At 37.1% G+C, this 56,080-nt stretch overlaps 1 protein-coding gene across 1 annotated transcript; it reads right to left on the bottom strand.

The window, feature by feature from the left end:
- Nucleotides 1-1,088: 1,088 nt before the first annotated feature.
- zcchc7 (zinc finger, CCHC domain containing 7) lies at nt 1,089-55,738 on the bottom strand. The gene is made up of 9 exons (XM_084402274.1): nt 55,594-55,738; nt 53,965-54,563; nt 21,626-21,684; nt 21,273-21,410; nt 20,349-20,519; nt 17,816-17,851; nt 3,602-3,697; nt 2,243-2,360; nt 1,089-2,159 (listed from the first exon to the last, which is right to left on the bottom strand). Exons 2-9 carry the CDS (start codon nt 54,548-54,550, stop codon nt 1,582-1,584), a joined length of 1,782 nt encoding a protein of 593 aa, XP_084258400.1. The 5' UTR covers nt 54,551-54,563; nt 55,594-55,738; the 3' UTR covers nt 1,089-1,581.
- Nucleotides 55,739-56,080: the final 342 nt, after the last annotated feature.

Here is a 56,080-nt window from a genome sequence, read left to right as displayed (position 1 = left end):
ATTTAATAAATAAGTAAATATAGCAGAAAATAGATCAGGACACGGAGGCGCGGGCGCGTGAACTGGTGAAACTCATGAACCGAAACTCAGGTCTGTGAGGCAAGTACAGACCTGAGTTTCGGTTCATGAGTTTCACCAGTTCACGCGCCCGCGTGAATATATATATAGATATATATATATATATATATATATATATATATAGATATATATAGAAAACTTGAAATGTGTACTTTTAAACAGAACAATTCAAAACGAAAGAAAACAGACTGTTTTCTGCATGTAGGCCTAATCCGTATGAAATGTGCATTTCTCTCTGGCGCGTTCACTGCAAAGATCGCGCGTCAGCATCAATTAAAATGTCTCCTTGTTATATTTTACATATTCATAATCATTACTTTTGCCAGTTCTTTGTGACAGCTTTATTGGCAGCGCCACAGTTGCATGTTACATGAACGCGTCAGCACCGAAAACATGGAGATTTTTTTCAATCCCTGTTTTGGCAAGGGGAAAAACTGATCAGAAAATGTAACGAAAATGTAACGAAACGTTGTAGAAATGTAGTGGAGTAGAAAGTATAATAATTGCTGCAAAAAGTAACGAAGTAAAAGTCAAAAGTATGCACTACTGATTCTACTTAAGTAAAGTACAGATACGTGAAAAATGTACTTAAGTAAAGTAACGAAGTATTTTTACTTCGTTACATTCCACCACTGCCTGTCAGTCAACGTGTGTTTGCATACCACTGCACAGCTTGTTCACGCAGACATCATACATCATCAACGCGTTAACGTGCGCTGTGTAGACAGAGAGAGAATGGCAGGCAAACAGTCATTTATATTCGTTAGTACTGTTACTCACTGTACTGTAAAGTTTTCTCACCGGTGAATGACACATGACGTAATCCAATGTTGTCTCTGGTCTTCTCGCTTCTGGTCTGTGCGCGCTCACGTGTTTTGGAGGAGGCGCGGCTTTGGACGGCGATTTGCAGGATCGTAATGCTTACAATGCTAGCAGGCTAAAATGAGCATTTCCCAGATCACCTATCGCACCTTTAAAATAGACGTTAATACAAAAGATCTCAAACAGGATATCAAAACAAACAGACTTTAATTTAATCATGGTGTTACAGATCTCGGCATGTACATAAAATGAGAGAACTCGTCATGTAGAAGCAGGACACCTGTCACTAAAAAAACTGATGTTTGCTAAACTAAGCACTTTTTAATGTCGGTTTAGTACATGAAAAACATTGTGTAATGCAGCCAAGCAATTAATAGGTCTTTTACAATTCTGTGAAAGTGAAACGCACCAAACACTGACACCGTGAATGTGCAATTTCAATATTCATTTGTTTTCCCTCTAAAATGAGATGTGATCAATTTAACATTCACAATATTCAACAGCACTTTGATTGTATTTGGGCAAGAGGGGCTTATTTGCATTGATTCGTTTTCCAAGAACAATCCTAAAAAAGTTCTAATACTGTACATGAAAACGTGGATGGAAGAAGACGGACCAAAACCAACTAGCCAGTATTGGTGATAGAATCATCTGAAGTCATATTCACATGCTCTGGCATTTTTAGGAACGTTTTTTAACCTTTCTTTGTTTAATTTGAAAAAGGTTTTCATCAGATGGATACATGGAAGAATCGTTCGCTGCTTTTTTTTGTCTCTTTTTCAATTTCCTCTCCTTCTTTTTCGTTGTTGTTTCCGGTTTCTTTTTATTGTTCTTTTCTATTCCAAAGGCCTTTTTCAGCTTCATATTGGCTTTCCGGGGAGACGAAAAAAACCCTGTACAGTGAGGGCCCTTTTTGCCACCTCGAGGAAAGTCTGCATCTTCATCTATAATTACAACCGAAGATTTTTTCTTTTTCTTCTTTTTGGCTTCCTTCTGGCTTTGCTGCTGTGGTATAAACTTGCCTTTGCCGTGGCTCCCTGGTGTTTGTGAGTTCTGCTTGACACTCAAGTGTTGGTGCGCTTGTTGATGATGATTGGGGGTGTGTGCGACGCGTCTCTTCGGTGTGTGCTGGTTGTTTGTGTGAGTGTTGTGTGGGTACGGAGACTGTTTGTGGCTGGTTTTTTGTTTCTTCCTGGGCGGTTGAGGGGTAGATGTAAAACCGCCTCCGTCAGTGGACATCAATCCGGCATCCTGAAGATCTGTAAGAGAAACGCATGTCCTTATATCTGATCAGTTTGATCAGTGTCTATCAATACAACTAATCTAAAAGTTTCCAACAAACCTCTGGCCTTCTTTTTTAGTCTGTGCTCCCGGCAATTGATGTCCTTTGTTGTGTCATAATAAGTAATCATGGGCAGGGTGGGATACGTCCCGTTATACATTCTCCTCTGAGAGCATTCCTGCAGAAAACACACTCTTTAAAACCTCACATTATTAAGTAATTTCATTACTTAAATTTTTTTATATTTGATTATATTTTAAAAAGTAATTTATTCCTGTGATTTTCAGCATCAATTCTCCAGTTTTCAGTGTCACATGATCCTTCAGAAACCATTTCAATATGCTGATTTGATGCTTAAAAAATTTCTTTTTATTATCAATGTTAAAAATGGTTATGCTGCTTAATATTTTTGTGGAAGCTAATAATTTTTTTTTAGGATCCTTTGATGATCAATGTTCAAAAGAACAGTATTGATGTTTTGTAACAATGTAAAAGTCTTTACTGTCACTTTATAAATTTAATGCACTCTTGCTAAATAAATGTAGGCTATATCTTTATATCTCAAACTTTTGAACGGTAGTGAATACAGTGTGTGCATAAGAATTATGCAAGTCAATATATCATATATTTTTCAAACAACATTTTACCAATTCCAAACCACATCAATCTTAATAACTACTTCTAGTGTATATAATCATTTATAAGTTACATATAATTATTAACAAGGGCTGGAGGTGGAAAAACGCCTTATATATTTACATGTGCATTGTTATTAAGCAGGTTTTCCTTTACAGGATGCAGTTCCGGAAAACGGTGGAACTGGAGACTAAACGGTTCCTGATGGTTTCACACCTAATTCTTTACCTTAATTCTTAAAGTCTTTTACAATTAATATATTTTCTTCTCAACCTGTTTTTTGGGTGACGCTGCTGCCCCAATAAACATTTCTTGTCCTTTGGTCATGGCTTAATTTAGCAATTTCTATTATTAAGATTGATGTGGTTTGGAATTATTAAAATGTGCTTAGGAAAAAAAAGATCAGAATATCAACTTTTATAGTAACCATGCACACACTGTATACTTTAGTTTTAATATTGTTAGCAGAGCATTAGCATGTTGTATATGAAGATAACATAATGCCAAAAAGATTTGTACACAGAGTAAGAATTTTTGTAAATCACATATTTGGAAAATGTTGTCAATTGGTTTAAGTATGACAAACAGAGCAGTGTGAAATGATGAGGGGCCGGCACAGGTGTCAAGCAGGGGTTTTCATTTAGTTTGTGTGTGGAAATGCTGTATATAAGTTTTGCTTAGGGGTTGTTGTGGTTGTTATCCATTGCAGAAAGCAAAAGTGGCAAAACATCACAACATCAGCACACCCATGTGATGGCCCACGGATGAGGCCAATCCACTTACATGCCCAAAGTGTCCTCTCTTAGAGCAGTTATAACAGTAGGCAGGTTTCCTGCAGGCCTCTGGATCACTGGACTTGTTGAGAGGTCCCAAAGTGGTCTACAGAGAAACAAACAGAGCAAAGGGAGAATGATTAGCAAATGACCAAAATAATGACACTGCCGAAATCTTTAAAAGAGAGTTTGACCGCCTCGACTGACAAAAGTGCACCAAAGTACTCTCTTGTATTTACAGTCTGTCAAAAGAAAAACAGTGAAGCCGTTTCTTCATTCACACTCAGTATTGTACCATTTCAAATAGTGGTTCTCAACCTTCTTGACTCCAACGCCGCCCATTTTCCACAACAATATTTCCTCGATTTATTTTTTTCAAAACAATTTTGCCTTACTTATGTTTTCTCACAATTTCAAGCTTGGCATTACTAGAAAAATCTATATTCATTATCAATTTACTTGACTTTTCCTGGTCTAGAAATCACACATTTATAGGCTTCATCGTATATCCGGTGGGAACCCTGGTTCTTGAAAAATGAATTTAATTGCTTATTTTGCAATTCAACTTATTTTAAATAATTTTAAGTCATCTTGAGGCCCTCTTGAAAGTTTGCCGAGAGCCCCTGGTTGAGAACCACTGATGCAAAGGGATAATTAACAGAAAAATACACATTCTGTCATTATTTACTCATACTCCTGTGTTGCAAAACCATCTCTGCTTTTTTCCCAACAATGAACGAGTCAATCGGACAATTTTGCTAATATACATTATAGGTCACTTTTGACAGTCCCTGGTCATGCTTTCATAGTGTGGAAAAGAGCAGCTCTGACATTCTGCGAACGTCTTGTAGCAGGCTACTATGCTCATAATAACAAACCCTTTGTAACAAAGGCATCTACTGTGTGACAAGCTAACAAGCAGTCAGGTTAAGAAACCTCCAATTAGGGTGACATGAATTTGGGCACAACCACTACCAGAACACTCACTAAACACACACAAGAATACAACACGCTCATGTCAAGTGTGTGAATGCGCCTCGGCCTCTCAGCTGTGCCCTTTGTGAGCGTGTGTATGTCAGCGGTAGCCGACTACCTGCGTTATATTACTCTACTTCACTCAATTCCTTTCACTCGGTTCTGTTATTATAAACCTCACTTACATTTCCCATCTCGCTAGTGAATGATGACCCCCATTCACTCTCTCTTTCTCCCATCATCCACTGTCTCCTCCTCCCACTTTTTCTCACAGACATTCATATAATCTGTATATTTTCCTTTTCTTTGAGGTGATATAAGGGAGTGATTACCGAGGGTATCAACAAATCCCAGTAATGCGCTGGTGATAAGGCCGCCTTTGGAGTGTGTGTATGTGTGTGTGTTTCTCCATCTGGTCCCGGGGAGCCCAAAGGCGTTTCACGCTCCATCGCCCTCCGTAAATACAGCACGATAAAGAGGGTAAGCTGACTGGTGCGAGCATGTTTGTGTGCGTGTGTGTGCGTCGTGCCCGAAAACTACACACATATTGTCTTTTAATGTCTCCTCAAGGGGGCGTCGAGACATACACACACTCATATACACGCATTTTCAATAAGCCAGGACACACGCGGTCCCACTACGTCATATTTTAAACATATCTTCCTCCGTTCCACACACTCTCTCTCTTCCTTTCTGTCCGTTTTCCGCTTGAGTGGTTAAAGGGTGGAGGGGTGAATGCTATTAGAACCGTTGGTCATTATCAGCTCAGCGCTGGAGACTGCTCCATCTCCATCACAAAGACACCACCGGTTACCCCCCCAGACACCCACCCTTCTCCCTCTCCGTCGCTCGCTCACTCACTCGCTCTCTCTAACCCCCCAAACTCACGGCACGGTTTGCCTTCCACTGGCCTTTATTAGGTATATTTGCTAATCAAGCATCACTATTGCTCATACATAGAGTTTTGGTCAAACCCTTTACTCTAAGTATTATACTTCAGTGTAACTCGTCCAGTACTGTATGTGCTTGACACCTCGGTTCATTTGGCTTATTGAGGAGAGATATGCTGTTACTTCTCCAAGCGATGGATTGCCTGGTGGATGTGAGAAATGGGTAAGAATAAGAAATCCCATAGACTTTGAAGGAGGAATTAATGAGAAACTTGGAGCCTTCTTTTGACCTGGGCCAATAAGCATCCACACCTAGAACACCCTAGAAAGCACCAACTTATGATGGGAATCGAAATTTATTGGTTTTAATTTTTAATTACCATTATTGGGATACTAACGTTTTTCTTTTTGAAAAATTTAACCCTGAGGAGAACACCAGCAAAAAAACTCAGAAAAATGTCTGAATGTAGACTACATATACAGTTCAAAAGTTTTTTTTATTAATACTTTTATTCAGATGATTGTTAAATTGATGAAAAGTGACAGTAAAAACATTTATAATGCTACAAAAAAATTCTATTTAAAATAAATGCAGTTCTTTTTAACCTTCTACAGAACAAAATATATTAAAACATAAAAAATAATTTATGGTTTATGCTATTTTAAAGTGAAAAATATATCATGGTTTTCACAAAAATATTAAGCAGCATAATGGTTTTCAACATTGAAAATGTTAAGAAATGTTTCTTGAGCACCAAATCAGCATCCTAGAATGATTTCTAAAGGATCATAAAGATCACAGGAATAAATTACACTTCAAAATATATTTACATAGAAAACAGTTTTAACATATTTAATAAATTGTAATAATATATATATAAAAAAAATCAATTAAATGGGTGAGCATAAGACATTTCTTTAAAAATTATTTCTAAAATATTACATAAATATTATATATATTTTAAAAAATCTTACCAACCCCAAACTTTTGAACAGTAGTGTATCTCTTTTCTACTTGCTCCCATATGAAAAAACCACTCAATAATTAGAAATAGACAATAATTAGATTTAAATGCTAGAAGTCTTAAGCACACATAACAGTTCTTTACATTTTTGAGCTAAGCATCAGCATGGCAAAATCAAAGACTTGTGGTCCAGCGAGTCAGGATCAACACCAGACGAGTCAGTGAATGAGTCGCTAGACGGGTTCAAACAGATCTCTCATCAGATCCAACATCTTTATAACTGATTCATTCAAAAAGAATCATCTCATACAAGTCATTTGTTCACAAACTGGACTGTACTGGTTTGTTTGTTGTCATGTGCAAACAGTGAGGACAACTCAAAAGAAAGACGTATATTTCTTTTGAGTTTTTGGATTATTTTGGGGTTTCTCTCTTTTTTTTCCTGTAGACTTGGGAAATTCATTTTAACCAGTTTTCCACATTCCTGCTTTTAAACTTCCCGTTCTCCACCAGTGTTTCTTATGATCCTTCTTACTCATTACCTTCTGATCTTTAGGTTGATCTTTCGTCTCCTTGTCCTTCAACCTCTTTCTCTCTCGGTTCATCTATACTGTACCTTCACTATCCATCTATTTTTCTTTCTCTACATTTTTTCATTCTTGCTGATATCTCATGCAAATTGGTGTTTAGGAAGACTCTCCCCACCGTCACACCTACGCTGTGCCCCCCTCCCCTGACCTTGAGCTTCTGTTATCACACTCGTGCTCGAATGTGCCGGAAAAGGGAGGAAGACTGACAGGGGAAAGAAAAGAAAAAAAGACGACAGGGCGACCCCTCCTTCATCCGATTCTCTGTGCATAAGAGCTGCTCTGTGGCACTATTAATTACCTCTCTTTAGTGTGTGTGTATCACCTCTATCTGAAAGGATTATCGGGGCAGAGGGTGGCCTCTGATATGTTTGTGTTTCAGGGCCAAGAGTCACAGAGCATATTCTCACACACACACACACACACACACACACACACACACGACCTTGCAAAACTGAATTCATAGACCCAAATATCTATACCACATTTTTCAGTTAAAAAAAGAAAAAAAAGAACCTGAAATACCATTTTTTCCACCCATAGATTTTTGGTTTATGCTATTTTAAAGTGAATCTTGTTTGCAGCTTCAAAATCTTACAACATCCCTCACTACTACTGTACTATTTAGTGAGTTAACATTAAATTTCAAGCAGTGACAAGTTGCATCCTACAGTGTGACATGCTATATTTCATTTGTAAACAGTATGCAGCTTTTATGACTTTATATTTATTGAAAAACTATACTGTAAAAATATTTGTCAAATAAAAAAAAAAATGCTACAGTAAAAACAGTTTAATTGGTTACCTGACCATATAAGATGAAAAATTGTAAACGTTTACCGTCACATTATATGTTATTTTGTTGTATTTATTGCAAGTACCATATTACCATATAACGTGCGGTGAAAAACTGTATTAAAAAAATCCCTATGTGACACACATATTATTTAAATGGTTTTGTTTCTTATACTTGTTATCGATTATAAACATTAGGGTGTTACAATTTCTGTTTATATTTATAGCATTATTTTAGTCTTGTGTGTGTTAGTCACTGTGTGACCCATAACACCATGAACTCTGATTTATCATATGGCTTTCTATTGTGTCACCTGTATTATTTTGGTGGTTATTAGTCGCATTTTAAAGGTAAAAGCAGATTTAGCTATATTAATATTATATAACATAATGAAATATACAGTTATAAATTGTGTAAATTTACATTGTCTGTATTTTTTATGGTAAATGTCTGACAACCAATGTTGCTTTTTTTTTTCTTTTTTTTTTCAGTGTGCATGGAATATTTGCATTTGTCAATTTGCTAAAAGATTTCTAGTGAAAGCAATGAAAAATGGAGAAAAAACATTACCACAATGAAAATTAGAACTGAAAATACACAAAGTTTTAAGATAAAAAAAAAGAAAGATTTTATGTTATTTATTATGTAAATTAAATTAGATTCAAGTCAAACTGATTATTCTGGTCAAGGAAGAGCATTTAATGCTATATAAATTCATGTTCTGACTTTGATTGTTTGATTTGTTTACACCGTTTCTGGGTTAATTGAACAGCCTATATTTTAGGCTACGTCTACATTACTCAAAGATACATTTGAAACCGGTGTTGTGTTTCAAGACGCTCTCCGTTCACACTAGTGTTTTCCAAAAGTTTCTCGTCCACACTGAAATGTCGAAAAACGCTAAATTCACCTTGAATTTGCATATGCGTAAAACCTCATAAACGCTCACTGAGATGATACAGACAGAACAAGTCATAATATCAGGCAATTCCTCTGGCAGGATCATTTTATTTAGCAAAATATCTCACCATTCACTGATGCGCCCAGGATGCACTCACTCACCATTATATGTTTGGTCTAAAACACAAGTGCTGTCCTGCAGCAAAACATGAAAGCAGTTGAGAGTACATTTTTCTGCCATCTTTGCAGGACTGTGATATGAAGAGTGTGGAAAGTAGCATATCTTTAGCTGTGTGAAAGTGAATAGCACATGGCGGTATAAACATACATATCTATCGATTCGATATACGTCACATGACTAAACATGCATCATTTTTAAATACCTCTGTTTTTCACAATCCACTCTACAACGCGAAAACAGCATTTCATCCACTTTGGAGAGCGTTTTCAAAAAGCTGTTTTCGATAATAAAAACGCTGTCTCAGTGTAGACGGAAGGCCAAAATGGAGAGAAAAAGATGCGTTTCTAACGAAAAACAAGGCGTGGACAAGGCCTTACACTATCAACAAGCAACAAACACTATATTTATTAAAACCAACTACAAAAGTTTGACCAATTCAGGCTGATTTACGGACTGGTTCCAATCATGATAGGTCAGGTACATCTGTAAGATGTCTGCTAAAGATCTCTTGATTTTGGAAAGCATCTGCGGTGTAAAAACATCTTAAGCCGAGGACACACTTAACGACTGTAAGGCCGATTATGACTGTAATTTGATACTTACGACTGATCATGCCCAAACGTGCCAAGTCGCGTTCAGTCGGTGTTTAAAATCTGCTCCAGTTGTGGGAAACAGTCTGAAAGTGTGTTCAGTTCAGTCTTAGATCGTTTCAGCTAGTCGTTAAGTGTGTCCCCGGCATTAGAAAAAGCAGTTTTACATACTTTGTAAATCTTAAACATCTTAAAGATGTCTTTTTAAATGTCTATATGACAGGAAACGTCCATAGACGTATTGCAGATGAGCAAACACTCTAAAAAATATGCCAACATCAAATAGACGTCTCAGAGATATACTTGTGCGATCAGTAAGCCAATCATAGTGAAGTACATATGAATGTACTGGCTTCCCTCACATGACTTTATGTCTGTTTCTCCCCTCATGCTTCAGGGCTTCTAGTATGAGAACATAATGCTCAAGAGAGGCCAAAGAGACGCTGCCTCTCTCTGAAAGCTCATCTGCTGATGTTGCTGTTGGACAGTGTTACAAAGATGAGTGCTTTGCACAATATTGCTTCTCATATTTCATATTATTTCTTGTATTATTATTGTACTGTTGATTATTTTCTCATTCAATGTTTTTAAGAGGCACCGCCTCCCTTGCCTCCTCAAAGAAAACGGTCCTTGTGCCCACACAATCACATGTTTAAGCAAATAAAACACACATTTACACACACACATTGCACATCCTGGCAACAGTACCTCACACCTTGGCTACAGGCGGACACAACCTTAATCCTTAAACCCACATCAAATTTAAACTGTTCCCAGTGTAATCACAATTCAAACATGCACACACAGTGTAAACAGTCTTTGTGTGCTTGGTGGATTAGGGAGAGGTGGGAGATTTGGGGTGCATTTTGCATACGTAATAGAAAAATCTAGAGAGCCCCCCAGAAGGACAGGAAAGGGATGAAGGTAAATAGAAATCATAAGAAGAAGTTCACCATTTTCATTCCAGAAATGCATTGGAAATATAGCATCCCACAAAAAACAACACTCATTAGACATGACTAATGAAGAGTACGAATTAAGAAACTTAAAGGGATAGTTCACCAAAAATGTTTAATTCTGTCATTAATTACTCAACCTCATGTTGTTCCAAACCTGTATGACTTTTGATCATCTTCGGAACACAAATGAAGATCTTTCTAATTAAATCTGAGAGATTTCTGGCCCTCCATTGACAGCCTACGCAACTACCACTTTCAAGCCCCAGAAAGGTCTAAAGACATCATTAAAGTAATCCAAATGACTCCAGAGTGCTTTGTTTGCACAGAAAAACAAGGTCACACTATATTTTAAGGTGATGTAGTTACAGTGTACTTGCTCAAATAAGTACTGAATAATATTAATTAAATACTACACTATAGAGTTACAGTTAGGGTTAGCTTTAGGGTTAGTTACTTGTAATTATGCATAATTTACTGTTATTACTATTAAGTACATATAGTAACATGTAACTACATCACCTTAAAATAAGTGCTACCAAACAATTTACCATTTTATTTACTAAATATTACATCTCCAACGCGTGTTCATGCAACAGCGTCTGCTCTCGAGTCAACAAAACATGCATACGTTCTGGTGCTCTTGTGCACGCGCTCTGGAGATTAATATTTTATAAATAAAATGGTCAATTATGTTGTTGTTTTTCCACAAATAAAGCTCTCGCATCTCTTCATAACATTAAGGTTAAACCACTGAAGTACTTTTTGAATTACTTTAATGATGTCTTTACTACCTTTCTGGGGCTTGAAAGTGTTAGTTGCGTAGACTGTCAACGGAGGGACAGAAAGCTCTCAGATTTCATTAGAAAAGCCTTCATTTGTGTTCCGAAGATGAACGAAAGTCTTACGGGTTTGGGCAGAATTTTCATTTTTGGGTGAACTATCCCTTTAAGAAACTACAAATTACCCCTATGCCTGTGTGTGAGAGAAAGAGTGAGAGAGGAAGTTAAATGGAAGCAGATCAGGGCTCAATTTGCTGGAAGAAGAGGATCCAGAATCTCCCCGAGTTCCCATTCACATCACAATCTAATGAGTTTTAGGAAAAAATTAAGTGTAATAATTAGGGATGCACTGATATAAAAAAAAAAAAAATGCTGGTCGATACCAACAAGCTAATAATTATGATCATCTGTGGACCAATAACCGATAAATGGCTGATATTAAAATCCTATTCGGGTTTTGTATCAATCGTTTCAAATGCTAAAAGTAAAATTAGGCATTACAACATTATAACGTACAGGTCGAAAATATGATATTTAGAGATTTACTAAAGTTTACATTTAACAATGAAGTTAGAGTTTTTAAAGCTTTATATTTTAAGTGAGTGTTAGCAAAGATAATCTAAAATCTAAATGTAATAATAGTGGAAAAGAGTATGCATATTTAAATACCCACTATATATTCAATATTGACCAATAAAATATATTAAATAATGTCCAATATGGCACATGTATAACATTCCCAGTATAACCTGGAATGTTATAACTTCTTGCAATAGCTTATATGTCAGGTCTTGTCATTGCATGTACATATCCACTGGCATAATATTTTAGTATGGCATAGAGGTGACCTAAATGTATATACACAGAACCACAATCACAGGAATCGATGTATCATGCTCAAATGTTGATTGTTGATTCTTCTGCACAGCGGACAGAAAACAAGTGATGATTGACATGACAGGGCTGCAGTAGCTCAGTCTTTTCCATGCAGGTACACTGCTTTCCTGTGATGTGATTTACAAACAGATCAAAACAATCTTCCATTTCTTCTACATTTAAACTGAACAATAGTTTTTCAGCTATTTACATTAACCGTATGTAGGTTTATCTGGAAACGTATACCCTTGTGTACAAATGCTATGTCAACATCCTCTTTTTCATGTTTGTTTCACGCCAAAATATTCCATAAATGAAAAGATGCAAATAAATGCTATGAAGGACACTCTGACCCATTTCTGGTCTCAGCTGCAGACCGTTTACTCTCCCGTCTCTCTGTGTTCAGTAAGAAGTGTGTGTATACGTAGAGGCGAGAGAGGCTAACAGATAAACATTTTTTCTATTTTCATGCCAGCTCCTCTTGCTTTTGTAATTCAAATGCAGACACAGGAAACTGGCAGCCAAGAGGCACACACACACACTTACACGGATGTGCGGCCATACACACACGCCTTGTAATGCTATCGACCCCTGGCCTGTCATGCAATGCCACACACACACACACTCTGTGCCTGCCTTCCAACTGATAACCAGAAGCCATCGTCCAAACCAGCGGAGGAGTGAGAGACTGTGTGTGGATTTTGAGAGTTTAAGAGAGAGACAGAAGGGGAAAAAAAAGAAAGTAAACGGGAGCGTAAGCACTGTGTTTGTATCAGTGATTGAGGAGTTTGTGTCTAAAAAGGTCATAATATCATGATGCATCAAAAAAATTCAAACTGCTCAAGGAAAAATTATAATTCATATTTCACAATACACTCCAAAAGTCAAAAGAAAGACGACATTATATTTATCTTAAATTAAGATTTCTGCATCATGACATTGTCATATAAATGTTATCAAAATACCATAGACAATCAGAAGGTGCTGTAGAAGGTGTGAGAGAACCGATTTCGAATCTTCTTGCCTCTTTTTCCCAATATTACCAGTTGCATTTTCACTTTCCCATTTGATAAAAGGCAAAAAAGCTCTTCAATTGACAGCTGGAATTAAATAATTACTTTATAAAGAAAGCCCATGTCCTGTCTTTAGCTTATATGAGTTTCAATGAGCGCAACACATGAGTCAGAAGAACAAGGAAGACAAGAAAGAGATGAAAACAGCACAATACTGCCTGCTACAAAACAAATGTCTACTGCAGCATTTTGAAGTTTTTCCCCCAGGTGGCGACACCACACAACATAGCATGATGACACTTGTGAATCACAATGGTCAGTCCATCATCAACAGAAAAGCAGTATACAAAAATAATAATAATATGAAAGAGATAGATTAAAAGGGAGACTATTAATGAATAAAATTGATCAGCAAATGTTATATCTCGCTGGATTACAATTCACACATACACACATTCATATTTTTATTCAGCAATGATGCATTAAGCTGACCAAAAAGTGACAGTAAAGGTCTTTTCACAAAAAAAAAAAAAAGATTCACGTTTCCACAAAAGCATTATGCAGCTCAAATGTTTTCAACTTTGATAATAATAGGAAATGTTTCATGAGCAGCAAATCTGCGTATTAGAATGATTTCTGAAGGATCATGTGACACTGAAAATTCAGCTTTGCCATCACATATTCAAACAGAAAACAGTTATATTACAATATTTCACAATATTATTGTTTTACAGTATTTTTGATCAAATGAATGCAGCCTTCGCAAGCTGCGCATATAAGAGACTTCTTGCAAAAACAAAAGAATCGTGCAAACCAAATCCTCAATTCAAGCTCACAAGCACATATTCATCCATATTAATTTCTCAATTGATTTAAACCGTCCTTACCCTGAACTCATGCTTTTTGCAGACGCTTCCACAGGAATCATAGACTCTTAAAAAGCTCAGCAGCATAACATCAACATGAGAAAGAACTGCTTTATCTGAGCGCTGTGCTTTGACATTTCCACTGAGCTGTTCCCTTGGGAGTCGAATCGATACAAATACTCCAAATAAACTGTGTCAGATCCTTCTCTGTATCTCATGGACAGTGTTCCTCTTCACCAGAGAGAAGTGGTCATACAATTTACACAAATGGCACACACACATTCATATGTGTGTTTACCTGGCAATCAGTGGGGACACTTACAAGCGTTTCCCTAGATATGACTTAGCCCTCCTTCGATGCAAGTTTATTTGTTTCGCCCATTTTATACCAGGCAAAAATCTCATGGAAAAGTTTGAAAGCATGCCATATTAATAAATAAAAAATATCTTCTGGGGACATATTATAGCCATTTTTTTGTCCTTGAAATATGGCTAGATCACACAAAATCATGCACATAAGCCCAGAACAATGTTCCACTGCTGTAGTGCCTCATCTATATCAGTAGATGGTGCTGTATGTCTATCACACCAACACATATACATCTATGTAGACATTTACAAACTATATACAGTATTTGCTTCCTGTTTAAACATTTGAACAGGCTGATTCTAGCCCTTTTTATCTCCTGATGGCATAAGGTGCAACTAAATGTGCAATCTATCGGCATAACACCCTTTATAGTGAACAAGAAATATTAAATGTTCGTTATAAGGTTTTCAGACCATTTCTGGCTTGGTCGTGTGGTGTCAGAATTACTGAATAAAATCCCGAAAATGTTCACTTCATCTCTTATGACGGCAAAACCTTTTCTTTATTAATTGCCGTTGACTTTCTCTTTAAAAGAATGAGTTGGATGGCGCAAATCGTTAACTTTGAATGCTATGTTCCTAATACATTTCACTTATACTAATGGTTCAATTAAATTTCATTACAGTGTAAAGGATTACTAGGCTGATCAGTTTGTGGAACGGGGGGATTTTAAAAAGGAGTTTTAAAAATGGTAATTGCTCACCAATATCCTCTTAAAAGGTCTGGAATCCGTACCCCCTTCAGACCCGTGATAAAAAGCTATGTTGTGCGCTGCTAAATACACCTAGCCGTCGAAAAAAATGTGTCTAGTTGCGCGTGTGTGTGTACAAAACATGCTTATAACGGTATTTTAAAGAGAATGAAGGACATTTGATTTGATTTGTGGGGGAAATTATGTCCTTACAGATGTAAAACAGGCTGTGACCATATTATATAATAATGCTGCCGTAAAGTTTGAATAAGATTGAATAAAAGAGTGAACAGAAATACAGTGTCATCGCACCAAAAAGCACATTTGTCCCAGATGCCACATTTGCTTGGTAAAACTTTCACTCTTTGCATAGCTTCTGTGAACACTCGCACTTCTCTCTGTCGGTCTCCTTTGGGTTTTGTGGCAAACTTAGTAGAGTTGAGTGGTTGTTTGTTAGTGAAGACAGGTGCAGGCCTCATCCACACACACACACACACACAGTATAAACAGACCCAGTACAAAGGGACTGGTCTGACAGAATGCCTTTTCACACCTGACTGGGCCTAGCATAGGGCGACAGGCCAGAGCTTCCAAAGCACGACACACACACACACACACACACACACACACACACACACACACACACACGGGTATCTGTACTGTATTTAACTTTGAGCCCTCTAGACTCCAGGATAGTTTAAAGGCCTTAAAGACCGTCTGTTGAGGGTGACTCAATTTAAGTACCTACACACACAAACAGAACCAGGGCAGGACCCAGAGGATGAAAGTAATGCACAAGCAGATGGACTCAGCCCAGCAGAACCAAATGGACCTGAAGGAAACCATCTCACGCTATTTTACACCACTATAAAGCCTTCAGACTCGCACAACAGTCCACATGTCGTCCACGCAAACAGCAATTCACAGTGACAGCAAAAGGCCTTTTGGGCCTAAACAGAACTAACCTTTTGCTGTAAATAAATCGTTTCTGGAATTCAATAATTATTTCAATTCTACTACAGAAGGATAAACAATCTCCTTCAAACTGCGTAAAACAACACTTTCTTTCTTTGTGTCTGTCTTTCTTCCTTTTTCTTTTTTTCTTTGTTGTTTCTTATCTGATTTTTTATTTTACAATAGATAAAGTGTATCAAAATCGTGCCAAGACAGAATAAAAGTATCTTAATTAATCTTACAAATGGCAAATTAATACTTAATACAACTTAATATATTAAAATGCACTAATATTACCAAGAATAAGCCTATTAACAGATAATTATAAACATGACATGGGCTGAATATTAAAACGTTTATTATAAAATATTATACATTATTTATTATTAAAATAATGTATTATGTTATTAACATGAAATAGACAATACAATATTATATAAAAATTATGAACTATAATAAAAATGTAATATTCATGTTAATAAGTTTTTATGTGTGTGTGTGTGTATGTATGTACATGCATTTCATGCATATCATATATGCATTTAAAATGCACACATGTACACACACACACACACACACACACATAAACAAGCAGAAGCTAATTTCAAATGAGACAATAGTGGATTTGGGTTTTATGATAGGAAATTATTTTACTTTATTTCTGAAATAAATTGTATTTTAAATGTTACTTAACCACTGAAATTAATTGTAGAAACAATAACTGTAATAACAATGGTACTTTTATGCTATGAGTGATAATAATATCAGTTTCCTTTGTGCTCCGAGCTCAATCAGAACAAACTCAGGAAACACACTTTTTTTTTTTTTTTCAACACCGAGGAACAAAACCATAAAGCTGAGAAACAGTGAAAGCGAGGAAGATTTTTTAAGACTTTTAACCCTCCACGCAGCTCTTTAACAGCCCTAGAGGCAACATTTTCTTTTCATCCCACCTTTCTTTTTTTCCTCTCTCTCCACTCTGCCACCCAGCGCACCAGGCTAGCGCTAACGATCTGGCCTTTTCATTAGGCAGGCTAGCTAATTAGACTGTGTGTGTGTGTGACGGGTCGAGTGACTGCTCGGCGCAGCGCGATGCTGGCAGCCCATTTCATGCTTTATCACGTCTTTTAATTGACAAACAACCTGCTCTTTTCTCTTAGGCTGAGGTCTATATTCCAGGAGTCTGCGCGGATGTGTGTGCGTGTGCAGATGTTCCAGCGCGCCCCTTGACGTTTAGCTGTGTGTGTGACTGTCACATGCCTTCTCACCCTGGTGGATCTTTGGGGAGAAAATGCTCACTGAGTTTGCCAATTAACCACTTTCAGATTGTTCTGTGACAAAACGCATACACAAAGATGCAAATACTGAGAAATGCACACAGCGACTCAATAAAACTCGTGTAAACCAATCGTGTCATTTTAAGAAGTCTCAAAGTCACATTCAAATATTAAACTGCATTTTAAAACACACTTTAACACAAAGCTGGTTATTAAAGCAGTCCTTTGTGGCGAATGAAAGCTGATCTCTCCTCCGCTTAGACACACCATCAGGAGTCCACCATTTATACACAAAGACAAAACCAGCGGGAGTCTTTTCTCTGCAAGCCACAATCAGGACTAATAGAGCTCATGATGAACGTGTGTGTTTATATACATGTGAGGTTTTGTTGCACACAAATATGCATCGACTTTACTTATGTCACAAAGGACTCCAGTCATTTTCTTAATTCAGACGCTTAACACAGTCAGTCACCTGGAATTCCCTCAGGCAGATTCTGTATGCATTCAAGGTGTCTTCACATTTTATATGAGAGACATAGAAACAAATCTTACCGTAAGGTGGAACTGTCTCCAGATTTCTGGGCAGGCCTGTTGAGAACAGAAAAAGTCAGTGTGAAAACATAATGTTTATATAAAACGACAGTCCGTAGGCTCAGAAACACAAATAAAATGACACAAAATCCATCTTTTTATCTCTGTGTCTGTTCGTTTTTGTTCCGCTCTACACTTCCGAGCTTTGCTTCGTCATCTTTGGATTAAATGTACTGCAAAAGCTAAATGAGTGAAAACTTTTAGGGCCTATTAGGAAACTATTCATGAACTGGATGACGTTTATTGATAGTGTTGATGATAAAGATAAAAGGAAACCCACCAAAGCAAGAGAAGATGAGAGATGAGAAGATGTGGACATGAAAGGAGATGGGAAAATGAAAGAAAAGGCAAGACAATGAGAGAAGGTGGAAAAGAAGAATGAAAAGGAAATGGAAAAGAGAAAATGAAAGAAAAAGGAAAAAAAAAAGAACAGAGAAAAAGAGAATGGAACAGGATTAAGGAAAACAAAATGGAACAGGAAAACAGAAAAAAATAGACCAGGAAAAAGGAAGTGGAAAAAGACAATAGAACAGGAGAAAGGAAAAAGAAAAATGGAACCGGAAAAAAAGGAAAAGAAATTGAAAAGGAAAGGATAATAGTAGGAGAAGAAAGAGGTGCGGTGTTGACAGCTCAAGTCGTCTTAACAGACACTGAGCGAGGGTGGTTAGCGCATCTGCCCTGCGAGCTTCCAACATTTCTGTGAAAATTGAAAGTGCCGAGGGCACAGCAGCCAGACTCATTTATACAGTTAGCTTTTCATTTAACCCCACCTGAGAGCCGGGCACAGGCTGGAGGGTTACCCTGCTGAGGGTATTGAAGGAAACGTTCAAAATCTTTAAGAATCTGCTTTCCTTTCCCTCGCTCACTGTGACAAGATTATACAGCAATAAAGCTATTAAAAACACATTTTCATACTGCCATGATCTTTATATAATGATGAGTTCTACTGTTGTTTTAGACTTGTTTGAGGGCACCCAAAGCGATGGCCCATTGCCCAAACCAAGACAATTGAGATTTTCCTGAGCTTTGATAAAATGACATTTTTATAGACACAAATTTAGAGGTATAATCGAATGCTGAAGCCAATTTGAAGCAAGTTCATATTTTCACATCCAAATGAGATGTGTGCCAAACTATGCACAAATAGTGTTTGCAAGGGAACATGTTATCAGAGTGATCAGTCATTTTATTTTCCAGAAGCGTGAGAAAAGGGTAAAAAAATGTTGAAATAAAAAATAACAACTTAATAATAAAAAAAACATGTTTGAGTAATAAAGGAATATGGAGAACATAAACATTGAAATTCCCAAAATTGTCTACTTTAGAAAAGGCCTTTATAATGGCAATATCAATCTTACATAGTCATAAAAATTGAATAAAATTCTTACAAACAATCTGGGTTCAGACTGTCTAGAAATTTACATATCCCAAACATGTAATAAATATGTAAATATCAAAAACGGTGGTCTTCATTATGTAGAGGTATGTTACAGCAAGCCCAAAACCGGAAAAGTAAATGGACCGGCTGATATTTTTCAACTCTCAGAGTTCATTAACAAATGCAACATTAGCAGTTTTTGGGACTGGTGTAATTATAGATTATAAGCATAATTAAAAGTCATGTTGTGCTGGCTGGCGGCTGAAGAATTGTTTGTTCAGTTAACCAGTAAGATCAACTAAGCTCTGTATTCCATATTTACTATCTGTTCTAGATCCATCAACAACTAGAAGTCTTACAGAGATGATTGGGCATTATGATTGTGATCATGTGATGTGAGAACTTACGGAGTTTAGATAATCAGAACAACTTCTAACTTCGACTAATAGAATGCTGCAGAATATCTTGCAGCGGGATTGTTTAACTGCACCCAAATCCTAAACGTGTTTGTTTGTCATGTTATGCATGAATGGGGAAACCAATTCCGTTTCAATTAAAACTATGCCAAAATTATATTAAAACTGTTTCCAAACCACAAGATGAACAACAGAAGATGAACAAACTTAACAAGCTTTTATGGTGAGTGAATGTTCTTGTGCAAAAAAAAAAAATGGAAGAGAATAAAGGGGCTTCGTAAAAATTCAACGCTCATGGTGTGAGAAAAAAAACAAGCAAAAACGCAATCTGCATGCAAGAAAAAACTAGTCCACTGCACTAATTGCAATGACCCTGACCCATCCCTAGTTATGAAATACGATTCCAGTCTATGTTTTAACAAGCTATATCTTTTGCTCTTTCATCTCTCCTGCCATTTCTAAAAGTCACTTGTATCTCTTCCTCCCCCATTCCTATCTCTCTCGGTGGGGTTGTTGTTGGGGGTGACGAGTGGAGCGTGTGTCCCACTCACAGCCTGTGAAGCGTCTGTCTTAATGAGAGAAAGAATGGCCCAAGAGATAGACTCACTCACTCACTCACTCACACACACACACCAAACAAGTAAAAAACAATGCAACACAATACACTCCGAAACAAACACACCCACATAGAACTACTCACGTCAATGAAGTGCCCGGTCATGCCACAGCGGTGGCAGCATTTGTGCCAGCGAGCTTTCTCCAGACAGCTATCATAGGTGTGGCCGGGCAGCGAGCAGTTATAACAGTGACGGTTCGGACAGGTCCTCAGTAAGTGTCCCTGAAGCCCACATAATGAGCAGCATGGCATCTTCTGCTCATAAACACACACAATAAGAACAACTCTGAGACTCGGTGACACAAGCTACAAAACACTATTAAGTTGATACAAGATTGTATTCTTAATATATTAAAACTAGAAAACTTTTTTTTTTGAAAGAATTATCTTTAATCATTGTAAATCTCATTAATAAAATTAATCTCATTACACAAATAACTTTTAAAAAAAAGAGTAGTATAAAAAGAACAGATATTCCTCATATTTTAAATGAATCGAAAAGAATACTTTTCAAACTCACAACTTGTTATTCAACCTTTTATCTTCAATGCCAATGCTCATATTTGTTATAGCATATTTGGTAACATACTATTCTTGTGTATGATATGCATTTATTTGATAAAATAATACAGTAAAACAGTGACATTATGAAATAATACAATTTAAAATACCTATTTTAAATTTAAATTTTTCTATTTTTGACAATCCAGTAAATAATTTAAAAAAAATGTCACAAAAACTTTGACCTAAAATGCCTTTTCATCCTAGAGTTTATCGTGACCTATAAGTTACATTATCTCCAACTGTCTGAAATTTGAAAAACTTGATTCTGATTGGTCAATCGCAGCATTCTGAGACAGTGGCTAAACTCTATAGCTGACAGTTTCTTGGCTAATCCGGTACTATATGTGTCAGCACGTTCTTTGAGTGGAAATGAGAAAATGTGGACCTTTGCTAAGGGGCAGCTGACTGTAGTATAGTCAGAGTGAAGGGTGGATAATGATGTACCTTTGGTGTGGGGCAGTTTTTGGAGAGATGGCCAGTCTTTCTGCAGTTGTGACACGTGATGGATTTTTCTGTGTAGTAACGGTTTGAGAAGCGGTTTGAAACACGCCTCGGGCCAACCCCTTTATTTTGGATCTGAGCCTACACACACACACACACACACACACACACACACACACACACACACACACACACACACACACACACACACACAAAAATGGTAATTACCTCCTATCAAAGACAATCCTTAAAAATAACAATTATTTTCGGTTTTAAAAAGTAACTGTAAAAGTATGTTATAAAATACCAGTAATATCTATTTATCAATTTCAGATTTGACAAAAATGTAACATTACCCATTTATCCTTTTCTGATACAGTCCAGGTTTGTATATTCCCTCCATCATTTCCATGTTCTATGAAAAAAAGAGATCAGTACATGAGAAAAACAAACTCAAGCCATTAACATGGAATTAAATAAAACTTCAATAAGAGATTGTATGCGATTATGTGTGTGTGTGTGTGTGTGTGTGTCTATAGTACAAGAGGCCCACTCCCCTAATTTGACCTTTTTTTAAGATCATTCTCAAGAGACAGAGAGACAGTTACTACAGCAATACACAGCTGCACGTCAACACACACAGCTTTAAAAATGACACACACACACACACACACGTTTGTTTCACTATATTAGTGAGGACACAGCATAGACTTCCATTGATGTTACATCAGGTTAATGATATTTTCTATGGCCTAATCCAACCCCTAAACATAACCCTCACTAGTCAGTTGTCATAATATTTCACTATATAAGCGAAGACATTTGGCCCTCACACGCATTGCCAAACCTGTACATCGATGCATAAAGTCACCAAAAAACAACAACAACTGAAAACTCCATAGTAGAGAACAAAGTAATGAAAATAAACAAAACAAATCTCTGGGAAGTGACCAGAGCTGACAAGGGCCATTACTAACTATTGATGCTACAAAAACTGATGCTAGTTTAGCATGTCACATTAACTGTACTGAAAAATGATACTGATTCATGAAACAAAATTCAAATTTTCACAGACAAAAATATACATTCAGAGGCACATTTATTCAAACTAATAAAAATGGTTATGAAAATAAACCTTATACGTTCATTAACTTGTGTGTGTGCTTTTTAAATCTACGCGCACAACACGTCGCAACAATGCCCCCAAAACATCCCTGAGGACCCCAAGTACAATAAACAGGAAACATTTCCTTTAATCCTGATGCCCCCCTTCTGTCTCTCTCTCACACACACACACACACACACACACACACACACACACCTCCGTGTCTACGTGGGGGAAATGCCTCGTCAGTCACGGCCCAGCAATCACACAAAGCCAGAGAAAGGAGGACCTCACTATGGTAATCCTGCCAGGCCTATTCACAATGACAAACACACACCAAAGATACTATAATGTGCTTCTCATATGAATATTAGGAAATATTTTCATAAATCCACCTCGTTTTGAGTTTTTACCTCAAATCGGCTTTATACATAAATAAAAGTGTGGGGAGTTTCTCCAATTGGCATCTACACACATTCTACACCACCACCACCAGGGAGGGCGCTAGAGAGTAAGCCATAATCAACATCACAAAAACCCTTTTTCGCTTACCATACAGCGAGACCGAGATGGAGGGATGAAAAGTAGAGCAAGGGAGGGGGGAATAGCGGAATAGCGACAGATGCTACTTGTACGTCTCATAGGTATGCTAATTAACATAGAACCAACAAATAAAAATAAGAGGTGTGCGCGCAGGGTGCAACTTCATCAGTGTGTGTGTGTTTTAATGAATTCCAGCTGACTAATAGTCTGAGAGAGAGGAAAGCTGGCGTGCGCCCGGCCACCATCGTTGGGTCCACGGAGAACAAAACGGATGTGTAGGAGAAACTAATTAACCATGAACACAAGCTCCCATTAGACAGAAAGAGACTGAGATACTATTCTGAGTTTAAGAGTTCTCTGTGTGCAGGGAACAGGCCATGTGAAGGCGTATCTCAAAACACAAACTGTCTGGGAGTCTCGAGTGTTTCCTCTCACAGCTGAATCACAGTCCTGAACTAAACGGCTACTAAAACTTGTTAATGGGATCCTCATTGGAAAATTCATTTAGCCAGTTCTGAAGCAAACATAAAGCCACAAAGAATACCATAGTGAATATAAACTACCATTCAAAATGTTGTGGATGAAGATTTGTTTCATGTTTGTGACAGAAGTCTCTTATGCTCACCAAGGCAGCATTTATTTGATCAAAATACAGTAAAAACACTTAAAATAATAATAACTGTTTTCTATTTGAATATAATTTACAATGTTATGTATTCCTGTGATGGCAAAGCAAAATGTTCAGTCTCTTCAGTCTTCAGTGTCACATGATCCTTCAGAAATCATTCTAATATGCTGATTCGATGCTCAAGAAACATTTTATAAATGTTGAAAACAGTTGTGCTGCCTTATATTTGCGTGGACATCGTGATGTATTTGTTTTCAGGATTCTCAAGAGGACACCTTTTATTTAAAGCAGATTTGTTTGTACCATTTTAAATGTCTGTCACTGTAAATGCATTTACTGTCTCGCTGAATAAAAGTATTAATTTATAAAAAATAAAACTACTTCACAAATAATTACAAAGAAGTTTTAAGTAGCACATTGAATGAAACGTGAAATTACAAAGTAGAAAACGTGAATTTTTTTATTTTTCTATTTAAAAAAATATATTTTTTTTACAGTGGTGTATTGGAATTTCTTATAATATTCATTAAATGTGATTCATCATAAACTAATGACATGATCTAATGAATCATTTAAAGATTTGGGCAGGTTGTAGGTTCAAACTCTGTGATCCAATCAGTATTGGCACGTCACTTTCCTGTGGCTTTAGGCAGGGGTGTTCGAACCATTGAAGGGCCACTGTCCTGCAGAGTTTAGCTGCAACTTGCCTCAACGCACCTTCCTGGAATTCTCTAGTATGCTTAGTAAGACGGTAGACCTTGATTAGCTGGTTCAGGTGTGTTTAGTCAGGGCTGGAGCTCAACTTTGCAGGACAGTGGCCCTCCAGGAGCAGGATTGGACACCCCTGCTTTAGAGCCACATGGCATTTAGCTTGGTAGCCAGCAAATATGGCAGTTTTTTTAAATTGCATACTTCTAGAGTGTCTTGTGGCAGCCAGCCAAGTGCCTTTGAGATGAATAAGAATGCTAACAGATCATTTTCTCTATAGGAATTATATGGACTTCTTTAGGCTGATGTGTGAAATGCCACCATTGTAGTCTCACACAGTCAGACTTCTGACTATTGGTATCCAATTCGGTCTACTTTGTTGCTTATAGCTTGCTATATTTGCATGCACTATGCATTGAAGGAATTTGAGGCTACCACCATTGATCAAGGCACTTGTAATGAGACATATTTCCAAATGAAGCAGAATATTCAATGAGAACAAAAAAGTAAGGTGGGACTTTGGCTGATCGGAACTGATTGGATCATTAAAAATCGGGTGTTCAATACCATAATGGAGTCAGACATTGATGTCAGTTTGCAATCAATAGTGGAAACACTGCCAGCATCTTTTTGACCCAAATATGGAAGCTGAAGGTAGGGGTGTGCAATATTTATCGTCTACGATAACATCGTAATTGTTGTTTTAATGAAATGCGAGGTGACATTTTCAAGTATGGAACTCACTTTGCAAAAAGCAAACAGAAACACGTCTTGAGGGTACAAAAGCATTCACTGCGTGATAAAGCCTACTGGAATGCAGTTATAATTCCCCAATAATTCAAGTTATGTGGGCAAAAAATATCCCTGTATGAGTTTTTTATATTGATGATAACATTGATAGTGACATCACACAAGCAAGAAATCCATTTTCCTGAATATGATATTGATTTTATATAACAGTTCAACAAACAAGAAGTTAAAACTGAGTGAGTTACATTTTAGACACAATATTGTGCAGAAAATTGTGCAACACTGTGCTTTCACTGTTTTTTGTTTCCGAATAAAAAATAAAGCCATTTTTAATAAAACCTGACAGATCTGCCCTTCCATTAAGACATCTTTTGAACTTCTCTCTTGCCATATTTGTGCACTATGCATGTGCGTTAATCAATGTTCATACATGAATAAAAGCTTAAATTAAATCTACTGAAACATGAAGGTTTTGGGGCAATGGACAGAAATCTGGTCCATTAAAAATATCTTTCTTTGTGTTTTGAAGATGAATTTTGGAACGACATGAGGGTGAGCAACTGATGACAGAATTTTCATTTTTGGGTGAACTAATCCTTTAAGTAAGTAAAGGAGGTAAATTTTGATTTCATGCTGACTTAAACCTTGGGTTACATGCAGGTGGACTGTACCTGTAAGTGTACTGTAAATCATGTTAGCTAAATAACTACTTGCTTCAAAAGGAATTTTCTAAAGTTATTTGGATAGATCTGTTGTCTTATCACAAAAACGAATCTGAAAAGAATAAAAAAAAAACCTCCAGTGTTTGTATAGGCAGCACATAGCATCCCCTACTGAACCAGTGACACAAGTATCAATCCTGAGCAACTCTCTCCGCACTCGTCTCCCTTAACAACCTCCCTCAAGTGTAACCATTCAGCCTTCTCCAGCACAGGGAGGGGGAACATGGGACTGAACCCTGAAAAAGCTGATCAAAGCCTCAAGCAGGCCCCGCCGTTAACCAGTTTTGGGGGATGCAGGCCCTTTGTGCGGTGCTGTTGACTTCTGCCACTGGGCTGGTGGAGGGGACAAAGAGAGCGGAAGAGAGGCCAGCAGTCAGATTAACACAGCCATACATAACAATGGAGCCCGAGTGTGGGCGACCCCATGTACCTTTGTGTGTGAGGGTGTACGTTTAAGTGAAGGAGAGAAGGAAGGGAGAAGTTGCTCATGTTCAGCCCTACTTTTGGTTCTTACTGCAGGGCTCAACAATATAGATGGTCTGATGGCACAGGATCAGTGTTAGTGTTTTGGGATAGCTCATAGAACCATCACTTGACCCATTTGGCTAACGTGTACTACTGTTCAAAAGGTTCATTCTTTTATTCAACAAGAATGCATTAATTTGATCAATAGTGACAGTAAAGACATTATATTGTTACCAAAAATACCCATTTAAAAAAAAAATTTACAATCAATCCTGAAAGTCATGGTTTCTACAAAAAAATATTAGGCAGCACGACTGTTTTCAACATGAATGAATGAAATACTTTTTTTGATCTCCAATTCAGCATATTATAATTATTTCTGAAGGATCATGTGACATTGAAGACTGGAGTAATGATGCTGAAAATTCCGCTTTACAGTCACAGGAATAAATTACATTTTTAAATATATTTTAAACTGTCATAATATTTCAGCTTTTACTGTATTTTTGATCAAATAAATACAGCCTTGATGAGCACGAGACTTCCCCAACCTCAAACTTTTGAATAACATTCTAGATGAGGTTTTATAAAAATTCTGAAAATGACTGGCAATAGCCTAAGTATGACACAAATCAATAATATTTTACAAACTATGCAATACTTTTTTGTCTGCTTGAATTCATAGCCTTCAGAGCAAGTTTAGTACAATTTCCAGCTAATAAATAAAATATAACTATATAATGTTTCACAAAAAAAAAAAACACTGCCTCAATTTTTGTGATAAAACCAGTCAAAATGTTGGGCAGGGCAGATAAAAACCTGATCTGATCCAAAAAAAAAAAAAAAAAAAATCCTTGTTTAGCCTTGTATTGACTAAATCAGTGATTCCCAAAATCAAAAGGAGTCCGTTGTCTCTTGTCAATAGAGAAGCGATATATGAAGCACAGCTTTCACAGAACTCACCAAGCAACTTTATGTTGGGCACCACAGCAAATCCACGTGACCGACTTGAACCTGCTGTGAAATTTGTGCGTGGAAATCTTTCGGCCCACGCCAAATTCCTGATTGTGTGGATTTTGCCCGGAAATGTAACAGCACGTATGGTCTGTATTTAATACTTAAAAAAAAAATCTATGCATAGCCACATTTCTGCAATTTATTTATTCTATTTTCCATATAACCCTTCTTAAAGACTACCACAGCATTATTTAAGTGACTTTTTTCCCACACTGGTTTAATCTATTTCAGATAAACCCGCCTCTAAATGGCACGCAAAACGAACTGTGGCTGGTTGCTTTCTCTCCCTGTCTAAGTGGGCGTTTCTTGGCCAGAATAAGCAGCAATGTGGACCAGACCTTTTGCCATTTAGTCAAAGGTCTGGCTACGCGAGACTGGCGATAGAGAGAAAGGTAGATGCCCCACAGAAGGGTAGACATGGGGGGTCAGTGGCCCTCACAGACCCCCTGACAAATACTTGACATGGACCACGGAGCAAATGCATTACGTCCCTATTCACCCTGCCTGGAGCAGACCTTAATCCAATCAAAGAGTGATCAAACACAAACACACACACACACACACACACACACACACACACACACACACAGCGTTCGCGGCTGCTTGACCAAAGGCATGTCTTTCTCTCTTCCTGGCCTGCCATTCTCCTGTTCCTCCACTTCCTTCATCAGCTAGGCTAAATAATCTCCTTGCTCATTCTCATTTCCTGTCGGAATCCATCCCTCCAAACCGCTTTCATACCTTCTGCGCAGCCCTTTCACTCTCTTCATTATTTTTATGGCTTTTTTTGCCATTTTTATGGAAACGATAGTAGAGAGAGAACAGGAAATGAATGGGGGAATGAGAATAAGAAATGTTGCGAGCTGGATTCAAACACTCATAACCCACACATGCACCATCCGCTAAGCCACAACTCCATCCTCTATGTTTCTTCATGGCTTTCTTTATTCAACAACGTTGTCTTTGTACCAGAAATGCCTGATTTACATCCACACGGGCAATTAAACTCTACTTGACAGAGGAGACGGAAGGCAGAATTCAAATGAGTGGTGCAGTGAAATGCATCATGGTCTGTGAACAGACCACAGTGAGTTAGGTGAGCAGTGGTGAATGTGAGTGTGAAAACCAAACAGTGTGTAACAACGCCACACTTCAAAGACAAAATACACACACAAGGGTACCTCAGTACAAGAGACTGGAGATACGCGTGCTTACAAACATACTCGCTAGCGTTTCACACTCGACTTAATTCAAGCATCCGGTTGGATCACAAACAGACCACGTTGGAAGAGAGGACCAGGACATGAAATCAAGCAGAAAGAGACAGACATGTTGAGACAGAGATGAAATGAGAGAGATAGACAGAGAGATCTCCCTCTCGGTCAATACATCATGTAGCCTACAGGTCGATTATGGATTACAGTGGCACATTTCATTTCATTTCATGCTCAGTCTTCATGTTTGCAGCACTGCTGTGGAGCCCTGCAACATGGATTACACTGATATCTCTATTGCACACATACACACAACTTTAGCACCAAAAACCACCTGAATATGAACACACAACCAGTTTTATTGCAGTCTGTTGCTGCCATCATTGCTTTTAAAAGGGATAGCTCACCCAAATCTGAATTCTGTCATTTACTCACTCTCATGTCATTTCAAAAGTAGAATATATTTAAGAATCATTACGCAACCCTTGCCATAGAAGAACCTTTCATAATGATCAAGAGCTTTCAAAAAAAGACTGTGAAAGAACTAAAAATAAAAGTTATTTTTTGGCATCAATAGGGGCTTTCGCACCGGAGGAACCTTTTCATAGTTCCTAGAACTTTTGGCGGAAGAAGCCGCTTTTTGAACTAGGAACGATTTTAGTTCTAGGAACTTCTTTTGGTTCAGCAAAGAAGCTTTACATTGAAAAAAAAAAAAAAGGTTCTTTATAGTGGAAAAAGTTTTTCATATTATGTAAATCTTCACACAATGAAAACATTGGGTCTCATGCATGCGTACGCACAAATTTGTGCGTGAAATCTGCGTATGAACATTTTCACGAACAAATCATGATTCACAAAAACCTTTCTAACAAAAATGTAGGAACAACTGAAACCACACGTACGCAAAAATCACTTTCTCTGTGCAGCCTTATAACCGTGTTAAGAAGTTATATTTCATCTTAACACGACATCTTATATTATTTATATAAAATTATACAATAAAATGAATAAATAATTTCATCATATACAGTGAAAGAGAGAAAAACTGCGTTATAGCTTCAGCTGCGAGGTTTCTCTGAATAACGCAGATTTACGCGTCTGTACAGCTGGCTAATGAGAGGTCTTTTATTATGTGTAAAAGGTGTTTATAGTGTTTGAACTGGTTATGACACAATTGGCATTCGAGCACGTCTACAGAGAGAGGCATGTTGATGAGAGTGACCAAAGGCTGTAATGTCACCAATACAACTGTAAAACAACTTTAAAGCATTTTTCACCCATGATGACTTGGAATATGCTGGAATAAGTCTATATGACCGCTTTTATTTTAAATCAGCAAAGATGTTTGGAACAACAAAAGGGTTCATTTGTGGAAGGATTAATAGATAAATAACTATGAATCATGACAGAATTGGCAGATGAAGTTTGATACAAGATTTTACAACTTCATTATATATAAATTTGGGTTTGCGTTTGCTTAGATCTTCAGCATTTTTGAAAAACCTCCATACAAATTCCTCATACAGATCTTTAAAAGATCATAAAACTATACGGTTTGTTTTTAGTTTTCCAGATGAACCATTGCTACAAACAGTCAGGCCTGGCACCAGAGGCCCTGAGGGCCCATGGACATCCCTGTGCCCCCACCAAACCACGATTTTAACCGATTAGGACAAAAGTATGTGAAAACAATGGAAGTCCTCATTTGGACAGCCAGGCAAACGCATGATAATGAAGATGTACAATAAAGACACCCCCAAGTCTGCCAAACAATCTCACTATCAGCTCATATTACACCAACTCTGCAGGTACAAAATGACACTGTGGCATGTGGCCAAATCGGTGCCCCTACCCACCATTCGGCATGGCACACAGTACGTGCTGCCACGCTCCTGGCATTCCTGACTTCTCATTTAAAGGGGGAGGTGGGGCAGGTGGCCAAACCTGTCTGTCAACGTGCCGTTGCCTCTTGCAACCCAGAGGGGGCCCAATTACTGCCCAGCGGGGCGCGGTATGGCAACAGCATGGCAACCACACGGCAACCATACGCTCCAATCAGAGTGGCAGACGGGTAAGTGACAGGAGATAAGGTAAGAGAGTCACATGGGATTGAGAAAAGCACACGCACACACTCAACACGACTCTTTGTACTTGGTAATCTGATGTCAAGTTAATGAAAAAACAAAAACAAAGCCTTCAACCATAAAAAAAAAAAATACAAATACAGTTCATCCAGTTCACCAAATTTAATCCTGCCATTATTTCCTCACCCTCATGTCGTTCCAAACTCGTATGACTTCCCAATCCTCCATGGAACATAAAAGGAATAAAAGGAATGCTGAAGCTGCTCTTTTTAGAACAGTGACCAGAGGCTTGCCAAACTCCAAAATGGACTAAAACAGAAATCTTAACATCTATTTTCCACATCATAGCTCTCAAATCTCATTTACGTTATTAATAACACAATATTTTCAGTGAATAAAAAAAGTTTTTCCCTGTTTTGGTCTATTCCTAACACAAAGATATCAGCTTCAGAAACTTCAGAATTTTGTGTTTTTAATTTTATTTATTTATTATTATAATTAAAATCATTGGAGTAAGTTTAATAAGTTAATGTGGTATAATAAGTATAATAAGGTTTGTGGTGATTTTGTGCAATATAGAAGCTTGATAGCCTCTGGTAACTGCAAACTGTAAAACCTTTTGATCAGAAATATCTTAAAAAAAAGAAAGCTATTCGTCATGATCATGCAAACAAAAGTTTACAGTTACCAGAAGCTATCAAGCTTCTAAATATTACACAAAATCACCACAAACTTTATTATACTTATTATACCACACTAACTTATTAAACATATAATTATTTTAAAAGGCAGGTAAAGGCACACTTTTAAAGGCACACCTTGGATTATTATATTTATAGGAGGTTATGCATATAAGTTAGTTGGGTGCATTATAAGTGTTAGACCTGGTGTTGGTTAGACATTTGTTTTGTTTCTGTTTTATTTTAAAATTTTTATTTTACATTCACAGATGGTTGTAATGTTGAATATATGCTAAGTGTGTTGTTTTTGGACCCTGGTTTGTTATTGAGAGTATTTTTAATGTTTTTGTGTGTGATAATAAATAATGTATGTTTTTAAGTGTTGTGTGGACCCCAGGAAGACAAGCGGTGCTCTTGGACATAGCTAAAGGGGGATCCAAATAAATAAACAATAGACAAGACATAATGCGCAGAATTGTTATGCACTCCAAACAACTACAAGATTTTTAATGCCAGTTTTATATATTTATTAAATGTGTATGAACTCTTAATTTAACATCCATTTTCAAGATTAAATCTTAGTCTGAATAGTCTGAATCCAATAAAAGAAATGTAAAAATGAATTTAACAACAAATAATGATGCAAATTACAAATACTTGATGTAACGTGCACTGGCAGTCAGACTGCACTCGCACTGATAGAAACAGCTTGTGCGCACATGTAGTCTCGCTCAGTCACTCGTCACAGCGCTAGTCTGTGACAAACCTGCTTTAAAAGCCCACCAGAGAAATATGTCTACAGCTTGCCCTGTCATACAAATGATAACAGGGCTGAGACACTATGCTTATTTATTAGGGATTGTCTCATGTTACTCAAACCTGAATCAAATCCTAAAAAGAACAAACAAGTTATAAATGCTACTGATTTGATAGTATTTAGCTGCTGAACTTGTCATTACTTGTTTTCTAGTGTCACAATGTTCTATATATATTCCAAGACATGCATTTCAAACGTAAATGGTCTGTAATTTTACAGTGTGGTGCATTTTCCTGGAGCAAATGGTTTGATGCTTGTAAAAGCATGGTAAAAAAAATGAATATTCGGATCACAATCAGCTGACTTAAGCTTTAAAATATTGTCTAGCTTTTCAAAATAGCAGTATCAACCTTAAATGTCTTGATCAGTGCACCACTATATATGCTGAATGTATCCTATATCCAAAAGACTCTCCCTGTCGAGTCTCCACAGCTTGCAGTGTGTTTTAAAGAACGTTTTGTAATTGATATTGACCCTGGAAACATGCCTATCACAAACACAACAAGCAGACTTAATATTCCAAACCTTTAGTTTTCCTTTCGAATCCACATACGCACAAACACGCGAGAAGGAAAAATGAAATACTTAATAAAACCACGAGCTTGCGACTTCAATTTCATTCTGATGAAAATTCTCCTCTGGGAGTGTTTTTCTATCAAGCTGAGGGGCAGATCGACTTTTCATGATTGTTATTATATGAAAAGAGATAAACACCATCATTAATCGGCTACATTCCCTTTCCCTTATCGCTGTGATAGAAGGAGAGGAGGGCTTTTCTTCCTCCAATCCAACCCACACTGTAATTAGGCCTCCCTTTCATTCACTCACTCACTAAAACGTGAACGCGCACACACAGGCACACACAAGGGATGCTGGAGACAGCCGTGTTCAGCAAATTAAAAATTTGTCATTAAGTGGAATTTACCATAATGCTGTTTTATCTTCCAGCGGTTGGGTGGGGGTGCTGATGAAGTGTGTGTGTGTTTGTGTGTATGTTATGGGTCTGGGGTGTTAGGAGGTGTGTGGGCAGTGGGGCTTCTGTAAATTGAAAAAGCAGAATAATCCTGCCCTTTCTATCACCCTCTTCAGTCACACACACACACACACACACACACACACAGCAAATCCATAGCCATTGGGGTAATTAAATAATAGCGCTTTAAGATTCTAATTTGTTATTTTTTTTTCTTTTCTGCCTGTAGCCATCATTGGACTTCAGGAAAGGTGGAAACAATATAGGATGGACATAAAACAGGTGGGAACCAAAGACACACACACACAGACACACACACACACACACACACACACACACACACACACACACACACACACACAGACATTAAATATAGCTACACAAATTAGATTAGGAAACAAAGCTGCCATTATTAAAAACGATATCTCTCAGTCTGGAATTATAATGAAAGACAATAGGAATTATTTCTACTGTTCCCCAAAGAGACCCGGGGAAAAGTCCACGGGGTGTGTGTGTGGGGGGGGGGGGGGGGGGGGGGGGGGGGGGGTGTATGGGAGGACTGCACTGTTCAGCTCGGACAACCTGGAATAAAATATGAGTTTGGGTGGGGTTCAGTTACACCAGATTGACGGCAGGCAGCACGTGTAAAAAATAACCATTGCATTGAAACAAACACTACAAATGTGGCGTTTCCTCATACGGAGCATCAAGGAATACTTCAATAAAATTTTTTAAAAAATCGAAATCCCCTGTTGGTAAACAAGAAGCAAAAATAGGAAAAATTACACTTAGTTCCCTACAAAGCTACAGAGCAGATGACTAGTCTATGGAGAAACTGAACTAAACTAAGTGATGATAAAACAATATGGCAAGATACTGAAAAATCTGGGCCATAATTCCAGAATAGTATCCACAATTTATTTGTAGTAAGACCATAATAGCCACAGGTGTATTTATTAAAAACAAAACAAAAAAAACATGACAAATTCAACTTGAAATGGTTAAACTAACTCAACCAAACAAACAAAAAAAAAGCATTGACAAAATCCCCTTACAATGAAAGTCTATGGAGAAACACTGTTTGCCCCTTAGACTTGCACTGTAAGTGCGTGACTGTCAACATTCTCTTGCTTATTTGTTTAGTTTGCTTATTATTGTAATTATTTGATTTTTGGTATTTTCTGTGCATTGACTGCAGAACATTAAATTGATCAAATATGTAAATATTATTTTAAAAACAATACTGTTTTTATCATGAGAAATAGTGGGTTAAACTGTCAAAAAAAGTATATTCTAACATTTAATATGAATTAGTGAGAACATTTCTGTTGAAATACCATTATTTAGTGTTACTGTAAGAAAACCAAGGCAAATTCTCGAAAGGGTGATTTGGGTTTCATTCCTATAGCTTAGCGTTACTAATAAACGCAGACTGAGACAATATGTCTAATTTTTAAACAGTCACATTAAATTCCATCAAACAAAAAGATTAAAATAAAGGCTGAGAGATGTCAGGCGCAGAGGCGAAGGGAAGGGGAAAGACAGATGGTGGGGCTATGGCTGGGTGAAAGAGGGGTAAAGGGGGGGCCAAAGGAAGCGACAGAGAAAGAGAGAGAAGGTGTAACGAGAGGGTTTGCCTGTCCATCTTCACCTCACTCTCTTCCCCAGGGCATTCCTCCCTTTCCTTCTTGCTCACTCTCCCGCTCGTAATTCTCATTTATCGGGTCTTCCCTTGCTATTCCGAGCTCTTGTTTATTCATTCTGTTGGTTCGCCCATTTCAGATGGAATAGTCTGCTCCGTTACAGTCCGACTATGCAGATTAACAAGAGGCTTTTGTTTGAAGTTGTTTTTATTTAGCATCATTTAATGTTCAGTTAAATTTCACAGTTTATACATCAATTTACAGTGAAGATTAACGCATATGAATGAAAGGATAGAATGGTTTGCATAAGATGACAGACAGGGCTGGATTTACTCCTCAGAAACCATTCATCTCTCCACCCATCCACCCATCCATCTCTCACTCTAGTCATCCCTCCATCTGACTTTGTTTTTCTCAGCCTTTGACAGGTAATAACATCCAAAAGAGAGCCCAACTGACAAGCCCATTTGAATGTGTGTTTAATATGATAACGATAGACTGGGTCAAGTCCTCAGACCTTACCTGACATCACAGCATCCTGTACTCGCTCCTCTATTCAGCCCTCCAATGGAAACTCTACCCAAGTCTTTGAATTATGAAGTTTCTGAATATAAAAAGGTGTTGAAGCCTACAGTGAGGGGGGGTTCAGATAATAAAACATTTTAGGGCTTTTTCTTTACTTTAACATTTAATATACAGTGGGTCATCCATCAAATATTCAAATGAATCTTGAATTAATTTAAATGGTTACTACAGCTTAACGGGGTATAGAATAGAAAATTGTTCCTTTAGATACTTAGGGTCCAATGAAATTAATTACATTTTTTCCCCCAAATTCAGAGTTTTTCTTTTTTTCTGGAATCCGTTTTAAGGATTTAATTGAATTTTAATCATCAAAAAGCATGTTTAATAAACAAAAAAATAGCAATTTAACAATTTATTAAAGTTTTATCAATAATATGACCTATAAAATGTTTTTCACAAGTTTAGTTTAAATTTTTATATATTTAGAAGTAATTTACTTCTATTATATTTACAAGTTCACACTTATAGAGTCGGTCCAATTAATGTTCAGATTTGCATTTTTATCACCGAACCTAAAGGCATAGGGATACATTCACAACCTGATCGGTCGGCTTTTATGGCGCATTGCCTATTTTGAGACGGAACTTACCGAACATCCAAAACAATGCTGTGTGCTGGGATAAATGCGCTCAGTGTATGTGCGTAGCCTGCATATGATGGCATTTTGACCAGCTGAGAACTCATGAAGAGCTTATAAAATGTGTAAAAGAGTCAAAACAGAGGCAGGAATCCCTCCATCACATACACAAACAATGTCCTGCGAGGAGACGCGGTTCTGATGCCTGTACTGAACTGTGATGGGCAACAGAACATCACGACTACTATGATGAGAAAAATATCCTTTTTAGGGTCTCACCTTCCTGTTTTTGGTTTGATTATATGTATTTGGTTCGTGTTGCCTTCCTATATCATTCGAACCGCACAAGAGTTCATTTGGATGTGGACCGAGACCCATCTTTTCAGTGGTCTTGGTCTGCTTGTTTGGTGCGCACCAGGGTTCGGATGGCAGCGTTCACACTTATTCAAATGAACCGCACTAAGGGTGTGTTCACACTTGGCATGTTTGGTTCGATTAAAACGAGCCCTGGTTCGATTGCTCTGTTAGTGCGGTTCATTTGAATAAGTGTGAACGCTGCCATCCGAACCCTGGTGCACAAGGTTTCCTGCCTCTGTTTTGACTCCTTTACACATTTTGAAGCTCTTCACGAGTTCTCAGCTGGTCAAAATGCCATCATATGCAGGCTACGCACATACAACGAGCACATTTATCCCAGCACACAGCATTGTTTTGGATGTTCGGCAAGTTCCTTCTCAAAATAGGCAATTCGTCATAAAAGCCGACCAATCAGGTTGTGAACATAATCTCTATGCCTTTAAGTTTGGTCTCTTTTGGTTCGGTGATAAAAATGCCAATCTGAACTCTACTCGGACCAGGACTAACTGTTGTTGTTGTTGTTGTTTTTGGTCAGGAAAAAAGGAACCAAGCAAACCAAACTACAAGTGTGTTAAGATTGAATACAAATTGATCATCAAAAACTGTGGAAATCTAATAAATGCATAAAACTTGTAATCAAATAAAAAAAATTATTCAACTCCTTTACAATAAACAATTTTTAACTTTTACTTTTTTGTTTCCTGTTTGATGTTTACCCGAACCACTGCCCTACTGGTTCAGTGTTGGGTTTCTTGCAGGAGAGTTTGGGGGCTGAAATAAACTTTTCAATTACGCATAAGATTTATGTGGCATGAAAAAAAATTATTCATTGTGTGCTATTCCTTAAATACTGTTTATTAAACTGCATTATTATTATTATTATTATTTACTTTGAGAAGTACATTTTACTAATGTATTTCTGTCATCATTTCTTCAAGTAAAACCAAACTTTTATTTCGGCAGGTTGTAGTGAAGACCTTTGAGTTTCTGTATATATGAAAATATATTTTCTTAAAAGGGTTATATGCAGAATTCAAAAAACCTTGTTATTAGCGTTATGTGAACTGTAGCCAGCAACTTCTTGCTCATGCTCGCACTCACGCACATGTAACGTACAAGAGACTACACGTGATCCAATGCCCTGATATATTCACGGCCAAGTTCTTTTATGTTCTTTGCTTACAAGTAAAAAAGAAGTTGGAAATTTGCAGTTATATACTGTTAACGAACATCCAGACGCCTTCCACGCTGCTGAGAGCGACGTTTAGATTAATATGCAAGTATGTACTGTGCGCTTTCCTCTCAATAACAAAATAAACACAATTCAAATTGACAGTGGTGAGAAAACAGCAGATCCGAACCAAATCCAATTATGAATCTGGGAGTCACGATCCGATTCTAAAACGATTCTTGATATACTTTTTACAGACTTGAAAATCTTAAAATCTTTTTTTATTATTACATGTAATTATAAGTACTTTTAAATATAATTACATATTGGAAAAAAAAAATATTAAAACAATTGTATGTTAAGAATTTTAAATATATAAACTAATATAGCTTCAAAACATAAAAGCAAGTAGTAAATAAAAAAGAGGAACAAAGAAACATATTACAAGCAATAAACAAAGAGTGCTTTCAGTATTTAAGAGTATCTGAACGTTTTCCATTCAAGAGCTGTGAGTGATTTTTCTCTCAGCTTAACTTTTGTTTGATTATTGCTGATGACATCATAGAGAGCGGGAGATCTGATTAGCTGCATCCACACTTATGCACAGATCTCTTTTGAAATATAAGATGTTTTTGTCCTGTCTGTTTAATTCCTTTAGACATTTCGCATCATAAAAGCATTTTGAGGCGCAAGTACATTTAACCACTGACAGAGTGTATTTGCAAGTAAACACGGTAATTTATGTCTTAAGTCAATGTAAAGAGTTGAGAAAGAAAACGCTCGAGTATAATTGATCCGCGCAGTCGGTCTTAAAGTGACAGCTTTCAAATTGACCTGCTGTCGTTATTAAAGGAGAACTCCGGTCAATTTTAACATTGAGCTCATTTTTTTGTACATTTGGAGTGCTGCCAGTACAGAGAACAACGACAAAAATCGGTGTTGCCTACACCGTGTTATCCTCTTTTTAAAATTTGCACCCTGTTGACTTCAATGGGGCAAGTTTTAAACCTGCTTTTAGCCTCTTAACATCCTTGATGTGTCATTACAAGTGCACAGGTCATGTGAGTGATTCCTTCGGAGTGAACGCGGGTGAATCTGACTGCAGTAGATGTGAAAGATATGAATAAAAATGATGTTTATTCAGCCAGCGCACATACCTGTATTTACATCCTGTTTTCGGTCGAAGTCCACAGTAGTCGATTGTCGAGTTCATGCGCGTGATCATAGGTACTAAACCTATGCGCGTGAACTCGACAATCGATTACTGTGGACTTCGACCGAAAATACAGGTATGTGCGCTGGCTGAATAAACATAATTTTTTATATATTTCTTTCACATCTACTGCAGTCAGATTCACCCGCGTTCACTCAGAAGGAATCACTCCTTTAGTGTTCTCCTTTAATGTTAATCAAACAACAAAAAAAGAGAAAATCTCTCAGCTCTTGACTGAATCACTTTTGTAACTTTAATAAGAATAAATGTTTATTCAATTTACACAGTAGAATATGCATTTTTTTTAAGCATTTAATTACTTTACACAATTTATGTAGTATTTCTTATTTCTAGTGCTTGAAGTTTTTCAGGTGGGTCTATTTCATGTGTGTATGTTCTATTGTAGTTTGTTTTCTTTGCTCTTTTTTATCACTGTTTACTGTGAGATTTTTAAGCTAGTATTAGTTTTTTAATTGATATTGAAAATGGTGCTAAGAATAATGAAATTTCAATGGTATTAAAAATGTATAAAATAAAACCAACTTATTTAAAGCAAAAATAACTAGATTGTGATATATATATATTGTTATCGTGAACTAAAATGACTTGTGTCGTGATATAAGATTTTGGGCATATCTCTTTTTGCAGATTAAAAATTGCATGGCAGCCCATGTCGTACAGTCTCTATCACGGTTACGCTCAAATGACGTTGCTGTCCTATACGCAGTCACGAAAGCTTATCGTTTGCATGCTTTTTTAAGCATTGCAGCTGAAAAGCAGGTGATTTTTTTTATATTATGTTCTATTCTACCATGCAAGCCTTGCATTTCCATTTGCAAATGCTCATTTCTTCAAATAGCATGTATCTCACTCATGAACAAAAAAAGTTTGTGTGCATTTTTGTTTACAAAGTGAGTACTATAAAAGTTGTCACTGACAGAGGAAGCTTTACCAAGTAGAGTGAATATATAACCCTAAAGTGCCCTTGCACCATACATCAGAAAATCCAATTACACCCAAAGGGATCTGCAAATTGAATTGAACGCATTTATATGAACAACAGGAGGTTTCTTTAATACACCTTAACGATTGCCTAATGCCATCACTAATACCTCTCTATTTGAATGTAGTCACTTAAGGAAAAGCCTTTATGGGAAAAATCTATTAAATATGCCATCAAAGAGTACCGGTGGTTTAGTCTCAAAAAGGATTACATTCTGGACCCCTCTCTCACTCTCTCGCTTTGGTGCATGACAGAGACAGAGAGGGAAAGAAGCGGAAAATAAAAATATATAGATAAAACAGGGGGTTGAGAAAGAAAGATTTTTAGATTAGGCCTAATGCTGAATAAATATGGAGAGATTTGCGGAGGAAAGTCAGTCACGCTCAGTACCTCGTAAACACTCTCCATTTCTCCTCCTGCTGGTCCACCGGGCCACTAAGCTGGTCAGAAGCGGCAACCCAATTACTATTGATCACCGCACTTCAGGAAAACGAGAGAGAGGAAGAGTGCAAGGGGAGAAAAGAGATAGACAGATAGACAGCAAAATCTATTCAAAAGTGAGCATCACTTTGCCCTACTCACTCTGGAGGGCGCAGGGCATTACTGTGTGCTCATTTGGTACACCCTAAACGAAGACGTTTGTATTTTGTATCGGAATGTTACTTTGACAACAGCGATGTATAAAAACGGGTGCATCCCATTTGTTAATAGCCAATAGGAATTAGTTCTGTCACAGCCATGAATCATGACTTGCCACATGCTAATTAGAGGCAGGTGGTATTATTCTCATTTTATTACACGGCACTGTGTAATACTTGAACCTGATAGGTCAATCAAGCCATCCAGCGGTATGTTATTCCCAGATAACAACCGCTGAAAACAAGTGGTTTTCTTCGTGGAAGTTTTGCGATTGGTGAGCTAATAAAATATTAAAACCCAGTCAAATCAATATTTTGTGTACAGTTATTTAATTATGTCATCCAGTATTGTGGACTCGCTCCCTTCTTGCTTCATTCAAACGCAGCTGCTGCCAATTTGCAACTATTGTTTTGTACACTGTTGGATTATAAGATAACAAACAGGTACGATTTTAAAACAGTATCACCTCAGATCAATATCTCTTATCCCCATTATTATTTATGTGGCGAAATGCCGTGTAATAACTGGTATGACTGTACCGTATCCCTTAAATGTCCGTCTAGTTTGAACTTGCCGCGCTAGCAACTGCTTTCTCTGCGGAAGCTTTGCGTTTAAAGAGCTAATAAAATATTTAGACTCAGATCAATATTTCATGTGTAATTATTTACTAGTGGCAAGTAGCCGTGTAATAAGCGGGATAATGTACATCCAGCCGGTTGTTATCGCAGAATAAACCCCTTCAGGCTGATGCAAGACCCCTCCGCTTCGGGGTTCCGATAACACCCAGCTGGATGTACATTATCCCTTACCTATAGACCTTATGCGCCAGAGAAACGAGGGCGCCGCCATCTTTAGAATATTGTCTTTGAACTTCCGTTTTTGCGGTCGCTCTGTATATTTCCATGGCGCTGCTGTCCAGGAGTAATTAGCTTTTGAAGTGGGTTTACTTAATGTAAAGTTAACGAAAGTTATCATGAGGACTGTAATGTTTAAAGCAGATGACTTAACAAATGTCAGTCAACCGGGAAGATTTTAAAACGAGCCGTTCATTAATAAACGCAAAATCGCTGCGAAAATACAGACCGGAAGTCAAAAGACAACGAGCGCAGCGCTGAAAAGGGGCGGGGCTACATAAGGTCTATAGAGCAACTAATTGGATAAAATGTGTAGTGCACAGGATGAGTCATCACAATTTCTAGTCTGTTTTTCACAAAAACTTTTAAATGTGTACATCTGCTAAAAGTTAACTAGCATGCTAAACGTACTCTATGGCCTCATCTAAAAAAAATCCTTGCGATTGTGTGCATTTTTTGTTTACAAAGTGACTACAACTAAATTTGAATGACGTACACCGGACCGGCATGAGGGCTGGGCAATAAGGTTGTCCAACAGGCAGACAAGTTTCAACCCCTCACCTTCAGCAACCTGCCACTCGCATGAAACCTTTCCAGAAATTAGCAAATGACAATGATCCAAACAATTCCCGATGGACAAAAATCCATTCAAGAAGTTTAAGAAGTTGTTCCAATCACATATGCGCCACAATAGGGAAGAAAAGACAATTTCAGTTTCATGACGACTTTAACATCTGCCAGATCTGTTCAATTATCATGGGGCTATTGAACTATAAAAGGACTAAACAAATTGCATATCTATAAGCGTACACGGAGCTGCGATGCTCACACGGGCGATGCAGAATACATTTTCCCCCTTCTTCTTTCATAATGTCCTGTCATAAAAATGGCAAAATAAATAAACCCTACAAACAACATGCCGCTTTGAAAAAGTCTTATTCTTCACCCAGCCTAAACATTTATTTATTTATTTTTTCAACAGCATTCCTGCTGGTATAGCTATTATTTACTCTAAGAAATGTTTAGGCTTCATCTTATATAATATTATAATAAAAATCCCTGCTTATTTGATAATGAGGATGATAGCTAGCAAAAACATTATTGGATGTTAGTGGAAAGATAAACCACCGATATATGTCTGGCGTATGCAGCAATCGCAGTGACAGTAAATGGGAGAAGAAGTGGAATGATATAAGAGAAATGGCTTCCCGACAGTCGCCGCATGAACATATCGGCCTCATTCCGCCAATGAAGCCAAAATCTACACTGCCAGGTTCTCAGCTCCACTGTCAGCTATCACAGCTAAACCAACTGTATGCTTGGGCTGTATTAGATAGCAGACGAAACTCAAAGCTTTACATCTCCATGTCATTACGAGTTATGACTAGAAATTTTCAAGCCTAAAATCCCAACGGATGAAAGCGGGGTTTCATTATTTCTGCATGTTGGGAGGATTATTTGATACGTTTTTATATCATTGTATGAAATCTATGAGGACAGAAGGGTTCCAAAGCCTTCAATGAATAACATAATAAAACATCTTAAAACATTAGGCAAGCATTTGTGTGGTTCAAAAACATAATGTCACCAACAAACCAGTGAAGTAAGTATCCTATAATTTCACAGAGACCAACATTTTTTATAAGAAAGATGTTATTCTTATGAGCATATCAAAACCAAAGACCAACCTTCAGTCAAGAAAAGTAGATAATAAATTAAAATAATGAGACTAGAGCCACTGTGAAAAGGCAAAATACAAGGTCTCACATTGAAATTTTTATTTTTTAAAAATTAAAATAAAATCAATAAAAACATTAAAATGTAGCATTAACCATGGTGGTAATATGAAGCAAAATTATGAATTTACTATAGTCTTATTACAAATACCAGTTATAATGCAAGAATTATGGCAAATATGGTTTCTTAAGGTAGCGTTAATACCCTATAATAAAAATACAAATAAATTAAAAGATTAAAGAATAAATAATATATAAATTTTTTAAAAATAATTTAAAAAGGATAAAAAATATTTGTAACAATCTTAAAGGTGACATTAATAAATGAACAATATCATAAAAAAAGAAGAAAATAATATATTATATTATATTATATAATAAAAATAAATAAATAAATATATATATATTTATTTTTATTTTATTTTTTTCATAAAAAAAAATACAAAATACACCTTAAGAAAAGTTAAACCATAACAATGGTAACATGAAGTCATGGATTTACCTGAACTTACTAGTCTTAGAACAAATACAAGTTAACTAAATAGTCACAATGTAAGAACTGTGGTAAATATGGTTCATTAAGGAGAATTGTTTTAGGCTCTTTCTTTCTGCCTCACAGAAACCGTAACCATTCCAGAGAAGTAGAGCAGTTATTAAGCTGTTTTTGATGTCACGAGTTTGGTTTAACAGTTGGCGCAACAAAAAGGAAAACTTTTGCTGCACATTGCGCACTTTCACTCTCTCCTCACACATACACGATTGAGAGCAACTCCCTTAATATGCAAAAGAGACCCTAATAATAGTGAGGTGGCGTTTTCCGGAAGGTCCCTAAGGGAGTTAAGAAGGCTTGAGAGATTAGTAACAGTGAGACACAGACTGACTGGCATACAAATATATATACACACAAACACCTCAAAGCTCATGAGTGTGAGGAGAGATCAGTCACAAGCAAGATAAATAAATGAGATAGGGCAATATGTCTGTAAAGGTAAAATATACATATCATGAATATGACTTTCCAATGATACATTTTCATAGTTTCAGAACTTAATCAGGAATGAATTTTTTGGGGTAGATATTTAAGAACTACATCTGAACTAGTGAATGTCAATCATCTACACTAATGCATTTGGAAAGTAATACAGAACACTGTGATAAAATTGACCCAGTTTTTTTTAGGTAGGTTGCCATCTATATTTATCTGAATATCTTTAGTACATAAAGATAAGTGTGATAGCTATTTCATTTTACTTTAACAAGTCTTTGTTACAATTTAATTACACACAAGTACCAAGTAATATTAACAGGTTTAGTATTAGTTGCTTGTAAATATGCATAAATCACTGTTATTTCTATAGTAAATACACGTAACTTCCAAACCTAGGACACACACTTTACTTTAATATTTCTCTACTTTTGTACTTGATATTTCACATAAAATCTGATTTCTCTTGATTTTATTGTTTGATAGCAGTCATACAGATGCAGTGACTGAATAGAAGACAAATCATATTTTTTTGTTTTCAAACATTACAATGATCCTGTTGTATAACAATATCAGTTTTCCAATTCCTAACCTTTTGAAATACATCCAACAAGACCGACTTAAAGAGGCCACAAGGCTCAAAACAGATGCAGAATATTCCCGCTTCATTTTGCACCACTCTAATGAAATGATATTAATAATCTATAGTCTAATAGTGTACAGTCTAATAAATACCCCAAACAGTCAGGTAATCATCATATTGGCTCAGTTTTAATAAATGCCCCTTACCCAAACACCCCACCCAAAGAGACAGAGTGATTTAAAAGTTACAGTTGTGCTGAAAGGGAGAAGAAGAAAAAATTAATCAGGTCTCACTGGGGTGCCTCCGTCCTCGGCTGCTGAGGCAATCATTTGATTTTATATTAAATGACTGCTTAATTATAATGAATTTTATTGGTAATTGCAATTACTTTCCCCCCCCTCGTTGAAGTTTCCCCCGCACCGACACACAACTTATGAGGGCCAGTACCTCAGAATGATAATCAACCCAGACTATAAGAGACAAGAGGAAACGATAATATCCACAGGCCAGGAATTTTTAACCATAATATTCTGGCTTGGATTACACTTAAATGAAGTTATTACAATATTACTCTAAATGTGAATAAATAATATCCTTTACAGTCATTCTACGACCCACACACAACTCATTTCTGTATTTTTGGGTCTTCATTACATAGTTGCAGTGCCAATGGACCACCAACCTCTCAATTCCTCTTCTTTAGAAAAACTAAATATGCATCTTGTTTTTTTGACCACCATCTTGTCATCACATTTAAATATTCTGTGAAAAACAAATATATTTGGTGTGTGGAATTATCAACAGAAGTTAGTGGGTGGGGGGGACTTTTTCCACTACACTTTGTCTGAAAACAGCTCACACAAATATTCTATATTGAAAAAAAAAAAAAAAAAAAAACGTTCGCATCAAACCAAATGAGCACCTGCAAAAACAAACACAGATGTTGGACTTGAGGTTTTCCGGGACAACGCTGCATCTTTGTGCGGTGAAGATAATCACAGAGGAACAGACACGACATTCAGATTTAACCTGCTCTGACTGGGAGAATATTCTCCTAACTATTAGAAAATATATTAATAAACATATTGAGACTTTAACTTAATTAAAGCATTTAGATTCATTGGTGAATAGGTAATGCATGTATTAAATTTATAAAATTGTATATTTTTTTAAAGTGTATTGGACTAATGTGAGAAAAAGTAAAGTCTGACCAAAAAAAAAAAAAAAAAAGTTAAGTCAATTCACACAGATTACCATAGTCAAAATACTTTTCATTTCATACGTAAAACTCGCAGAAAATGGAGTGAATAATTCCTCCAACAGAAAACCTACGGCGGCGGCTTTAAATGCACAGACCTGCCGCTCTGCACCAATGACAGAAACTATGACAATGGGTACCTCGGCCTTGCCTTCTCTAATCAAACCTGGTGTGTGACCATTTAGTATGAAATTGGGATGGGAGCTTGCCAGCTAACCCCTTCTCAAAAATACACCCCGCACCCCGTAACATGATTAAGGATACCTGCTGTCCCATGCAGAGCCCACCCAAAACGCCAGACGTCCAACCGGGAACACACGCAGACCTTTCAAACAGGATTACACTGCCCACACTCGTAGCGTAGTTCACCGGCCATTCGTGAAGAAAGAGCTGATGGAAATGCTCTTTTCACAGAGAAGCCGGATGTCGAGCCGATGGAAAATTACAATCTCTTGGAAAAGTTTGATGAGATTCTTTCGATTTAAGGCAAAAGTTTAGTGAGTCGTGTTGCCTACTTTTTTCGATAAAGAGAAAAGTCCTGACGAAAATGGTTCGAATAACATATGAAACATTTGCAATCACTTAAATGCATGCATATTTCTTTTATATATATATATATATATATATATATATATATATATATATATATATATATATATATATATATATATATGTGTGTGGAAAAAAATTTCCCTTGATACAGATAAGCCAATAATTATTGTTTAATGTTAAGGATGACAGCTGATACATTGACAATATTATAGGGTTTGTAAAAAATAAATAAATAAAATACACCCACAAAATAAAGTATTAAAAGTTAATTTAGGCACTACATACAGTATGACAGATGTATAACTATACCTTTTGAGATCTGAATAGAGGAAAATATATACTGTTTGAATAAAACAAGTCTTCATAATAAATATGGGACCTCTGGGAGCTTGTTAGACTGTCCTTGAAAACAGGTGAAACCAATTATAGTCACTAATCAATGGACTGTAATGATACTTTGGCTATTATTTGACTATTTTGGTTTGCGTGTGTGTGCTCGGAAACAGAATTAGATAAACATGCACAATAAGGTCAAAATAACAATTATAATGCATACAGTACAAATATGTACAGTGAAAATAATTTAAAAAATAATCTTATGCATTTTAATTTGAAAGGCTTGATGTAGTAGGAAACGATAGGGAAAATTATATTTAACATTTTGAAAAGCAATTCAATACCAATGTCAGTACAAATAAATAAAAACCTTATGATCAAAATTCATACAAATGCATCAATATCTGACAGCATTAAGACGTTTCTCATAAATTCCAATAAGGCCCATTTCATAATAATTTTGTAACAGTATTTACGTAGTAATTATTAAATATTCCTACAATAAAATCCAACCAATAAATATCATATCTTATCTCAAAATATAGAAAAAAACACAGCCTCAAGCTGTGATTTTATGGCGAATCTGTGTGTTTGTGCGAGGACATGGCGTCTGTTCAAACAAACCGTGTGGAGAAATGGGTGTGGTGTTTCAGCTGAAGTGGCACTGCTGTGCCCAGATAAGAGTTGATGCCTATCCCTGCCACACACACACACCTCCGGGTCCACACACTCCAGCATCACTTGTATTACACAAACTTACACCCAAAAAGCCCTCCAATCTCACACACACAGACCTACAGACACATATCACCTCGCAGCTGCCACGCCTCACACACACACACACACACACACACAGCTGCTAGAATCACGCAGCAGTACGCAGTCTTCACAAATCCTACAGATAAAACACCTTCACTCTCTATAGCACTCAGCAACAGAAGTTACAACACAACATACGGTTTCATTTCTCCAGACCGACCGCCACCGCCTCAAGCTAGAGCATTGTGACCCATCCATAATGATGCACTTCTCCTCTTCTATTGACTGCGTATTCAAAACAACCACATTCATATTCACTTACACCTCAACCTTCAAGCCCTTCTCAACACACATAGCTCAAAGTGAACACAAGCACATAAAACATAAATATGGAGGAATTTACACTAAGAAACAAACTGTAAGGTTGCTTATGTGTTTGGAAGGAAACAGTCTCGAGTTAAAGAGCACTTATTATACTGAAACAGATCGCAAAATCCATGATTGATTGTGAACATCAAAATCCAAAAGTTAAAAAATGCAAGCATATGCAAAAATGTGCAGTTTTTACATCCATACCACACAATAAGCAACTTTGTTCTAGAAGTCTATTGGCATTTGTATTAATCTCTTTTGCTCTCAATGGGAATAATATAAAGACTTGGCTATATATTAATAAATATATTTCCTATATCTGTTTCATATATATATATATAGCTTTTTTATGATTTTTTTAGCAGGTATGCATTAAATTGCTCAATTTTGACAGTAAATATTTTTACATTGTCATTTCAAATAAACTCTAATGGAATGGAAAAATGTATATGGAAAAAAATCCTAGGAAAAACATGTTTTCCACAAAAATATTAAGCAGTGTTATTAAGTGTTTTAACATTGATAACAATAAGAAATGCTTCTTGAGCAGCAAATTAGAATGATTTTGTGAATGATCTCATGAAGGTTCATTAAAATTCAGCTATGCATCACAGAAATAAACGTTTTGACATAGAAATACAGTTATTTCAAATTGTAAAAATATTTCACACGATTTAAATGTTTTTCTGTATTTTTGAATAAATAAATGCAGATTTGGTTACCAAAACAATTTAGTTTCATTCATTAGAATACAAATATCTCATTTCAAGATAAGCTTCACAATGGTGCCTATATAAACATTTACACGTAGATGATAGCAAAAGTCAAAGTTCAAGGGAAAGGTAACAAAGGTGATTGACACCTGTCAGTTATACGTGGAAGTCTGGGTGTGGCCTCGTGAAAGAGAGTGAGAGGGAAATATAAGAAAAAAAAGAGGGAGATCAAGAGAGAACGAGGCGATGACGGCAAGAGAAAACAACACCCAATAGGATACGGTGGGCCACGTTCACCACTTTGAAGATGGCAGTCGAGTCACAATAGACAGAGTAAGAGAGCCAAAAGCAGAATGATTCAGCTACGAACAACTCTAAAGAAGCTGTGATGCCATTTCTGAACCCTTGAAACAAAAACGAGAGGGAGACGGATTGCTAATGTCTTACCTTTGCATATGCCCTGCGGTATATCAAACACACTCAAAGACACTTCTCTTTCAAACACCCATGCATTCAGCTTAAACTAATGCCCATCTGCTGCCACTGCTTTAGTCCAACCTAATGACAAAGTTTGGTGTTCACAGGGTGAAAAACCAGACAGAACCAAAAAGGGGAGGGAAAAACACTGGGGGGAAAAAAAGATAAAAAGGGGGAAAGGGAAATTAAAAAGGCACAAAGGGGGAAGAAAAAGAAAGTGTGACCACTGAGGAAGGCTCAACAACTCGAATTCAAGTTTAGAGCCCCCCTTTGCGGAGTTTCCCCCTCCTTTTTTTTTTTGGAGGCTCTCATATTTCTTGTCTGTTCCGTCTGAGTGGGGTCCAAGGGGCCCCCCTCCATCCTAAAGTCAGATAGATTCAGAGACACAACCTGTGTGTGCTGGACTGTAAGGACAAATAGGATATTTTGGGTGGGATTTTGGGGATGTTTTTGTCTCATCGTGCCGTCGTTATCCTTTTCCACCCACCCACCCGTCCTCCTTACAGAGTACTGTAGATGGATGAGCTGAAATATTATTAAAAACTCGCTTCAATTGATAATAAACACTTTTCTCAGGTTTTTTTGTCCTCTAAATGTGTACAAATCAACCTCTGTCAACCTATGTGTATGTGTGTGTGTGTGTTTCCCATATAGTAACAGCAACACTAACAACTGTAGAGAATTGGATTTCGGTGTGTGTGTGTGTGTCACAATACGACTGTATGTTGTTCGGCTGACACATCACATAGTTGAGACCTTGCAACTGAAGAGAATTGGATTTGTGCGAGAGTGTGTGAGTGTGAGTCTGTGTGCTCAAATGAAATTAGTCACTGCTGTCTAAAGCTTTTTACTAGTGTATCACAAAACACAATCACACTAAACACAAATTCCTCGTCCCCTATGGAGAGTGCATATAGCCATGACAGGACAGGACATGTTAACAAATCAAAATGTGTTTACGTCCCCCTATGCACACAATGCTGTGTTTTGGAGGTATTTTTGATGCCAACAAAACAGCTAGGCTCACTCCATCTATATATACACCACATCTGCCTTTTAGGCCTCATATTCTTGTGTATTGCAATGGCTTATGGCTAATATTATGCTCACGTTCTAAATATTATATGTAATAATAAAGATTTGATATATACATTTAATATATATTTATTTTACATTTTTAATTGATATCAAACAAATCATAAATCAAACAAAACAAATAAATAAACTATTTACTTAAAATTCACTCACAAATATTTGAATTTTGAGATTTCAAATATTTATTTAATTATTAAATGTTTAGTATTTATTATTTAAGTATTTATTTTAATATTTATGTTGAGCTGTTGAAAATGACACAAAGGGGAACTAAATTTTCTGTTAACTGGCCATGTGTGTACAGTCCTAGGACAATGCGAATAAACGAAACAAAAAATTCATCCAATTTACATTTATACATTTGACATTCCACTTTTCCTTTGCATTCAAGGGATACATTTATCAGTTACTGTTTGAGCTACAGAAACATGTCTTGTCTGAAATTTCAGTCTAACACTCTTCTACAATATGGCATACACTATCGTTCAAAGGTTTGGGGTCAGTAAAAAAAAAAAAAAATTGTTTAGAGAAATTAATACTTATTTTCAACATTTATAATGCTACAACAGATTTCAATTTCAAATGTTGTCCTTTTAAACTATTCATCAGATAATCTTATTAAAAAAATTTCATGGTTTCCACAGAAATATGAAAAATATGAAGACTGGAGTAAGGATGCTGAAAATTTAGCTTTGCCACAGATTAATTACATCCTATCATATATTAAAATAGAAAACAGTTATTGTATATTGTAAAAATATTTAACAACATTACTGTTTTTACAGTATTTTGATAAGAAAAATGCAGCCTTGGTGAGCATAAGAGACAAAAACATTTATAAAATGTCAACGGTAGTGATGATATATATTAAGGCTGTCAATTGAATTTGTGGGTCCTGGGAACAAATTATGATGGCTCTGGTTCGGTAGGCTATACGTTTTCTCAAGTCCAATCAATGCACACATTCTTTGCAAAATATTTGGTCTCACAACCCGCACCTACACTCCCACCTCACCCGGGCATCCTTTTGTCCCGCTCTACCACAGTTAAACTGGCAATGGAAACCTCTGGGTTTTAGAGGTGTAAGTGCACATGCAGACTGCAACCTCTTCAGCCACTTCCTCCCAGCTCCCCTCCCTTGTGTGACCCACATGTTCTGGAGTGCAGGGTCAAGCCCCAGAGATCAGAGACACAGAGGAGAAAAAGAGAGACAGAGAGCTGCCCCATTCCTCCCTCCACCCTCTGTATATCCCTCTGTACCCCTCCTCTCTCTCTCTCTCTCTCTCTCTCTCTCTCTTTCTCTCATCCTCCACTGAATCTCTCTCTCTGGGTAACAAAAGCAGGCCAGGGCAGGAGAAGGCCCCCTCTGCACATGAGTGTGAGAGGCATGACCGACAGAGCAGAAATACCAGCCCACAGACTCCTCCACAGTCACCATTCAAATAAGCCAGAGAGAGCAAGAGAAGGAAGGATGGATGGAGGGAGGGAAAGAGAGAGAAAAGGCACAATGAAATGCTCTGTATTTGAAGGGGAGAACTAGATCAAAAAAAAGAAAGAGAGAAGGAGAAAGAGTAGAAAATGAATAATAGGAACAGGAAGGAGTCTACGAATGGAAATGAGGACAGCACATTCAGGGAGGACTGAGGGAAAAAAGGGAAGAGAGGAAAGAAAGAAACAGAGAGAGAGGTTTGCTGCTTTGCTGAGCTCTGCAGGTTAACCTAATGTGTAGATCTGGAGAGATTTGCAAAGACATTTTTATTCATCTATGATTAAAGTCTCTCTCTCTCTCTCTCTCGCTCAGGCTCTCTGACAGGAGGTTTGTTATGTTTTGTTTGTTTTTTCCACTACATACACAGAAATATTCCCTCATTGCTTTTCCTGCATGTTCTCACACGCATGCAAATTAACTTTACACACGTAAAGCCGGATGCATGTGCTCACGCACACACCTAGTCGTTCAATTGGTACACCGGCACGGTAACTTCATGACAAAAACATGAAGATGAGACATCAAATTCGCTGATTATTCACATACAGCCGAGTGCTTTGGGGATAAACACACATTTTTGCTTTGCTTATATTAACACAAGTGCTCTGGCCTGCAGACCCTCTAGGCAGCCCATCCATACAGATTGTGCATATATGATTCAGATGATGTACAAGCACTACCCAGGAAAGAAAAAAAGAAATGTATTCAATTAATAAATAAAAATGTATCATTTATAAAAATGATCAAACATGGGTTGCCATGAATTCTTACACCACTGGCTTTGATGGCTTGGCATATGCGTTTAAGTCATATGGGCTAATTTTATGTCATTTTCTAAAATTGATAGTCCCTAGTCAGGCATTCATTGCATGGAAAAGAAAAGTATAAAATAATCAGTTCACTTAAAGCTGCAGTCCGTAGCTTTTTTGGGTTAAAAATGATCCAAAATAAATTTTTGAGCAAGTACATAACCAGCCAGTGTTCAAAACTATCTGCTTGCCTTAGCGCGATTTAAAACGGTAAGCTTGTAATAATGTTTTTAATTCCAGTGGTACTGGTGGATTTCCACGGGAAATTCGAGCATGTCTTTGCGTCATCACGTCACATCTGTACACATAAAGAAGGTGTCTCGGCTAGTAGGCTATGTTGCGTGTGAGGATGTTGGAGATGGAGATTTATAGCCTTTTCTCGCAGCACTTCATATAATTAAACTTAGCAATTCGATGGCGGACCAGAAAGGTTCAAACGACAATCACCAGTGACAACTGGAGATTCACCCGCTGTAAAACGTGAAAGACTTGCCCATGCGAAAACAAGGAAAAATATCGGAAGGGCATTAAATGTAGTCACGCAACGCTGATGTTGTTAACATTAACAATTTGAGAACAAAGTATAATTTGCACAGTTTGACATATGATATGCGAGCGTTAGATTTAATCAGCGCGATTTACTGCAATGCTTTTTTCCCCTTAACATTAGTTGGTCAGAACAAAAGTGGATGTTACTTACTTGTTCCGACGACATTTTCCGGTGAAAATTCTTATGTTGGTCATACTTCCAAAAAGCAGAATCTGTGATTCCGAATGACAGTATCCACACCACCAGCGCGGTGACTGACAGCCGTCTCAAAACATTGGATTCATCCGCGCTGTGCCATGCCGAGTCACAACGCACGTAAAGTTGATAATTCCGCAAATAACTGCAATTGCAGATTTCGAACAGAGATGGCGACAAAGAGGAAAAACTGCGGACTGCAGCTTTAAAATTCTGTCATCATTTACCCTCACGTTTTTTTCAAACGTGTATTATTTTATTTTTTATCTAAGGAATACAAAGAAGAATGTTGGTAACCAAACAGTTTTGATTACAAAAAAACATTTCTCAAAACATTTTATGTTCAACAAAAGAAAGAAAGTCATACAGGTTTGGAACGACATGATGAGTAAATGACGACAGAATCTTAATTTTTGTGTGAACTGTCCCTTTAAAAGTGCAGTCTACAAGGGTTTGTTTACATTTTTACATCAAAACATTTAAAATAAACAAACAACTTAAAGGTAAGATAGGCAATTTTCGGAGAGGCTAGCAATAGCGAGCTAGCTTTGAAAGCATAAGATCCCACCCTCCCTTCAGAGCGTCTCCAAAGCCACGCCTCCTTCAAAACACATGAACGCGGACAGCAGGGAGCAAACAAAAGCGTCACGAGAATGTGAATGAAATAGAATGAATCGCGCTGATGATGTGTGATGTCTGCGTGAACAGAGAGCGTGAAGATATGAAAATACATATGTTGACAGGCAGGTATGACATCGTATCGGACCGAATGCAATGATTGGACGAGCTTTTTATGGTCCTACACCTTCCACAGACGATATATATATAAATACATTTAGACCACTTAACTTAGTGATTGCTATCAGGATGTGAAGAGACTTTCAATCAGCATAACAAAAAAATGTTTCTGGAACAAATTGCCTACCCTGCCTTTAATATAGATCATTCTGTTCTTATAGTGAAAGGCCACATGGGCATTTTAGATGAGCTTATTTAACAGCTTTAGTATTTGTCTTAAACTTGAGTGAAAATCCTTACCTGGATTCTCAGATTTGGAGATGTTGAGTTGGATGCTCTGATCTTCATCTTGTTTCTCCTGACCCAGAATCATCCAGTTCTCCAGTACATCTGAGTCTGAGTCCGAACCCAGATCCTCCACAAAAGGAGGTAAAGATTCAGCAGAGCTCTCGTCGGATTCAGAATCCAACACCACAATATCATCTGGAGAGCTCCTTCCTGCTTGAACTTGTGGTGGACAGGGTGAAGGTAAGCTATTGGGATGCAACATCCTTTTCCAGTATTTTGATGATTGACCTTTGTTAGCACACACGCTGTCATCTTCCTCTGTGTTGTCTGACACTGTGATGGTATCTGGGCCGGAGTCAATCACAATAACATCTACAGGTGGAGCAGGAGGCAAGGACTTCTGCTGTGGCTGAGTCCGTGGTACTGGTGACTGGACCTCTCTCGAGTCCTCGCGGTCCTCCTGGATCTCAGCGTTGTAGTGCAGCTGGGAATACAGCCGGAACTCCAGGTCGCTGTCAGCGTCAGACAAACCAGAGTCCGCCTCATCCCCGTACAGTTCGTCCTCATAGTCCTCCCGCTCCTGATACCCTGAGAACATCTCAAGGTGATCCCTAAACAGAGAACAGCCCAGCCATAAACATCATCATGAGTCATCATTCAGTGGCCATAAAGATTACTTTATTCAGTAGCCTATATCATTCTGCCAATATCTGCACAAGTCCCACCACAAAAATAAGTTAATATTTTTATATCATTTAAAAAAAAAATAACTAGATTAATTTATAAGGTTTTTAATTTGCAACAATAACAGAAAATGAAACCATAATTTTACTTATGTTCTAGCTGATTCTTTTAATACTATCAGAATTCGTTAGAAAATATTAGATTTTTAATGAGTAAACTGTGCATAGATAGATAGATAGATAGATAGACACTTAATAAGTCAAACTTTTTTATTCAAAGTGAAAGTCATGAGAAGACAATCTATTTCCATAACACAAAGTGTAATGATGTAAACATAAAGCACAGCTACTGTTTAGTTTTGATCAAACTGTCAGTTTACTGCTTTGTCTTCTGTACAATAGCAAATAGGCCAGATCCATGTATCATAATAAATTCTGTTTTGTTATCCTCTGTCTCACTTGTCAAAAAGCACAAGTGGATTTGTTTCAATTTAGCCTGTTTGACAGCCACACATAAGTCACAAAGAGAGAGATTTCTGGTCAAATCCATAAAGACAATTCCAAACATCACGAACAAAGCAGATTTAACGCATAAACAACACAACAGAACACAAGCTATGGACACTGTGCTAACTGGAAGCCTGAATAATTCAGTAAAAACAAATGGTTCACCATAATAAATATCTATATAAAAGCAATGACCACATAAAACTTGCCATCTAACAGCCTTAAATCAATGAATACTCATATTAGGCAACATAAATTTGATGAACATGTGTTAGCTTCAGTGCTATTAAGTGCTACTCAATGACCCACGTGTGTTCACGTACACATGGATGTCGGTTGTGGATGTATTACTACTAAACGGGCACCACAGTGTTTTAAAACATCTGTAAACTTAACTACACAATATGACACGTTTTAAATGGCTTTCTACCAGGCTGAATAAAAATCTGACCTGTTTACAAGTTCCGATTTGCAACGCGGTGACACTCGCTTCCGGACTCCGCAGGAAATTAAATGGTTGGCCAACTATTCTTCATCCCTGGGAAAAAAGGCGCTACATTTAGCGCACACACTGAAGGTTAGTGTGGCTCTGAGTCTAGGCACTGTTTCAACTGTTACCATACTTGTTCATAGTGTGAATGGGAGAGGGTTTGGAAATCTTTGAACTGTTTATACTTGAATGCTCTGTTTGTAGGGAGTTGTACTTACAAGAAACATAAGGAAGCCAGGCATTAAACATCGGTCCCTGAAATGTCTACTGAAGGCCTAAGACCAACATTTTTTTTTACGATTTGTTCAAATAGATATAGTGTCGTTGTGTAGAGGTTGTATAATATTAATTATAATAAAGGTTTGATTCGCCTTGGGTATTGGTCAGAAAGCAGAAAATAATAACTTAAAAAAAAAAACACACACCAAATGATAGCCTAAAGTATTGC

Source organism: Rutilus rutilus (genome assembly GCF_951802725.1).
Source record: "Rutilus rutilus genome assembly, chromosome: 2".
Taxonomy (NCBI): Eukaryota; Metazoa; Chordata; class Actinopteri; order Cypriniformes; family Leuciscidae; genus Rutilus; species Rutilus rutilus.
The sequence above is the reverse complement of the archived record's forward strand: the minus strand, read 5'-3'. Positions and strand labels throughout refer to the sequence as shown.

Bases quoted from the DNA above. Each gene is read 5' to 3' on its own strand.
- zcchc7 (XM_084402274.1), bottom strand. From the start codon at position 54,550: ATGTTCTCAGGGTATCAGGAGCGGGAGGACTATGAGGACGAACTGTAC. The intron at 3,698-17,815 runs GTAAGATTTGTT...GTTTCTCTGTAG, and splicing joins GGAGACAGTTCCACCTTACG to ACCACTTTGGGACCTCTCAA. The intron at 2,361-3,601 runs GTAAGTGGATTG...TGTTTTCTGCAG, and splicing joins AGAGAGGACACTTTGGGCAT to GAATGCTCTCAGAGGAGAAT.